The sequence below is a fragment of the Schistocerca americana genome, chromosome 11 (genome assembly GCF_021461395.2).
Source record: "Schistocerca americana isolate TAMUIC-IGC-003095 chromosome 11, iqSchAmer2.1, whole genome shotgun sequence".
Lineage (NCBI taxonomy): Eukaryota > Metazoa > Arthropoda > Insecta > Orthoptera > Acrididae > Schistocerca > Schistocerca americana.
The window spans coordinates 89,910,460-89,982,548 of NC_060129.1; the positions used below are offsets into that span (position 1 = coordinate 89,910,460).

At 42.6% G+C, this 72,089-nt stretch overlaps 1 protein-coding gene and 1 long non-coding RNA gene across 2 annotated transcripts; both read right to left on the reverse strand.

The window, feature by feature from the left end:
- Window positions 1–14,612: 14,612 nt before the first annotated feature.
- On the reverse strand, window positions 14,613–34,688 carry LOC124554172. The gene is made up of 3 exons (XR_006968271.1): window positions 34,597–34,688; window positions 30,105–30,254; window positions 14,613–14,748 (listed from the first exon to the last, which is right to left on the reverse strand). It is a non-coding gene; the product is annotated as an uncharacterized LOC124554172 (long non-coding RNA).
- A 57-nt stretch (window positions 34,689–34,745) lies between these two features.
- LOC124553285 (protein roadkill-like) lies at window positions 34,746–35,252 on the reverse strand. The gene is made up of 2 exons (XM_047127167.1): window positions 35,204–35,252; window positions 34,746–35,158 (listed from the first exon to the last, which is right to left on the reverse strand). Exons 1-2 carry the CDS (start codon window positions 35,250–35,252, stop codon window positions 34,746–34,748), a joined length of 462 nt encoding a protein of 153 aa, XP_046983123.1.
- Between the last annotated feature and the right edge of the window lie 36,837 nt (window positions 35,253–72,089).

The window sequence follows — 72,089 nt, forward strand, 5'->3', positions numbered from 1 at the left end:
CTGTGTGAAAATCACTGGCTGTGCTGTGTGCAGTCTGTGGCTGCTTTGCATTGTTGTAATACTCGCCATTGTAGTGTTGGGCAGCGGCAGATGGATGTGAACAGCGCGTAGCGTTGCGCAGTTGGAGGTGAGCCGCCAGCAGTGATGCATGTGGGGAGAGAGATGGCGGAGTTTTGTAATTTGTCAGGAACTGCTATATATATTATGACTATTAAGGTAAATACATTGTTTGTTCTCTATTAATATCTTTCATTTGCTAACTATCCCTATCAGTAGTTAGTGCCTTCCGTAGTTTGAATCTTTTATTTAGCTGGCAGTAGTGGTGCTCGCTGTATTGTAGTAGTTCGAGTAACCAAGATTTTTGTGAGGTAAGTGATTTGTGAAACGTATAGGTTAATGTTAGTCAGGGCCATTCTTTTGTAGGGATTTTTGAAAGTCAGATGCGTTGCGCTAAAAAAATATTGAATGCCAGTTTAAGCACTCTCTTGTATAAATTGTTCAAAGGGGACGTTTCATACGTCGACCCTTAGCCGAGGATACCTCACTGGAATCTTCTGACTTTTTCTTGTAGTTTGTGTAATTAGTGTAGCTATTGTTTATTGCTAGTTCGTAATTGTAGAGAGAATCTCTTTTGTAGTTGCAGTCTTTCATTGTTGTACAGTAAAACAGTTGTGGCATGCATGTAGATTTGCACCAAGTATTTCGCAGCTGCGCGTGCAATTAACTACATATTATTTTCAGTGCTATGTTAATGTGTTCTCTTATTTTTGCTCTTCAAATTGTGCTTTTCTGTGTTATCGTGTGAAATATTGTGACAATAATGGCGTGTGAAAAACGTAACACTAGGCTCCAAAGTAAACTGAGAAATAACAGTGACGACGAGCGTAGCTTGCCAGCACCACTGGGTAATGAATTAACAGACTTCAAAGTGGTAATTTGGTAACTGTGCATAGGGAAATGGAGCGGGCTGCAAACAATGGCGTAGACAGTGAAACAGGTAGTGAACAGGGAAGCATTATCGATCGATCGCTCGGCAACAGCTCGCCTCAGGAATCCGAAATGACAGGACACAATTTTGCAAATACTGTAGATTCAGGTTTTGCGTCCTCACCGTTTTTTCAAATGAGTCAAGACACATTTTCCGCTTGTCAAAATGTGAATGTTGCCGGTGCAAATTCACTGCCGAAATGCACTGAGGAACATGTTTCAGACACCAGTGCATTGTTATTACAATTAATGCAACAAATGGGACAAAAGCTTGAAAAGTTAGACACCATGGAACAACACCAGAGACAAACACAGCGACAGTTAGACACAGTGGAACAAAATCTCAAAAAGTTAGACACAGTGGAACAAAATCTTCAAAAGTTAGACACAATGGAACAAAATCAGAGACAAACACAGCAAAAGCTTCAAAAGTTAGACACCACACTTGAACAAACACGTGAAGATTTAACTACTGAGTTACATAACATTGAATCGAAATGTCAAAAAGTCTGTAATGACGTAAAAACACAAATTTGTGAGCATTTTCAACCTATTTTTTCGCGTCATGAAAATGCATTACAGAATCACGAAGCAGCCATAAAAGAACTGCAATCTATTGTCCATCAAAATCATGAGACCCTGCAAGCTAAAATTGACTCAGTTGCATCTACCGATTCGGTTACACAAGTTGCAAAAACTCAGGAAAACTTAAAGGACACAGTAGAAAGACACATGGAGGAAATTAGTTCATTATCAGAGAAAGTAGTTGAACTTTCTGATCAGCTAAATAATTTATCTACGAAGGTAGATGATAATCTGAATGACACAAAACCGGTAATCTTTAATGACACAGAAGAGTATGAACAAATTAGAAAATTCAAACAAAATCAGAATCAAATTAATACGCAACACCAAAGAGAAGTCCGGGAAGTACAAGATCAGCTGACACAGGTAATACAAGAATTACGTATTTCAGAGGACACTCGCGCTCGAACACGGGAAGAGGGACATAGAAGTACGGAACAGCCACAAAATAATAACACAGCGCATTTCGGAAATTATGAAAGAAATTGCACCGAATTTTGAAATGGAACCGCCGAAACGACGTAACAATGACCGCTATGCGACTCGCCGACATGATGATTTTGACTATAAGCTGTTCATTACTACACGTAAATCTAAAACATTTAAGAATTCTGGCAACGACATTCATCCACAAGCATGGCTCCATCAATTCTCTCATTGTTTTCTTCCCAACTGGTCATTAGAGCACAGATTAGAATTTATGTGTGGCTACTTAGAGAATGAACCAGCTGTAAGAATGCGATCGGTCATTCACGATTGCCACAGTGAAGGAGAGTTTTACCATGCCTTCCTCTCAGCATAATGGTCTCAAACCACACAAGACCGAGTAAAACATGGCATCATAATGATGAAACATTTCGAACAATCTGAATTTTCCAGTCTTGTGAAATATTTTGAAGACATGTTGCACAAGAATCAGTACCTGTCAAACCCATACAGCCCCTCAGAACTCATCCGCATTTGCTTAATCAAATTGCCTGAACATTTACGACATATTATTTTAGCAGGACGTTGCAAAGACAACATTGAAGCTTTTCAGGGACTGTTACAAGAATTAGAAATTGACACAGACAGTCATGGGATGCGAAAACAGGAAAACAATCACTACAGGTCACATCCGTCACAATTCCGTGACGACAGAAATAATAAATGGACACGACAAGGCTACTCTCACAACACAAATCGTGACCAAAACAGACACCACCCTTATGACAACGGTTGGCAGAATAATAGTTACAGAGAAAGATCGCATTTCCGTAGTAATGACTATGACAGAGATAACCATAGAAACAAACAATATGGGTACCAAAACAAATATTATCAAGGGAGGCAGAATAACTTCAGACGCAACAGTTCGACGCACAGTTACGATTCAGGGAGAAATTCTCCACCACGTGAAGGACAAGGAAGAAACTACGGAACCTACCGACATGACGACAGACGATATACTCATAACGACAGACCCGAATTGCATCAGAACTGGCGGGATTCAAACAGAGCAGGGCACTTTCGACAACGTGAATTTGTAGAAGCTAGATCTCCTAATCCCAATAGCGACGCGCGCCAACAAAGGGACAGACAATGACTCGCACCGCAGGCAGCCGCTTGCGCCGGCTGGCTCAGAGAAAAGTAACACAGAAGGCAACCTCGAGAAAAATTTCAGTATTCTTTACATTCAGAAAGTCGCCTTTGAAAATTTCATCACCACATCTTTAAAGGACATTGCTCATGAACAAGATAAAGATCCGATTTGGAAAGACATCAAGAGCAAATGGTATGGAAAGACACACATGCAGATTCGGCATTATTACCTGGTTAGAAATAACATACTCTTCAAACGCTGCACTGTTGATGACAAGCTATGGGTACTTTGCATTCCAGACGATTTTGTTAATAAGCTCATTTGGTACATTCATTTCAGCTACGCACATTTTGGTCCACGAAAATGTTATCAAATTCTTCGAACGACTTGTTATTTTAACAATATGGAAAAGAGAATTCGAAGAGTCTTGTCTCTTTGTAAACTTTGTCAAAAGGCGAAACCATCTACTGTCTCACATCGTGCTCCGTTGTTTCCTACTATTCCTTCTAAATTAAAAGAATTTGCTGCTGTTGATATCTTAGGACCGCTTGTCAGAACATCTAATGGATTTGCGTACGTTCTAGTCGCTGTTGAACTTACTTCAAAATTTGTTTCTTTCACTCCGTTACGTAAAGCCACTGGACGGTCTGTATCCAACGCCTTTGTTAAAAATTTCTTACGTGAAGTAGGACACGTTAGTAAAGTCATTTCAGATAACGGACCGCAATTCAGATCTGCTGTTTGGCCACGCATGTTTCGCAACCATAAAATCAAACCTGTTTTTATTTCATTGTACTCACCACATTGTAACCCCTCTGAACGGATTATGAAAGAAATCAATAAGCTTTGCAGACTTTATTGTCACAGAAAGCATCAGCATTGGGACAGATATTTACACTTATTTCAAAACGTGCTGAATGAAATGCCTCATGATTCCACTGCTTTACCACCTACTCTTGTACTAAAGAATGAAGAACCACCGAACAGAATCAGAGACCTGGTACCTTTCCCGAATACACTTAAACTTCGACACAAAGACATAATTGATTTGGCTCTTAAAAATATAAAATCTGCAGCAGACAAAAGGAGAAAACTACACGGTAAAGCAAATGCAAAGAAATTGTATATTGATCAGTAAGTTATCATTAAAGCTCATTCATTGTCACATAAGAAGAAACACTTGAGTCACAAATTCTTTCTAGTTTACAATGGACCTTACAGAATCCGACGTATACCACATGATAATTGCGTTGAGGTTGAAACTCTGCGTACTAGGAAGAGTAAAGGTTTACACCACATTTCACATGTAAAACCGCTTATTGAAACATAATCTGCTTTTTAACTTTGTCTTTGCCATAAAACTTTTCACTTCACATTTCTAGTATGCTTTGTCAGACTTAGAATCTGTTAACATACAACAATGTTTGAAGTTAAATATCCAGTCAAGAACCAAGAGAACTTATTTAAACAGAAATTACGAATCCATTGTTATTGTGAACAGACGACACAGTGTTATTGTGTGTGTACATTCTTGCTTGTTAGTTGCACGTTTACGTAACGACTATGAGGCTCACATACTTAGAAGATGTACCAGTACTGCTAATGAGATTTTAATTCAACATTTTGGTTTACTTGCAAATACATTATGGATTCAAGTACTTTCTGTGAGATACCAGATGACACAGTGGTTAGTTTATGTGACAGCTACACGATTTTATCACGACGCTACTAATGAGTGATAATGTACAATGTTGCTTTTGTGGTGTTTCTGTTTTATATCTGCACAGTTTTTCTGTTTTATTGTGGAAAGTAAAACATGTTTTAGTAGTAACTTTTGTGGTATAACTACAATGAGACTGCCTTTTCCGTAGCACAACAATACGTTACAGCACAGTAATTTCTTCATCACAACAATAAGCGTAATAACTAAGATATCTATACGCAAAGCATTTCACTTTTGTTTATCATGAGGTAAGTACATTGACTTCTGCAGAACGTAACTTTCGGAGGACAATAACTACGACACTTCCACAGAGATTATCCTACAGCAAGACGCACATTTAGCGCTACAGGACACGTATTTGAGTGATTAATTCTGCACTTAAATCATTTATTTTTAAAGATATTTGAAGTACAATAATACAAAGGTTTTCCGTGACACATTTCATTCCATTGCTGTAATCTGTAACACCTGAGGGTATTATTCATTAATCCGCAGGGGGGTACACGCTTACTTTGTGTACCATGTGTTTGGCAAGCACAAGGAGCCCTAGCTAATATGGTATTTGCTTATACAACTTTACACATCGGTACCATATTTCTCTAACACAGAATTACACAGCTATCTGATCATTTAACTGAGAGATAAACATTTTTTTACTACATCAGTGACACATGTTTACGCAATTACACAGTTGGGTAACTTCACACTTATGAAATTGTATTTTGTCTGTACTTTGTGAACTGTTCATATTTCTTCGGAACCATTGTGATACTATGAGAGCTTTGAATGATATATTTGGTATGGGATCACGATTTTTAAAGTACATTCGAGGCAGATGACACTTTTGACATGAGCAGAGAATTTTTTTTAGGTTTTGAAATTATTGGAGGAAGCTACGACGATTTTGAGAGTTGACTGAGGTGTCAAGATGTTATTATTACGACGACAATGTGTATTATTGAAACGTCCCCTTAGAAAAAATTATACAAGACTGTGCTTAAACTGACACACAATATTTTTATTAGCGCAACACAATCTGACTTTCAAAAATCCCTACAAAAGAATGGCCCTTACTAACATTCACCTGTACCTGTCATAAATCACTTACCTCACAAAAATCTTCGCTACTGCAATACAGCGAGCGCCACTACTGCCAGCTAAATAAAAGATTCAAACTACGGAAGGCACTAACTACTGATAGGGATAGTTAGCAAATGAAAGATATTAATAGAGAACAAACAATGTATTTACCTTAATAGTCATAATATATATAGCAGTTCATGACAATTTACAAAACTCCGCCATCTCTCTCCCCACATCCACCACGGTTGGCGGCTCACCTCCACCTGCCAACGCTACGCGCCGTTCACATCCATCTGCCGCTGCCCAACACTACAATGGCGAGTATTACAACAATGCAAAGCAGCCACAGACTGCACACAGCACAGCCAGAGATTTTCACACAGAGGTGGCGTTACCAATAAAAAACCTAAACAGCCTACTTACATATATCTATTGAGGAATGTTTATTATGCTACGTATTTCTCATGATGAAATATTGAAGAAGTGTCGATGAATATGTATATGTATAATGAGGTAAGGAATAATGAGTAGTGTTTAGGGACTCTGATTTGTGGAAAAGGTTGTTGGAAACCAAGAATCGTACTTTAAGAGTTATGAAATGTGTGTAAATGCGTGAATGTATCACAATGCCGGCGAAAATTTTTTGGACACTGTTATATTGATGAGATTTTGTTTCTACAGATTTGTAACCCAAATTCTTGACCTGTGAAATATTTTTATATGAGACTGTCACTGTAGCGGAAACTGCTGTCGTAAATATTTCAGTAAGAAAGGTAAGTGACCGTGATGTAATTCGTTGTGAGCGGCCAGGTGTGCCAGCCGCCTTGAAAAAAAGCCATTAGGTGGTAGAAAAAAAAACGGGAGGCCATTATCCTCGCTATCGACATTCCTTTGTAGAAAGCATCGTAAATACGACACCCTCAAACTTGAAAACATGATTACACTGTGGAGCTCTTAATTTATGATGTTTACTAAAATGCCTAATGAAATGGAGAAACATTTCATGCCTATTGTCTTGCTAATTGAGAGAAATGCCATATGGCTTGCCTTTATGTATTTATTTACTCATTTTGTTTAATATCTAGTTTCTAGCTGCACTGCAGCATTGGTTAAAATAAAATTTTATAGATGTACTAATATAAATATTTTCTGTGTACAGATCGAGTAAATAATAATTTAAAAAAAAAAATGAGGGAGCACAAAAAGACATTTACCTTCACAGGAACTGCATTCATAATTTTCTTTTCAAGTACTTGGTAACTTTTTTGGTAGAATAACTTCTGGTGGTGCACAACTTTAATTACAGAGACATTAAGATGTGAATAGACATTTCCCTTATCTGCATTGTTGTCTTTAGTGTAAAATTTTTTCTGTTTGAGCTTTGTCATGTTTCGGTACTAGTTATATCATTTGCTTCTGCTGTTGGCCAGGCATAGTGCTACTGAATTTTAATTTGTGTTACTCTATTTTTCTTGTTTGCTGCTCATTGCCTTATATTAGTTGTAATTTATGCTGCTTGCTTTGCCTTTTGGATTTTTTATCATTGCTGTTTGTGTTAATTGTTTTGTGCTGCTGCATTGCCTCGTTCCTTAGTTTAGTATCTGAGCTCAGTAGATTTAAGTTAGCTTAAGAGGGGGTAGACTACATAAGGAACTGACTATGGACAATAGGAAAAAAAAATGCATTGAGAATTTATATGAAAAATATTTGGGCCAAAATGAGTATTGTACACCAAGAAATAATTATTTTGAAATAAATATGAATAGAATACAGAAAGCAGGTATAGATAGGACTTTTTGGGAACAATGATGAATGAAGGAAGATCTCCAAGAAGTAAAGAAAGTTTTGTTTGCAAAATACTGCAGTAAAACAAACCCTGTCCTTTCCTTTTGTATTATTTTGCTATGTATGTATGTACCATTGTGTATTTGTCTTTTCCCTGTCTTTATGTGTTTAGCTGATGAGAGCTATGTTGTAGAATTTTTCTAATACTATGTTATTTACTTTGTAAAGATGTTGAGACATTATTTATTCTGTTTTAATGCTCATATGTGAAGGTGATGTTTCAAAAGTTATTCTGATCTTTATGTATGTACTTATGTCATTATTTTTGTAAAACTGATGTATACGTTTATTTCTATTCTTTTGTAAAGCCTGTGTTACTACAAATGTTATCTTTATTGTTATGTTCTTTAATGATGTATTTTGTACCTTTGTAATTGTATTCTTATGTTGTAAATTTATAATCGTATAGACGCCAGTTCTTCAAATGAAGTTACATTTCACTGCACACGTTTCTGTTGGTCATAGTATACGGACAATATGTGAGAAGTAGGGACTGTTAGTGTTTGCACGTGTGTTAATAATTCAGCAAGGGACTGAATAACAGCATTGCTGGTTCTAAGGACAATTCCAAACACTTTGTGAGTGCACAAGTGGTGGTTATTGACTTGCTATACTATCTGCAAGACTCTTCAATGGTGATTGTGTACCTGCACAGTCACAACATGGCTGCTGGCCGTCTCTACAAGGACTACAGTGGGTCTACATCTTTGATGACTCATCAATACCATTATTTCTACAACGACTGCAGTGGGTCTACTCTGTGATGACCTACCTACCAATATTCTTCAAAACGTCGAATGACTCTGCTGTGGGTTTCCTCTGTTGTGGCCCATTACCTGTCTGCACGTCGAGAGTCAGCACTCTCTTTCCGTTGGAAGAACAACACTACTCCTTCAAGACTGCATGGAAATCCACTACTTCTGTGTGCATTTGCTTTTACTGCTCAGACTTTGAGAAAAACACTGCAATTTTACTGTGACGAATGATGAGGACTGTCTTTATGGACTGTGAGAAAATTTTAGCTTTTGACCAACATTGTATCAATAAGTGTGTGCAATTGATATCTTTGTTATTGTAATTATGAAAAATTTTATCAAATCATTATTGGCCACTACCCAAAACAATTTGTAAAATTTTTTGTGTGGAGCATGGGGCTATATAAGTAGGCTGTTTAGGTTTTTTATTGGTAACGCCACCTCTGTGTGAAAATCACTGGCTGTGCTGTGTGCAGTCTGTGGCTGCTTTGCATTGTTGTAATACTCGCCATTGTAGTGTTGGGCAGCGGCAGATGGATGTGAACGGCGCGTAGCATTGGCAGTTGGAGGTGAGCCGCCAACCGTGGTGGATGTGGGGAGAGAGATGGCGGAATTTTGTAATTTGTCATGAACTGCTATATATATTATGACTATTAAGGTAAATACATTGTTTGTTCTCTATTAATATATTTCATTTGCTAACTATGTCTATCTGTAGTTAGTGCCTTCCGTAGTTTGAATCTTTTATTTAGCTGGCAGTAGTGGCGCTCACTGTATTGCAGTAGCGAAGATTTTTGTGAGGTAAGTGATTTATGACAGGTACAGGTGAATGTTAGTAAGGGCCATTCTTTTGTAGGGATTTTTGAAAGTCAGATTGCGTTGCGCTAATAAAAAAATTGTGTGTCAGTTTAAGCACAGTCTTGTATAAATTTTTCTAAGGGGACGTTTCATATACTTAGGAGGACATAATTATCAGGAGAAAGAAAACTGGCGTTCTGCAGATCGGAGCATGGAATGTCAGATCCATTAATTTGGCTGCTAGGTTAGAAAATTTAGAAAGGGAAATGGACAGGTTAAAGCTGGATATAGTGGGAATTAGCGACGTTCTTTGGCAGGAGAAACAAAACTTCTGGTAAGGTGAATACAGGGTTATAGAGGTAATGCAGGAGTAGGATTAATGATGATTTAAAAAATAGGAGTGTGGGTAAGCAACTACGAAAAGCATATTGAATTCATTATTGTAGCCAAGATATACACAAAGCCCTCACAGTGGTTGAGAAGGGAGTGAGACAGGGTTGTAGCCTATCCCAAATGTTATTCAATCTGCATATTGAACAAGCGGTACATTTTCTGCAGTTCATCACACAGCTGACTAGGGCACCTGCCCTGCCAGAGTTGCGGCACCTGCAGGCGCTCTGCCGCTCTGACGCCTGGTGCAGGGAGATGCACAGACGACGGATAGAAGGCAAAAATTGAAAAAGGGAAAATATGCTGCAGCACCCTGCAATGTCACCGTGAAGGTCTATTTTACCCCACACACATCGTAATGTGTTGTGGAACTACAGTTTTGCAGCTCTGTTGGGACATGTGTTACTAACGGTTTTCTACAATTCGTTGTAAATAAACGTAAAACTATTATATTGTTTCATATCATGCGCAAACGATATAGTGCAAATATTGTTACTAACGCCCTGCTATGAACACACTAGCTTTCAAACCATCTCTACTGCTGACATATTAGTAAATTATGAGTAAATTTAGTCTGGGATCAGAACTAAGTGGTGTGAATATTGCTATTAATGTCATATTATAACAGAGGTCGCCAATTAATGCATCGTCTGGACACACAGAAGCAGTCTTAGATTTGAAGTGAAAATGCATTCTAACCATAGAGTTCATATGACAGTAATATCGATGTGCCACACACGTGTTCTGTTTTCTTGGCACCAGTGTGTATCAGTAGCTCACGCGCACTCTTTGGTTCCAGCGAAGCTAAGAGTTCCTAGCTCCGCTGGTCAGCTGTAGGTGCCCGAGCACAGGGTATTTTGGGCACATGAAGGACAATTTTACATGACCGACGGAGAATTTCGTGGTCAGAGTCATGGACGCTGAGGGGGACCTATTATTGCTGTATTTGCGATTGTTGGACTTTGCAGAGTCTTGGATTGTAGATGACCGACGGAGCTGTGTGATTAATACATCAGGCCTTAGGCGGAAGGAAAATGGTTTGGACTGCCCGATAATGCGATTCTTGTAATAACTGTGACACTTGATATGTCTCACCAAGTACTGGTTTCACATCGCAGTAATCCATCGCATTCTGGTTCCACCTCTATCTTTGTTCAGTTAATGTTCTCCTCTATGATTTTGCTGGCGCCTTTACCTGGTCAATTTGTAGAAAGTTTAGCAGTTATATATTGCATGCAGTGGTGGAACTTCAGATACATTTCTGTGAGATCAATTCATGGGCTGTGAGAGTAACCGATCTTCGGTGTTAACTGCAGATTTCGTTAGTTGTGATTGATTTTTGTTAGTATTCCGCACTTCTCTTACAGACCTATGCTCTGGTTTACAATATGTTTTAGTGTGAGCCAACTGTTGGAATGTTCTGAGAAAACTACTGATTTGGCTGCTTGTTATTTATTTTTGGTGTTGTGTACTAATTCTTACTATTCTTGCCAGTGACTTAAGATCTAGTATAAATGTCCATTATTAAATAAAAATACGAATGGTACAGGCCTAAGCCAGGTTTTGTGACCGAGGTCATTACTTGTCTTAAAGGGGATTCTGGCTAACTTCAAAATTGTACTAATCCACGTAACACTGTTTATCCACCGTCACTCATTCTTTGTTCGTATCGTAATTGAGGTATTTGGATATGTTACGTTTCCTTTAATAGTAACCGTAGGCCAGTGTGTATTAATTGCATAGTGAGCTTATTTACTCTTCCTCGTGAGCCTCCTACAGGTATCCAGCGTAGTGTTAACTTTACTCTGTTTGTAACCTATGGAACGCTGTTGGCTGTTGGGCACTACTCTGCCCAACAAGACTTTTGCTAAGTCGTTCCAGTTAGAGCAATTGGTTACTTAAGTTTATTTTCGTCTTCTTTTTATATACTAGTTTCACACAATAGGTAGAAGTTTATGTCAAATTATATGTATGGTCACATTTGACCGACATATATGAAGTTCCTTTTCATACATTCATTTATTTACAGAGAGAAGTTAAGCAAGAGCGCCTTATCTGATGCCTCTTGACCAGCTGAAACGCACACATCAAGAAAAGCTTTGCATCAACTCGGTTTCGGAGAGTTTCGGAATATGTACAGAATGTGGAATAGAGCTCAACATTAACATCAGTTCCTCCCTTTTTATTGCCCATAAAAACCACACACTGCATGTTGAACCACCATAGAGCGAGACGTTCAGAGATGGTGATCCAGATTGCTGTACACACCGGTACCTCTCACCCACAGTAGCACGTCCTCTTGCATTGATGCGTGCCTGTATTCGTCGTGGCACACTACCCACAAGTTGATCAAGGCACTGTTGCTCAAGATTGTCCCACTCCTCAATGGCGATTCGGCGTAGATGCCTCCGATTGGTTCAAGAGTCACGTCGTCCATAAACCGCACTACCTATCCCAGGCATGAGCGATTGGGTTCATGTCTGGAGAACATGCTGGCCACTCTAGTCAAGCGATGTCGTTATGCTGAAGGAAATTGTTACAAGATGTGCACGATGGGAGCGCAAATTATGGTCCATGAATGCGAATGTCTCGCTAATATGCTGCCAATATAGTTTCACTATTGATCGGAGGATGGAATTCACGTATCGTGCTGCCATTATGGCCCCTTCCATGACCACCAGTGGCGTACGTCGGCTCCACATAATGCCACCCCAAAAGAGCATGGGAACTTCCATCTTGCTGTACTCGCTGGGCAGTGTATTTAATGCGTTCATCCTGACTGGTTCACCTCCAAACACATCTCTGACAGTTGTCTGACTGCTGGCATATACGACTGTTATCGGTGAAGAGAACGTGATGCCAGTCCTGAGGGATGCATTCACATATTGTTGGGCCCACCTGTACCACACTGCATGGTGTCGTGGTTGCAAAGATGGACCTCACCATCGATATCTGGAGTGAAGTTGTGCATTATGCAGCCTTTTCCACACAGTTTGAGTTGTAACACGACGTCCTGTGGTTGCACAAAAAGCATTATGCAACATGGTGGCGTTGCTGTCAGGGTTACTCCGAGCCATAATCGGTGGGAAGCGATCATCCACTGAAATACTAGCCCTTGGGCAGCCTGAGCGAGGGATGTCATCGACAGTTCCTCTCTCTCTTTATCTCCTCCATGTCTGAACAACATCACTGAGACGCCGGAACACTTCCCTTCTTGAGAGCCCTTCCTGACACAAACAATGCGAACGCAATCAGACCGCAGTACTGACCGTCTAGGCAGGGTTGAACTACAGACAACACTAGCCATGTACCTTCTTCTTGGTGGAATGACTGGAACTGATCAGCTGTCGGACTCCCTCTGTCTACTAGGCGCTGCTCATACATGGCTGTTTAAATCTTTGGGTGGGTATAGACAACTCTGAACAGTAAAATAGACTGTGTCTGTGATACAGTAGCCAAAGTCAACATCTATCTTCAGGAGTTCTGGGAACTGGGGTGATGCAAAACTGTTTTTCATGTATGTAATTGGCTTGGAATAACATGTAAACATAATCTTAAATTACTCTAGATGGGATACAGCTCTGAGCATTGTTTGATATATTGTTACATTGACTCTTAAGGCCAGATTAATAGTATTTTACCTTTTATTTTTTTAAGTGGTCGTGATCCTACGGTTTCCACTTTGTGCAGCATACCACATGGAAGATCCAGTCAGTGATTGTTTTACCAAAGCTGATTTATTTTCATGTATGTGGACTCCTTCAAAGAAAATTTCTGAGGGTGTATGCCTTATCAAGAATTTTGGAAATTGTTGCATTGTGAACCCATTTGCTTCTCCGCAAGACATGGATATAATTAATGAGTGTGATTCTCTTGTAAATGCTTGTCCTTGGCAAGTAAGAAAATATGTTTTTAAGAAGTGGTGTAATATCTCTATGGTATTGTAAGAGGAATGGTTTGTTTTGAGTAATCATTGTTATTTTTTTCACAGCTACTGTGATACTGTATTACAGTATTCTGAGACACAAACAAAGCCTCTGGGGTTTCCCTGGGGATGACTGATGTTCCTGCTCAATACAATGTGCTCTTTTTCTGTTCAGACGACTCTCTTTGGACTTCCATCATAACTGTTTACTTAAAGTCATACTTGGCCGACACTCACTGGCAGAGTTTGGAAACTGTACAGTTGGCTGAATAAATAAATTGTTGTTGATTAAATTGAAGATTTATTGTTACTGTAGTCCAGCAACTTACCGCAACAGTACAGCGCCTTTCTACCACACTGGCTGTGGTGTTATGTGTAATAGCATATTTTTACCAATTACTTAACAATAATGAATTTAGTTAAAAACATGTTTATTATTAATGATATACGTTTCGATTGTTGTTGAGTTTTCATGGAAGGAAACTCGCTTCTTACTTCACACTTTAGTTTATATGAATCTCACATTGTCGCTACTGTTGTGATTTTACTAGAGCAGTGTTCTATTTACTTCAGAGGTGTGTATTGTAGTGCTGGTCTCGTGTTATCCTGTCTATCCAGTGTTGGTCGTTGAACTGCCTGGCGCGGTCCACTGGGGTTTTCCCCTTGTGATTCCTGGCCCCGCTGTCAGCCCCTGAATCGAGTAGTGCAGTCGCCTCCTCTGTGCGGCCATGCTCGTTAGCGAAGTGCAGCGGCGTGTCCCCGTCCACGTTTCTGGCTTTGGGGTCTGCAGAGGCCGCCGCCAGCGGCCGCACCACGGCCGGCCGGCCGCCCCATGCAGCCCAGTGGAGCGGCGTGTTCTGGACCCAGTTCCCGGCGCCCACCTCCGCGCCAGTCCCCACCGGACAGCTCGCCGCATCCACGTGACCCTCCCAGGCTCCCCAGTGCAGCGCAGTATTCTTGTTCCCATCCGTCGCACCCACATCAGCCCCAGCTGCCAGCACCATCTGCAGCTCTTGCACTGCCATCGTTAGCTGCCTTGATCAGCCTCCTGCCTTTCTCCGCTGCAGAGAGGGTCCTACACAAAACACAGAAATTCTCATAGTTTCCTTCAAACACACACTTCTAATGAAGAAGCGTATCAGGGTGGTACAACTGTAACCAATTCTAAAACTCATCTCTCTGACAACTGATAAATCTCCTTTCTGTGATACAGAACACTGAGAAAGTTGTTTTATACACTCCTGGAAATTGAAATAAGAACACCGTGAATTCATTGTCCCAGGAAGGGGAAACTTTATTGACACATTCCTGGGGTCAGATACATCACATGATCACACTGACAGAACCACAGGCACATAGACACAGGCAACAGAGCATGCACAATGTCGGCACTAGTACAGTGTATATCCACCTTTCGCAGCAATGCAGGCTGCTATTCTCCCAAGGAGACGATCGTAGGGATGTTGGATGTAGTCCTGTGGAACGGTTTGCCATGCCATTTCCACCTGGCGCCTCAGTTGGACCAGCGTTCGTGCTGGACGTGCAGACCGCGTGAGACGACGCTTCATCCACTCCCAAACATGCTCAATGGGGGACAGATCTGGAGATCTTGCTGGCCAGGGTAGTTGACTTACACCTTCTAGAGCACGTTGGGTGGCACGGGATACATGCGGACGTGCATTGTCCTATTGGAACAGCAAGTTCCCTTGCCGGTCTAGGAATGGTAGAACGATGGGTTCGATGACGGTTTGGATGTACCGTGCACTATTCAGTGTCCCCTCGACGATCACCAGTGGTGTACGGCCAGTGTAGGAGATCGCTCCCCACATCATGATGCCGGGTGTTGGCCCTGTGTGCCTCGGTCGTATGCAGTCCTGACTGTGGCGCTCACCTGCACGGCGCCAAACACGCATACGACCATCATTGGCACCAAGGCAGAAGCGACTCTCATCGCTGAAGACGACACGTCTCCATTCGTCCCTCCATTCACTCCTGTCGCGACACCACTGGAGGCGGGCTGCACGATGTTGGGGCGTGAGCGGAAGACGGCCTAACGGTGTGCGGGACCGTAGCCCAGCTTCATGGAGACGGTTGCGAATGGTCCTCGCCGATACCCCAGGAGCAACAGTGTCCCTAATTTGCTGGGAAGTGGCAGTGCGGTCCCCTACGGCACTGCGTAGGATCCTACGGTCTTGGCGTGCATCCGTGCGTCGCTGCGGTCCGGTCCCAGGTCGACGGGCACGTGCACCTTCCGCCGACCACTGGCGACAACATCGTTGTACTGTGGAGACCTCACGCCCCACGTGTTGAGCAATTCGGCGGTACGTCCACCCGGCCTCCCGCATGCCCACTATACGCCCTCGCTCAAAGTCCGTCAACTGCACATACGGTTCACGTCCACGCTGTCGCGGCATGCTACTAGTGTTAAAGACTGCGATGGAGCTCCGTATGCCACGGCAAACTGGCTGACACTGACGGCGGCGGTGCACAAATGCTGCGCAGCTAGCGCCATTCGACGGCCAACACCGCGGTTCCTGGTGTGTCCGCTGTGCCGTGCGTGTGATCATTGCTTGTACAGCCCTCTCGCAGTGTCAGGAGCAAGTATGGTGGGTCTGACACACCGGTGTCAATGTGTTCTTTTTTCCATTTCCAGGAGTGTATTAACGTACAGATGCACAGTTACGTCATCCTCTCAAATTCTTCATGCACTCTCCACAAAAAATTCCTACACTCCAACTCTCAAGATACAAAGTTATCACATTTTGTCACGTTAATTCGTGATCTTTAGTTTTTTGACCTTAGAATTCAGTCGTTATAGAAGTTGCTGCCTTCCACTTCGTTCAGCCATTACTAGGTCTCTGTGTGCAGCAGTCCTCTCTGACACTTGCAAATGTGACAAATAATGCTAATGACGTCTCCTGCTATTTAAAGAGAAGTTTCTGTTATTACAGGAACAAAAGTAAACCCAATTATCAACAAGTTTCTTGACACAAACTCGTCAAACAGAGAAAGCTACTGTTAACCAGGAAACCATTTAGTAGTTACGTTTCGGATACAGCAATGAAACCAAACTGGACTCCTCTACCCCTACACACAATCACACTCATTGACAGATGCACATGCACACAAGAACTAACAAAAACAAACAAACAAACACACACACACACACACACACACACACACACACAAACATACACATAGGGAGAGAGAGACAAAGAGAGAGAGAGAGAGAGAGAGAGAAAGAGAGAGAGAAACTTCCGTCTTATATTCCTCTGGCTGTGATGCGCCTTAAGGCGACAGCGAGATCATGAGAGTAAATTAATGTACTTGTCTCGATATGACAACCGTTGGAAAGTAAATCTTGTTTCCTGGAAAGTGCTGCAGTATGTAATTTACATGCGACAATCTCGCTAGGACGGGTCTAAACGAAAATACCTACATGCTGATACAACGCACTGTGCGGAATGTGCTCAGGAGAAAAATTTAGTAACATTTTTTGAAATTAAGAAGTAATTATTTCCATTATTCTGGTAAATGACGTATTAAAATAATGAATCCAATATCCGCTGATCGATAAAATACATAATTCCTTTTTCTAGAAATATTTTGGGCAGACAGATTTGCAAATGTTGCTTATTCTATTGAAAATCATACAGTTGACATACTCAAAACTCATTTTATAGTTCTGATAACTGCATGAGATAATAATGGATCTTTTCTATATAGAGAGAAACAGACGTGAATCCTGAATGACTGTACAGGAACCAACAGCTCTGAAGCCCTTCTGACTCCCACAGTGCTTAACTTGGTGTGGTCCGGGTGAAGGCAGTGTATTTATGTTTGCCTCGCACACATGTTTGAGTGTGTGTGTGTGTGTGTGTGTTTTGTGTGTGTGTGTGTGTGTGTGTAGTCTGGTGAAGGTGTACCCACGGTGTGACACTGAATGTTTGAAGTAGTGCTACTTAGTTTTTAAATGCACAGATCACTGACAGACGTCAAAGTCACATCTCCCGATTCAAAAAACTCCTACAGATGAGAGCCAGACTCTCAACTGTTTGGGCAATTTAATACGGAGCTGTTGAAGCTGCCTCACAAACAGGCGTTAATCTATCATTACTGGTACTTTAATGGTAATCATTTATAACATGACCAGAATCAGTGACGATTTAAGACACTTAATCTAGTACGGTTTCTCATTACTACTGAATATTTTATGGAATCCCCACTTTAATTACAGTTCGTAGCCTCATGAGTACACCCAGTGCATGATCCCCTCTCCTCCAATCCAACAGATTTTCTGGATGGACAAGATGGTGCAAGTCTATATTCTGTTAGATCAGTCGTATGTGGGCTTCTGTGCCACAAAGTTTTTCGCTGTTAAAAAATGATCCGCTTCTCTGTACTCTAAATCTGTTGCTGAAGCAGCCACACACAACTTCTGCAGACTGATGAGTCTCTGCCTTTCATGTGTGTGGTTATTGGGGCTGGTAGTGGTACCACCCAACATGGGCGTGCCTTAGCTGTGAACCGAGGACAGCCACCTCCTATGCTCGAGTGATCTCTGATGGGGTATGGGGTAGCAGGCAATTTGTTAAGTGGTGTTCCTAGCACTGATACAATGGATATGGTGGAGACCTGCAAACCATGCCCAAAATTGATTGCATGAAAATGAAAACTACACGTCATAAGCTTTCCTAGCATTTTCTCTCATATTTTTGACAAATATTACATACATATAAACTTTGTTAGTAATAATGAGTCACTCCCAATTCTTTCAGTATTTAGCAGCAGTCCTTCCACTGCACAAAAACGTTCCTAAAAGAACACAGCCAGTGGTGTGTCACTTTCTATGTAATGACAGCATCTTCAAGACTGCCTTTAGTGGTGGTGGTGGAGGTGGTGGTGGTTAGTGTTTAACGTCCCGTCGACAACGAGGTCATTAGAGACGGAGCGCAAGCTCGGGTTAGGGAAGGATTGGGAAGGAAATCGGCCGTGTCCTTTCAAAGGAACCATCCCGGCATTTGCCTGAAACGATTTAGGGAAATCACGGAAAACCTAAATCAGGATGGCCGGAGACGGGATTGAACCGTCGTCCTCCCGAATGCGAGTCCAGTGTGCTAACCACTGCGCCTGCCTTTAGTGTCACAATGCTACAGTACATGCAGATGTAGGATCTCAAACCATGGGACTGACTGTGCTCCCATAAATCTAAAGTTTGCTCTCTGCATATGGATTACTGTACGTAGAATACTAACAGGAAATGGGGTAACTTATGATTCACTCTGAAATGTATGAATGACTTTATAAAAAATTTGTTATACTTAACGGACTTTTAGCTGAATGATTCCCAAAACAATGTTTTTCATTTATAATTTTGGCACATAATTTTTCCTCTCTAGTGATGAAAAATAATGTTTCACCTCATGAAAGTAGCAGGAACACAAACCTACTATAAAAATATAATTCAGTTATAGTAAGTAGTTTTGAGAGGCACCCGGCCGGGGTGGCCGAGCGGTTCTAGGCGCTACAGTCTGGAACCACGCGACCGCTACAGTCGCAGGTTCGAATCCTGCCACGGGCATGGATATGTGTGATGTCCTTAGGTTAGATCGGTTTAAGTAGTTCTAAGTTCTAGGGGACTGATGACCTTAGAAGTTAAGTCCCATAGTGATCCAAGCCACTTGAACCATTTGAGAGACAGTATGCGCCATAAGCAATAATTGAAGTGAAATTAATCTAATGCACTAAGAAAGAAGAAGCCAATCACACTGAAAACAATGAACATGCACTGATGTGAAATGATATCCTGGAAAACCACTCAGAAAAGTTGAACTTGCAAAGTAATGTAATGAACATTAGTGACAGTTTAAATTTTGTTTCACATCACGACCGCAAGTTAGATTTCCTGCTTAGCATGAACAGACACTTTAACAGATTTTTTAATCTTTCACTTTGAGAGACAGTTAATAGGATTTCTTTTCTTTAAAATAGTGATTTAGTGCATTGGTGATCAGTATATTTCGGTTTAGGAATGCACTTGAATTCCGTGTGTTTGGAAGTTGCTCTGTTGGTGAACATGTTTTTTCCACCATGCAGCTCCATTCATCGTTTCTATACTATTCAGAATTGCAGGCAAAGTAAACTTGGAGGGATAGGAAACTGTATAATTTATCTGTGATGGGAACATTATCACAAATTACCTCCTTCCTGCTGGCTCTGAGTTTTGTGGTCAGCAAGGGATTATTTAGATTATTCCCTGAAAAAAAAAAACTGTGTCCAACTAATACTCGGAAACAGAATCTAGCTTGTGATTTATTAGATCCACATTGATCGAAGTGTATCTGCTAGATGCTTCATATGGAATGAGAATGCATTTGGACATAGCAGTAATTTCTTGTCTTTCGTGACGTTCAGTTCCATGGCTTGAGATCCAACATCTGCATGTCCTGTAGCATTGTAACACTAAAGATGGTCTTGAAGGTGCTGTCATTACACATGAAGGGACACACAACTGCCTGTGTTCTGTAGGAAATGTTGTGGACAGTGGAAATACTACTGCTAAACACTTTTACCAATGGTATAAGTCTTCATGAAAGTTACCACTTGTATCTTATAAGTAATTTTTGTGTCACAGCCGTCTACCCTTTCAAGAACTGACATACGGTTATGTTCCTAACTAACTCAAACCGTATTGTAAATTGTGGGAAAATACATAAGATCTGCAAGCATCCTCTCGTCTGTTACATTTATGGAGATGATATTTGGGCTAGTTTTATGAGCTGGAACTGTTTCGTAGTCAATTACTGGTCTTGCTGTTCAAATGTGTGCAGTTTTCTGCAAATTTTAGTTCCTGTTGAACTGCAAACATGATTTATGAGCATTTTCCTTACATATCTTCTTCATCTTGGAAACCTGAAGTTCTTGTCATATTACGAGATGTGATTTAAAATCAGAAGCATGTGATATTGCTGGCAGCAGCCATCCCATACTAATCTGGGTATAGTGGTGTCATAAGGTGCTGACTAACGATGACTGTGGATGCCTCATTAATTATAACACTGTATATCATGTTAGTCACTCATCTGTTAAATCGCATTTTGCTCACAGTCATATTAAAAATTGTTTTTCACTCAGTCATATGCATTGTCAAACCCAACTATCATTTTCGCTGGATGTGATTTACAAGCTGAGGTCTGATATAAAATATATCTATACATTCTGGCAATAGATCTGACATGTTCCTAGCTATAGTACTACGAAAACTGCATTGAGCTCGATTCTTTATGAGAAGCAGTTTTAGTTGGTTTGTTGGTGTGGGGGAGTAAAGGGATCAAACTACGCTGTCATCTGTCCCTTTCCCAACATTCAAACAGTTCTCGGGTTAAAAGCATTACCAAAACGATTTCGGGAAAGTAAAAGGCGAAAGACTGACTCGAAACCACACTGAAGAAGAAAACAAAAAAGGTTAACAAAAGGGGAAAACGTAAACTAAAAGAAAAAACAGTGGATGGTATCAGGATAATATAGCAGATGGCCAGGACTGGGTGATCACAACAGGAATAAAGGATAAGCGAGCCACTCTGCAACACACTAAAACCTCCAGCCTTAAAGACAAGGCTAGACGAACTTGGACAGGGAAAATACGAACACCAAGGCTAAAAAACAGCAAAGAAAGAGTGAGGAAGAGTTACAATAAAGGTAGAAAAAGCCAGATGCTCACCATTAGAGTGTCTGATAAAAATTCCCCTCACAAATAAAACGTAAAACGATGTCAACCGTTAAGACATTCACTCCCAACACCGTTAACAGTGTGATGGGAAGGTTAAAAGTCCACTGCAGGGCAACTAAACTAGGGCAGTCCAGTGAGATGAGGACGGCAGTTAAGTGGGACCTACAGCAACACTGAGGTACGTCCTAGCGACGGAGGAGGTGCCTATGAGTCAGCCAGGTGCGGCTGATGTGGGGTTAGCAAAGGACAACAGACTCCCTGCGAGTGGCTTGCATGGATGATTATCACAGATTCGTATTCTCCTTGACAACACATAGTTTATTTGGTGTACTGACTGTGTGTCATTCAGCATCCCAGATCCTGAAAACTTTACAGCATTGAACCAACTGGATATCAGTCGTCAGTGGGAAGATCTCCCGAGTTGGTTTACTGGTAGCATGTTTGGTCAGCCTGCCAGCAAGTTCACTGCCAGGATCCCAGCATGTCCTGGGGTCCTAATGTAGGTCACTGAATGTCAGCTGTCGCCGAGGGCACAAAGAGACTGCTGGATATTTAACAGCAAAGGGTGGTGAGGGAAGCACTGATTGAGAGCATCCAACGGGAGCATAAGCGAAGCCAACAAGAGACATTGAGCCATCTGTGTAGACTGTTTCTGAGTCCTGGACCTCACCAAGAATAGAGAAAAACTGCCAGTGGAGGCCACAGGTGGAAATGAGCCTTTTGGGCTTTGCGATAGGTCCAGACGAAGCAGTGGCTGTGATATGGACCACGAAGAACACATAGAAAAGTGATAGAAGGGAAGTGTCGAGGTCAGTAAGAAGCAAACACAAACTGCAATTGGCATCCCCAATCTGCGCTGCTGTTGTCAGGGATGGATAGCCATATTAGGGAACGGAGATCATAATTTGAATGGTAAGGCGAATAATGAATATGGGTAGTATAATTCCCAAGCAACTGCTGTCACCTAATTCGCAATGGAGGAACACCAGCTTTTACAAGGACGCTGGTTTGGGAAGCTCCTGTCGCACAGTGGTGTATAGAGTCCAGCAGCTGGAATGCTGAGGGCAATGCAGTACCATACACCAGGCATCCATAGAAAAGAAGGGACTGCAAAGTGCTTTTCACAGTTGCTGCAGTGTAGGGCGATCAGCACCCCATTCGTTGTGGTGAAGGCATTGAATAACATTAACATGCTGCCAGCACATTTCCTTAAGCTGACGAAGATGGGGATGCCAAGTTAAGCAAGTATCAAAGACCAGTCCTAAAAAGCAGAATGTGTCCACTACATTAAGTAGTTGGTCATCATGGTAAAGTTCCAGATGGAGATAGCAGTACAACAAAAACAGAAGGGCATGACACAAGTCTTGGCAGCTGAAAACTGAAACCTGTGAGTGAGGACCCACTGCTGCACCTTTTGTATGACTTCCAGCAGTCGACGTTCAGCCACACCAACAGAAGAGGACCAAAGGGATATACAAAAATCATCAGCATATAGGTGGGGAGATATTGAGGACCATTAACGATGATTAATAAGACTGGAACGCTCAGGACAGAGCCGTGTCGGACCCCATTCTCTTGGATGTGAGGCGAACAGTGTGAGGCACCAGCTCGAGCTCTGAAATGCGTATAAAAATCAGGAGCGGGCCCCAAAGACACCACTCATGCAGAGTAGAGAGGATGTGGTGTCGCCAAGTGATATTGTACGCTTTCGTCGTACGAAAAAAAAGGCGGAAATGAGGTGCTGACGCCGGGAAAAGACCATTCAGATGGCAGTCTCTGGGTAGAGTAAGTTTTCAGTGGTGGAGCGAACTCGCTAAAAAAAGCCCTGGGAGGGAGCCAGCAGACGCTGAGACTTGAGGAGCCAACACAATGGCCAGCTCACCATATATTCAAGCAGCTTGCACAGAACGTTGGCGAGGTTGATAGGACGATAACAGTCCAAATCTAGCAGCTTCTTACCAGGCTTTAGCACTGGGATGATCATACTTTCCTGGCACTGCGATGGGGAGTCGCCATCGCTCAAGATTCAGTTGACGATGGCAAGGAAGTGGCGCTGATAATCCACTGACAGACGTTTAAGCTTTTGGGAATGGATGTGGTCTGCCCCAGGGGTTGAGTCAAGAGAATTGGCAAGGGCACTGAGCAATTCCCACTCACTGAAGGGAGCACTATATGGCTGGGATTGGTGTGGAGTGAGAGATAGGAATTGTCGTTTCACCACTGTTTAATTCTCAGATGCAGAGGTGCGAAGATAGTGATCCACAAGACATTCTGCAATTATGTGTGCATCGGCATATACAGCTCCATCTCAAAATTCCATGTATACCTGCAGGAGTCTCATATCCGTAAAGGCATCTGAGCTTGGTCCAGACCTGGGAAGGAGAGGTTTTTGTGCAATAGTGGAGATGTATCGTTCCAAATACTCCCATCATTCAATGAGCTGACAGATATGGACACGATGCTGTTTGAAGGTAATGACGTGCTCTAGAAATCCATGGAACTTATGATGTTGAAGGGCCCACCTACAGTCTCTAATGGCCACAGCGATTTTGATTGACCATCAAGGCACTGACTTCCACTGGGGCAACCTGAGGAACAAGGGATTCAAGATTCAGCTTGGGCAACAATGGTAGTAATGGTGGTCCCATACAAAGGAGATTCAACAGTTGTAGTGCACTTGAAAGCATCCCATTCAGCCTTGGTAAGAGCCCATATGGGCAAGTGTCCAGGCGATGCTGGGGTAGGGACAGAAAGAGTGGAAAGTGGTCACTACCACACAAGTCGTCGTGAGATCTCAAGTGGATATAAAGGAGCAGACCAGGACTGCAAACCAAGGGATCAATGGCTCAGTATGTGTCATATGCCACACTAAAGAGAATGGGGGCACCCGTAATGAGGAGGCAGCAGCTGAGGTGAGTTAGTAGATCATTGAAAGCCTTACCACAGCAGCAATCTTGGTTCCACCCCAAACAAGGTTAGGGGCATTAAAATCACCCAGAAGTAGGAAACGTGGGGGTGGGGGTGGGACTTGAGAAATTAGTGCAGCTAATACATGGTGCAAAACTTCATCATCTGGAGGGATGTATATATTGCTGATGGTAATTTCCTACATTGTCCTCACAGTTCCCAAAAGTGTTTCAAGGGGCATAGGTTCGCTACAGACATAGACATAGATGCAGACTCCACCTTGCAGTCTGTCACAGTCAGTACAATTTTTGTAGTACCCATGTCAGGCACAAAGGACTGGGGTCCACATCACAGGAAACCACGTTTCCTGAAAAGCAATGCAAAACGCAAATGTAATGCTTAAAAGTTGTCATAATTCAGCGAGGTGGGAGAAAAAACCGCAGTAGTTCCACTGGAGTAATAGGTAGTCTGTCATTTGGGAATGCATGAAGGGATCAAGGAGAGAGTTTATGCCTCAGTGTCACCATGAATGCTGGTATCCAGGACTGTTGCATCTGAAGCGTCAGCAAGATCTAGGACCTTGAGGGATTCTACGATCTCCAGCTCGTCCTCAGACCTGGAACTGCTAGGGACTGGTGGTGTTAGGACCACTGGTGAGCCATAGTAAGGTTAGCTTTGAAATGCGCGCCACAGCACGTAGCGTGAAGCAGTCGCCCTCCTTTCTCTGGCGGTGGTGCTGTTGTCGCAATTGAAGGCTTCGGTGTCTCCCTCTAGAGGGAAAGGGGAAAAATGGGCTGTTCGCGTGGGTTTATGATGTGGCTGTATGGGCTCTTGTGGAGAGTTTGCAGTTGCGGCATGAAGAAGCGACTTCTCTGCTGGTGCCAGAGGGACAGCGCGCAGACCGCGGCATCAGCGTAAGCGACGCGAGCAGCAGCTCCATGGTATGCGGCGTTAACTGCTCGTCGCGAAAGGAATCTTCCTGAGCGTGGGTCGCGAGGGGCCTAATTTGCAGTTCGGCCGTATGCTGTCGACCGGCGAGGAGGTTCTGAAAATCGGCGCACCTTCCTGCGTCCGTTGAAATGTCTGGCAGCGATCGGCTCGGCAGGGGTGTTGCGTTGGTTCAGCCTGGGAATCGTAACGCACCAGAAGTTGAGTATTGATTGTTACAGATTTTATGAAGTTTAATTGAATTCAATGTACTTATTCTTGTTAATTATATCAACCGTATATTTTGGGGGTTTCCCGCCATTCATTCTCGTCTGCCCACCTGCGGGAAGGTGGTAATATTAGAAAGGGTGGTCCGTTTGTCCCCTTTTGAGGACGAAAGGGAGGGGGCAGTCAGATTAAATCTGTGGTTCGGATTGCTTCTTTCCTCTCCCAGCTTACCTACGGGTTTGGTTCAAATGGCTCTGAGCACTATGAGACTTAACATGGGAGAGTGGAGAATGGGATGCACCCTGGAAAGTGATATCACCGAAACAGCTACATTGGTGGCGGAGTTGAACAGCTGTGACAATATGAGGTGGTGAAGATCTAAATGTATAATGGATGTCTGCTGCACCATGTAAGGTGTCCTTACCAAAATCGTCTGTACGTCTGTAGAATTTGGGAAGTTCGAGGTCAAACCTTAAAAGGTGACCAGAACTTATTAGGCTGAAAAGTGGGATACTCCATTCCATCGCCTCTTCCAATAAGCAGGAATACCTTGGGTCTACTCTAACCTCCAAATCGACAGGGGGTGCAGGAGATTGCGTCTCTCAAGTTTTCGTAACTCTGTAAATTGGTATAATTCCTTTTCTGTTCTGTTACGTACTTTACCGAGATTCCACTAATATATGGAAATAAAACTGACAGCTGAAAGTATGAGCCAAGTGAGGTAGTTTGATAGGATGACCTACTAGTTAAGGCTACTGCTTGTTGCAAATGTTAAACAAGTATTTTACACCCATTATGGCGCAAATTTTCAGTTGTTACTAAATACTGAAACGTCAAAAACTAATTTGAAGAAAAAATGCAGGAAATCACATAAAAATTAAACTTCACTCTACAACATTCCATAACCTTATTCTGTTGATGGATATTATTTTTACGTCTTTTCCTTCATAATGACCCATCATTTCCTTTTGACGACCCTAACGAATTGGTACATAATTATTTATTCGCATTAAAGTAATATTTTAGTTACAATAATATACTACATACAATATATTTTAAAGTTTTTCCTCGACAGTATGTACACTGTGTTTAACAATATCGTATGTTTTGCGGTGTGCATGTTTGCTTGTCACCTCAAGCAGAGAGGTACCTGGCATTTCTACAGATTCTCGCTGTGGTCTGTCGCTTTAATAATTTTTTGGATACTTTCTTTTCGTTGGCTGTTAGCATGCACCTCTTCTTGTGTTACATCACCTGCATTACTTTTATGCAAGACATTTGGCAAACGCTTGTCAGTTTCCAGTTCGTGATGTAACTTAAGAACAAGTGTTCTGTCTTCCATGATTATGGATTACTGTGTGTGAATTGTATGGTATGGCGTACGAGACTTTTAAATGTAAATTGGATCCACAGTTCATGCATGCCCTTGGCTGACTGTCCTGGTTCACCAAAGCACACAGTACTGGAATCTCTATGGAGCAGGCGTTGTGTTTCCTTAAATTCACTTATGGACTTTGTACCAAAATATAAACTTTACAGTACTTCTTTCGCTCCCATATATTCCCTTGAATAATAAAGAAATTCTTCTGTCACACAATACCTTACTGTATAACGCCTTAATTATATTAAGAAGGCATGTTGAATACAGTCATTGTTGCTAATTGTGGGCTGTATACGCATTGTTCACGTGCAAAATATATTGTCTTTGACTTTAACAGTAAGTGCATTAGCAATGAAATCAGTATATGGCCCTGTGCATGCGCTACAAACATATGACACAGCTCTCTTGGAAGCCTTACTATGCTTCGCAGCAGGTGCATAAACACACTGCCTGTGTCCAGTGGCCTATGGAGGCACACTGAGGCTAGGACAGAGGAGCATGCTACTCAGAATGCTGCGTGCTTTTGGCACCACGTCAGTAGAAGCCTTGTGTGTGGATCTGGGGTCTTGTCGCACTGACGTCATTATCCACCACAGAGCGGTGGTGTGCTGGGTGAAGAGGGGTACACATGACTAGATTCCAGTGATAACAGGGGAAAACATTGTAGACGTGAGTCTATTAAATAACTGCCATCTTGACACCTGAAAAATGGACTAGGAGATGACCGACAAAGGCCATCGTGTTTTCTCTTTCTTCCACAATTTACAGGTACAGCTTCATCACAAGCATAAGAATCTAAGCCGTGCCGTTATTCACATTGCGTCTCGGCTTGAACGGAGTGGGCCTTAGCTAGAGTACTACATGCACATGTGGGGCATATGGGTCTCCTGAACATGTGACATTACATTCAACAACCTCACACATATAAGATCTGTAACAGAGCATAACGACATCAAAGAAATGCTACGAGAGCCAGACAAATAGTGTGCTCTAAGCAACGCAGCTGTTAAGGTTTCAAGAACACTGCACAAAATCTACAGACGAGGGAACTCATATGGCAGATCTCAGACAAGCACATAGCAACCACAACACGATCCTTGGGAGGACACAAACTCAGACACACCACAGACATTGATGTAGGTACGGGCACAGAAAATGACACAAGCACAGCAACAACATTAGACAAAGACTCATAAGAGGTTCAATACCTAAAACAGACAAAAAAAGATAACTATAAGAAAGGAGGCATCACATGTGATATTTTCATTTACCTGATATGCATTTTCAATACAACAGTTAAAAATGGGAAAGAAAACGACTAATTGAAGAACTGAGACACTCATTACATCTAAGGAATATGTTATATGGTGAGGCGAATCTTAAAGTGTAAGTTCTGTGGTTCCACTCCAGCCTATGACATTGCTTAAAGATAAAAACATCATGCTCAGAGACATACAAGATAACAGCACACATACGACATGAATATGGGTAACTACATCGAGCCATGGCAACACAAATAGTGCAATAGTATGCCCTAGATAAGATCTAATATGTGTCACTACTCCATAGACAGTATAAACAACACTCGCAGTCACTCATGATGTATTTCATATAGTAACGTTTCTGCCAAGGGCCTCCCACATGGAATGGCAAGCACACAAACCATAATTTATATGTTATATTTTGTTTTAACAGTAAAATAATATTTGGAGATCATTCCTTTCCTATGTTTCTATTTTCTGCTCTAAATTACTATCATTTATTAATACTCTATTTCCTACAACTAATTTAATTTACTTTGAAATTCATTGTTATTACCCTCCTTTTATAGTTCAAAACTAATTTTACTAGTGACGTAGAACAATGCGGTATTATACATAAAATTGCATAATGCACGACATGCTTTTTAAAATGTCAGGTAGCAGGTCTTTAAATTTGCAACAAATGTAATGCAATGTGCACTCACAGTTTTTCTTGAAGTCAACTACCATTATCTGCTACCATCGACAATCGATTTGCATAAATATAAGTCAATATCAGGATCCATTTACGCATAAATTTCCCCATGCTGAGTCAAGATCTGTACCCACAACACTTGTGGCACACTGTCAATTGCAGGGATTTGTTTACAGAAGACGTCGTACGCCACTACACACGACTCGACCTGACCACACGTGCAGCTGGATTGCCGGATTAACATGAGCAGCCATCTTGACCATTATGTAGTGACCACCGAAAATTTCTCCCATACTGGGTGTCGAATACGGACTTCTCGCTCATCACAAGCAGTCGCCTTTACTACTAGGCTGCCTCACCACACGACTGCACGTGTGACTTCCAGTTTCATTGAAGCTAATGTTCCAACAAATGATTTCCAACAACTACTGCCAGACGGTCTCATATTCGGCTCTCGTGGCAGACTGAACCTCCGTCTCTTACAGACGCCATTCATTCAATGGTGCTATTTCGGTTCATCCTGTGAAACGCAATTAGAGTGTCTGCAAAACAAACATGGAAATAGAACTGACAGCTGAAAGTTTGAGCCAAGTGAGGTCGTTTGATAGGATGACCTACTAGTTAAGGCTACTGTCTGTTGCAAATGTTAAACAGGTATTTTACACCCAGTATGGCGCAAATTTGCAGTTGTTACTAAATACTGACATGTCAAAAAATAATTTGAAGAAAAAATACAGGAAATTACATAAAAATTAAACTTCATTCTACAACATTCCATAACTTTATTCTGCTAATGGATATTATTTTTACGTCTTTTCCTTCATAAAGACCCATTATCATTTCCTTTCGACGACCATAACGAACTTGTAGATAATTATTTATTCTCATTAAAGTAATATTTTTAGTTACAATGCATAAATGTAGCTGTAACACCAATTTTATACAAATTTACTTTAGGAGATGGGAAACCATCACTGAAACGATAACTTTTACCCGACACACCTATTCATTCACTACATTTGGGGAGTAAAAGTTGTTTATAGTACCTTTGTCAAATAACTGTGGTCTGAACGGGTTGTAATTCACACTCTGTTCCCAGAGAAATATCTCGAGAAACACTATGATACATGCTTACACAAACATCAATAATTAACAAATAAAATGCCATTTCTTGACAATTATAACTTCTATTTTATCGAAAAATACAATAAAGTGAAATTCTGTTTTTCGATAAGATTACTTGGCTAACGCCCTCATAAGTGGTATGGTGAATGTGGAAATGGTGCATAGCGACAGTACTCACCGCTGGAAAGAGACGGAAGCATCGTCAAATGTGGAAGTGGGGCAGGTAGCTGTGTGCTTTGCAGCTGGAACAGGAGCCCTGCTGCAGTTTTTGTGGCCAGTGTGCAGCTGACTGGTGGGGGTGACCTCGCTGTCTCCAGTGGCTGGAGTGCTGTGCAGAGACACAGGGTGTGGTCACTCAGTGCACACGGACGACAGAGGGCAGCCTACTGCAGACAATGCTGCTGAGAATTTGTCCAGACACAACTAACAGAACACACACTTGCAACATCAGTAGGGGGTCCTCTGAGATGAAGGACTTACCCCTGTGCTAATCGGTTTAGCCCCCACACTAGTAGCATCGTTTAGCAACCAACAGGCTGAATAAATTAAAGTACAAATAAAAGGTACATGCTAAGGTCAACATTTACGTTGAACTGATATGACAACTAGTCATCAGCGTAGTTTAAATACATAGAAACAACATTCCCACGGAAATAAAAATGGAAATAATCTTTACATGTACAACTTGTGCCATTATCATCAGATTGTATCGGTAGCTGTTAGGGACTTGGCTGTAGGATGCACAGCTGGTAAATTACAGAAGAGCAGATTCTGAACTGTGCACCAAAAGAAATTTAGAGAAGCAAGTGATACAGACGTGTGATACTGTGCAGCTATTCCCTTAATACATTTAACTGTCACCAAAATAGGCAAGTGAATATATTTGTTTCACATTGGCCAACGAGCACTCTCAATAAACTAGCGAACATTGAGCAATGAGTAAGATAGAAAAAGGCAAACAGAAGCATTCTATACATACACTTATGCGTGATATGTAGTCAGGAGTTGTTATTCGAATGAAAATAGAAATTATGTTTAATTCTTATATTCTATATATACAGTTCTATCAGACTGTGATAAGAAGATTTCCTGTAGAACGAAGGAAAGAGTTGGATTTAAATTAAGGAGACATGGGTTACATAACACAGGAGACAATGCAATGTTGTGTAAATACGCATTAAATCATTATCAGTCATTAAATGTGACTAAAGTAAGCTGTGGTTGCTACAGGTGAGGAGAAGATACAGGTCGATGAGTGGAAACTCTATCAGTGATGGAAGCATACATAGGGTGTTCGGAAATTCTCTTTACAAACTACTAGGACTTGTAGAGGGGGGAGAGAACATAATATGTTGAACAGGAACCCCGTCTGGAAATGTGCTGTATGCATTCTACGACAGTTTGAGTTCAGATGTTTAAATCATGCACTTCTGCTTCAGGAAGTGAATTAGGCATGATGTAGTACAGTTATTAGGTAACGGTCCGAAAGTAAACATAGCTAAGCATCCATTTATCAGTTCCACACATCTGTTTGCATTAACACTTAAACATTACCTTCTGCATGTACAGTATGCTAGCTGGATCTTTTGTTTTGGAGTAATGTGAACACGTAATATTTAAGTGATAATACAAACAAGGAAGCTTAGCTGATAAAGTAATCTTTCGTTGTGTTTCTTTCGAATTGTTATCTAATAACTGTACTGCATCACACATAACTCAGCTGCTCAAGCAGAAGTGGATGAGTTAAACATCTGAACTGAAACCGTCGTAGGAGGGAAACGGTTTGTTTCTGGACATGGATTCCAGTACTCACTCCCCTCTACAAATCATATAAGTCTCTAAAGGAAATTTCTGAACATACTGTACACACACACACACAAAACATCTGCAAAAAGCAAATATGTATGAACTATTGGGCATTAGGATTTTATGGTGCATTTGTTAAGTGATACAGCATATAGAAAATGATAATGAGACAAAAGGTCTTATGAATACTCATATTGTGTGAGATGTATCAGTAACTGCAATGTATGAGCTAGGGAATGTCCTAACACTGTGAAGTTCTTTTGGTAGCCTTTAGAAACAGCATAGAGAACTACAAGCAAGGCTGGCAGGTTGGTAGACAACTGTCAGATGTTCCACCAAGAAGCACATACAGTGTTCTGACTAATAAAACCACCTCTCCTAATATGCTAGAGAATGGGAATGTCCAAATTACAGCACATATCCTTTGGAACAACGGAGCACAAGGCGAAGGGAAATGGGAAGCGTTGTGTGGATCTGCGCATTTTGTGGATCTTTCTGGGTTGCAGAGACTGGTCTGTTGTCTCCTGAAGTGGCCACAGGCTGTTTGAGGAGTAATTACCTACAGCTTCCTGGAGACGTACTTGTGTCACTTCCTGCAACGGATGTCTTCCTCATGATTCGATTCAGCACCGCACCCTTCTGCTTGGATTCTACCACACATCTTAAGACCTGTATCTAATAACACTCTACTACTTGGGAAGAATAAACAAAGTTTGTTCTGTGAACCGTAGGTATATTTCAGAAATGAACATAGAAAGTGAAGGAGAAACATAGAAATAAAACTGCAGTAGTGATGTGGAAATAGCGATCGGTCTGACCGTCTTCTGTACAGCACGTATTTTTTTCCAAGGTTTAATTTTTATGTCATGACAACATCAGAGATGGAAAGTTTTAAATTCTTTTCTGATCTCTTTGAACTGCGTTGCGATTGTTGATCAACGCCATCCTTCCTTTATGCAGCATATATCGGTTGTAAGTATCTCATTGTGAACACCAGAAGAGACAGCAGACAACAATATATGTAATATTGAGTAAAGAGATTTTGGTGAATTGCACAGCACACAGAATAAAGCCTGTAGGCTCGCTGCCCTGGCTGCTGACACTACACATCGTTGTGTCTGGTGTACATCTTTTGTGAGCAGCACATCACTGTGTCCACCCCACTGCTGATACAGCTCCGCCCTCTTCACAGCAATATACCGCTTATTCAGATACTTTACACCAGAAACTATAAGGCTGTTGCACATATGCAGTTCAGCACAACTAATGACCGCAAATAATGATAAAACCATTTATAAATCTACGAATAATGAAGTTCTACAATGATTTTTTTTTAACCTAACCTATCCGGCAATAAACCCAGTTGGACCTAGTACTTCTTTAATTCTAACAGGTGTGAGTATTACTGAACTATCAGTTTAACAAGTAACAGCAGAATAATAATAAACACGAATTCGTTACAGACGAATGGAAATGGTAGAAAGCGAGCATGGGGAAGACCAGTTTGTATTCAATAGAAATGTTGCAAGACGTGAGGCAATACTGACCCTACAACGTATAAGATAGATTAACGGTAGGTAAACCTACGTTTCTAACATTAGCGGACATAGAGAAAGCTATTGAGAATGTTGACTGGAATACTCTTTTTCAAATTTTGAAGGTGGCAGGGGTCAAATAGAGGGAGCGAAAGGCTATTTACAATTAGTACAGAAACCAGATGGCAGCTATAACAATAGACAGGCTTCACAGGAAAGCAGTGTTTGGGAAGGGACTGAGACAGGGCTGTAGCGTATCCCTGATGTTATTCAATCTATATATAGAACAAGCAGTAAAGGGAAAAAAAGAAAAATTAAGAGTAGGAATTAAAATCCATGGAGATGAAATAAAGACTCTGAGGTTTGGCGACGACATCGCAATTCTGTCACAGACAGCAAAGGACCTGGAAGATCAGATGAAAGAAAAAGAGAGTGTCTTGAAAGGAGGATATACGATGGACATCAACAAAAGCAAAAGGCGGATAATGAAATGTAGTTCAATTAAATCAGGTGATGCTGAGGGAATTAGATCAGGAAATGACAAACTTAAAGTAGTAGATGAGTTTTGCTATTTGGGGAGCAAAGTAGCTGATGATGGCCGAAGTAGAGGGCATATAAAATGTAGACAAGCAGTGGCAAGGAAAGCGTTTCTGAAGAAGAGATATTTGTTAACATCGAGTATAGGTTCAAGCGTCAGGAAGCCTTTTCTGAATGCATTTGTATGGAGTGTAGCCATGTATGGAAGTGAAAGATGGGTGATAAATAGTTTAGACAAGAAAAGAATAGAAGCTTTCGAAATGTGGTGCTACACAAATATGTTGGAGATTAGATTGGTAGATCACATAACTAATGAGGATGTATTGAATAGAATTGGGGAGAAGAAGAATTTGTAGCACTTGACTAAACGAAGGGATCCGTTGGTTGGACATATTCTGAGGCATCAAGCGATCACTGATTTAGTATTGCAGGGCAGCGTCGGGGGGGGGGGGGGTAAAAAATGTAGAGGGAGACCCAGACATGAATATATTAAGCTGGTTCAGAAGGATGTTGGTTGCAGTAAGTACTGGGAGATGAAAAAGCTTGCACAGGATAGAGTAGCATGGACAGCTCCTTTGAACCAGTCTCTTGACTGAAGACCACAACAACAACATTAATCTAACACGAGAAATCAATGACAGCATCGTGAGATATCAGAAAATGTCTGTCAGTGATGGTGTATTTTGCAGCACAGATACACGTAAAGAAACTCAGGAGCAGGAAATACACGCACACACACACAGAACTACATAGGAATGCACAATGTAGACATGTAGCTTGTCTTGTGTTTACCTGGTTTCTGCTGGTGGCTCAGACAGCAGCTTCAGCACTTCAATCAGATCTTCAGGCTGACAATGCAGTGTATCTGCCCAGCCCTTTGTCGCCATCACGTGTAAAATATGAGTCTTTATGAAGGCTGCGGCGGCCTTCTTAAGGCTGCTTCAGGAGTTCCGAATAGCGAGCACAGCTGTGGCCACCGCAGTCTCAACAGACAGCTGTGCAGCCAACTGCTGCTCGCACTGTGCCTTCAGGCCTGACAAGCCGTACTTATCAGCCGCGACCAGCAGCTGGGGGGCCATTCTGGCCAACTGCGGGGCCTGCAGGGTATACATGTAGGCCACGAGGTGGCGCAGCAACTGGCCCCCCACGTCTGGGACTGCGGCCTCCAGCGTGCCGTGGCTGAAAATAGAGGCGAACACGGGACTCCTGGCGGCAAGGACGGCCCTGTGTGCTGCCAGACGTGTGTCGCCCGCCACCAGAGTCACCACGGCGCTGCCTCCAGCGTCCAGCAGGGTGCCCGGGTCCACAGCTGCAGCGTCTTTCCCCTCCTGGATCTGTCCCGCTGTGGGCGATTCTGCAACACAGCGTCACTGAGTAGACCTTCCCCCTTGCACAGTACCCTCCATGTGAGAACATGCTTGAGCCACAAGTGAATCTGCGTCAACCATCACTTCCTAACACTGAAAGAACTAGACTTCACTATACCCCTTGTAGTACCATGTGGGTCATTTTTGGCCCACAGTAGAAAACCACCATTTTGTTCGTATTTGCGTGGTATTTTGAGTGTCTTCATGTTGACAATACGTCTCTAAAATGAACAGTACATGGTCAAATATAAATTTTCTCTAAGTAAACACTTTTTATTTTAAATGTTAGAGAGTAAATTCCACAATCTTTCGTAAATTTGGTAAGGAAATGTTGTAATGTTTTTCTTTATAAAAAGATTGAAACAGAATCAAAACATATTGTTTATGTGAGTATTAATAGTGTTTTTCCTTTAATAGATGAATAAGTACCAAATATTTGTGAAAGATTCTAAAAAGCAGTAGGTGACTAAAATGCACTGCATTTCTTGTAGTTATTGCAATGAAGGAAATAAAACATAAGAACAAATAACTTCAGCCTATAATTATAAATATTTAAGTATATTTAAGAAAAAGGACGTGACAGAATTGCCTACTCTGGGATTCAGAAAGCCGACAACAGTTTTTGCTCGGCATCTTTTGCACACATACTTGTTGCACTTGACGTTTTATTTCCCTTTGTTGTTTTGTTGTCAGCAGGAAACCTGAATTTGAGAAGACCTTCTAACTCCTTATTGGCCATTGGCAGTATCGAGTGCTGTAACGGGAGACTGACTTTTGTCCGAAGTGTGTAACAGGCAGCGAGGTCATCCGCTACTCTGAGGATAAGGTCCCAACGTGAAATCTCCTTAGAGGTAAGTAACTTAAAAATTGTGCGAGCGTTAATCATGGCGATGTCAAGGAAAAGACACATACAGGGCATCGTTGGGTAACAACTCAGAGATTGTAGTATCTAGCGATTTGGTCAAAAACATTATATAACTTCACAGTTTATGGAAGTTACCTCTCAGTATTCTCATTCATCTGACATCCAGCACGCATGTTTTTTTTTTCTTTATTGTTACTTAAACACCCTTACATGAAAGGTAGGCCGGCAGCGGCCTATCTATGCCGCTCTTTGGGTACAGATAACACACATGTAGCATGACGAGAGACGAAAAAACAAAACGAACATGGTGGATAAAAAACGGTAGTCACACATATTAAACTACATGAAGTCATTCACAGGCGCAATGTCCGAATAAAAAACGTTCAGCACTTGTTCACAAACAGAGAAGACAGAAATTACACATGTGAAACGGGGGAGCACTAACATAGACACACTTAAGCACTAACACGAAGACACACACAAACACTAGCGACAATCTCTGGCGCATGAATATTCACTGTTCATGCACAAAGCCAGGGACCTACCAAAGGGAAAAGGTGTGGGTAGGACACAGAGGGGGAGGGTGTAGTTGCAAGTGAGGGGGGAAAGAATGGAAGGGGGGTATGGGATGCCCGGGGGAGAGGAGGGAGGGAGGAAGAGACGAGGAAGAGAAGGGAGAGAGGGTGCCCTGGGGAAAAACCACAGGTGGAGGAAGAGGAGGATTAAAATTGGTAGGAGGTAGATGGAGGGGATGAGGGCATCATCAGGGAGGGGGCGTTGGCAGAAGCTACCTTGGGGAACGGTATGGAGTGTGGAGAGATGGAGAGTGGGTGGGATGTAGGAGTACAGGCGCAGAAGTGGACAGGGGTGGGATAGCATGGAAGAGACCAGTGGGTGAAGGGAATCAAGTCTCAGGAGGTGTAGAGGATCTGTATCAATTCAAAGAAAAGGAGGAGGTGTGGGAACAGAATGAGGTCATACAGGATCCACATGGGGGAGGGTAGGCAGATGCAATAGGCAAGGCAGAGCGTATGGTGTTCCACAATTTGAAGGGATTTGTAGAAGGTGGAAGAGTCAGAGATCCAGGTGGGATGGGCATAGCAGAGGATAGGGCGGATGAGGGATTTATAGGTGTAAAGGATGGTGGAGGGGTCCAGACCCCATGTGTGGCCAGAAATGAGCTTAAGGAGGCGGAGTTGGGAGCGTGCCTTGGCTTGGATTGTCTGGAGATGGGGGATCCAGGAGAGGTGACGGTCAAGGGTGACGCCAAGGTGCTTGAGGGTGGGGGTGAGGTTGGTAGCTTGAAGAGGAGACCGGAATACCATATACAGTCGTAAGCACGTTCAAGGTCGAGCGAGAGGAAGATGGCGGAGTGACGGGAGTTGAGTTGTTCAGAGGGGAAGTGAGTGAGGTGAAGGAGAAGGTCATCAGCAGCGAAGGAAAGCCACGTTGGGTAGTGAGAAGGAGGTGGTGCTGCCTGAGATGCTTGTGGATGCGTCGGGTGAGAATGGAATGCATGCTACTCAGGATACGGATATCTTTTAATTTTTCCTGTGGTAAGCTGCGAGAAGATGGTCCTCTGACTTGTAAGTGTGTTGATACCATGTGTCGTCTCCATTTCGTGCTGCAGGAAGAAAATCATTGAGTGATCTCCAAAGACCACAAACTGAACTTGTTACTTTTCGTTTCAGCTCATCTGCCTGTTTCATGGAGGTGAAGAAGCTGTCAGTCGTGACAGTGTATGAGAACTGTTAGCAGCGCTCCAGACAGTAGTGTAGGACGGGGCGAGGGGATTCTGCACTGTATAATATGTTGTCTCGAATGAAAAACAGCCCACAGTTGCAATAAATATGGACCATGGTATCTTCTATAGTAATATAGACTTGTCCAGAATTCATACACACAAATTAATGAAAAATGTCTTAGACCAGCAGCTGCATCAAGACCAATAAAATAGCTTCAAGAGACATAAGCCTGTTTCGAACATAAATAAAATTACATATGGCAACGTATGTCCTCCGCCACTACCTCTGTTATACTGTCGCTGCCACGATGAAAATAATGAAGTGTAATATGTCACACGTTATTCTGTAGTTTTGCAATGTTACTCCATGTAGGTCTGCATGTCGCCAGTCCATAGAAAACGGAAAGCCTCGCTGATATAAAGTATTATTCGACAACCGAATAATTTGTATTTAACTGTCTTTTTGGCCCAAAGTATAATATGCTCTAACAGCTCGTGAATAACGCCGAGGCGTGCCCAGAAACTATTTAGTGCCAGAAAACCGGTATTACCTGATATCAAACTGTGCATTAAATAGGTACGGGTCAAAAATAACCCACATTGTACTACTGGTACAATAGATAAATTTTTCGTACTTCTAGGTGAGTGAGCTAGGGGGGATGAAATTTTGGTAAGTTGTACAACCTCATAAATGATGAAAAGTCACGGGAGCGTTTGGTCGTGCGATGATTATAGAGGCGGGTAACGGCCTCGAAAATCCATCATGGGTCAAAAATGACCCACATAGTACTCCTAGTAGGAATATTGTTCTTCACAAGTCAGCAAAACAATACGACATTCTTCCTGTGTCAAAATAATGAGTCACGTGAATACTCACATATCCTTAACGACACCATTTGATCCAGCACATCTTAGATTCCACCTTAAATGAAGTGGACAAAGTCATGACGAAACTTTATTACTAATGGTTTGTGACAAAACAACGACAAATCAGCGTCCGAGTACCTGTCGTGGATGGCCACGTACTCTAACACCTTGTTACTTATTTAGGAAATAAAATCGCTGGAGGAGTAAGGAGCGAGGAAAAAGTAAGAATCAGAACAAAACCTAGAAAAAAGATGTTAGCCTCTAAAACTGACTGGTAACACACCAGAAAAATGCTTCTGAAAGCGTGTTTGTAGTGATGCATCTTGTAAATGTGAGACCTGGACTCTATGATATCAGGAACTGAAAAACGGAATACTTTTGAAATGTGTTGTTAAAGGCACACCATGAAAAGTCAAAGGGACTAATAAGATAACAAACAACGAAATCAATAAAATAATGCTGGCTAGAAGGGGTTTGTTGATTATCTGTTTAGGTGCAATGGACATATATATATCATCAGAAAAATATCAGAGGAAGTCCATGGTTGAAGTTCGAGAATCAAACTACGAGAGATGCCTGCTGCTACATCCACACAGAGGTGGCAAAATCATGGGATAGCGGTATGCACTTTCACATATGGCGGTAGTCCGGCATACAAAAGGTATGAAGCGGCAGTTTATTGGCCGAGCTGTCGATTGTATTCAGGTGATTCACATGAAAAGGTTTCCAACTTGATTATAGCCGCACTACGGGTATTAATAAACTTTGAACGCTGATTAGAAGGAGAAGGTAGACAAATGGGACATTCCATTTCGGAAATCGTCAGACAATTCAACATTTGGATATCCACAGCGTCAAGAGTATGCCAAGAGTACCTCTCAACACAAACAAGGCAGTGGCCGACGGCGTTCATTTAGGGGCCGAGAGCAGCCGCGTTTGTCACTGCTATGAGGCAAGGAACACTACTCGAAACAACCGCAAAAATCAATGTGAGACATACGATAAACGCATCTCTTAGGAGAGTGCAGCGAAATTACGTTAATGGGCTATGACAACAGGTGACCAACATGAGTGCATTTGCATAACAGCACGACTTTCCCTGTAGCCCCTCTCCTGTGCTCGTGATCACATTGGTTGGACCCTACACGACTGGAAGACGGTGGTCTGATTGGATGACGAAGTCATGGCCCAAGTTGTCAACAAGACACAGTGCAAGCTGGTGCTAGCTTCATACTGGTGTGGACTGTTTTTACATGGACTGGGTCCTCTGGTCCAATTGAGCCGATCATTGACTGGTAATAGTAATGTTTGGCTGCGTGGAGACAATACACGATTGGGCTGTAACTATGAGATAAGTATTTGTTCGCTAAGTATCAAAAAATTTGATTACCACATGAAGCTACAACAATTCCAAAACTTTTCTGTGCCTAATGCAATTTATATATTTCCCCTCACTTTGCAAATTTGCCAATATCGTACATTCAACTTTATTTAGTATACTCTGCCAAAGAGGACGGTGTCTTCTGTAAGTACTGTTTGTTTTTCGCTATGACAAATCTGGTAAAGGTAGTAATCAAAATGTTACAGCCCTGGAAAAGTCCAAGTTTCTGGTGTGGAAGCATGATCAATATTTCAACATCCAGGCGTGCAGTACTTACTATATAGCTACTCTAATCCATGGTCAAAATTTTGTTCACATGATGATGAACAAGGCAAAAGATATGAAACATCGCCAAGACTAAGGCTTGGTGGAGCGGGTGGGAAGGAAACAGAAAAGGGCTAGACCCACTCATCGATGTGGTGACTATCTGTGGATGTCAGGAGATTGCATTAAGGCCCCCTTAATGACTTAGATCCTACTGAAGTTGACAAACAAGATGACAAGTACATGGGTAACTTTCGTGCAATTATAAAGCATGTTTTAGATGACAGGCCTATGACTGTGCTGCATCTATGTGGGGGAATTCCTGTGGGGTTTATGCATTCATACAACAGAACTATCCTTTAGCTGTTTATTCTCACTGTGGAGCTCATAATTTCTGCAAAATCCATCTGCTTTTCGTTACTGAGTATCCCAGTTGAAGCAAAAAATTTTCTTAGTTTCATTATTGTCCGTTCGAAAGGCAAATTAACTGTTTGTCACAATTTATAGTTACAATCTGACTATACCTCCTCTGCGTTTCCGAACAAAATACAGTTCTGTGGATTTGGCTCCACCTAAATCCCTGGAGCCGGAACTAAACATTGAAATGACCAACACTCGGTGAGAGCTGTTTTCCAAATCAGAACCCTACTTCTCGCCGCTGCATTGTCGTCATCGATGGCGTATAGACAATAGCATGAATCAGCCAACTCTCGTCGATGGGAACTGTCCACAGTGATCCCTGGGTTTCCTTAAATAGTTATTCTCCAGGAAGAACCGTGCTGTCCCGTTCTAACTCGTGACCATATACGGGCACGGTCTTGCAATAAGGCCAGCAACCTCTTACTTTTGCCTGTCGAGATATCTATTGGTCTGTAGTTCTTAGTGCGCCTTCTGAAAATCTTGCGTGGCTGCTATGGACTGAATGAACATTACATTCTGTGACATACATGGTACAACCGCAATTCATGTTGCCACTGCCCACCCTTCTCCCCCCAAAAGTGCATCTAGGCCACAGCAGGCCCTGGAGGCCTCGACAGTGTTGGAGCATTCACCATTCTGGGGAAGGGGGGGGGGACTGGATCCACTTCCATTCATATGGGATGAGAGCGTGACGAATTGTGGCTGCCCACAGGAGGTCTTGGGTGGGGGAAATGGTAGATGGCGCAAAGAGAGTCGCATTACAGGCGTCTGGAGTGCAAGGAGGAGTTATGGTATCCATTAGTGGTTTGAATCCATGATGGGCCCATACTTCATGGATATGCCAGCAGCAACAGCCTCTTCGCAGCAACTGGAATTTAAACATTGCCTGCCCAATCAAATGGAGAATAAAGGGAGGGTGTCCACAGCTGCACTGGATCCTGCAAAGAAAACCAACACCATCCATTGATACAAGAAGGTATGGGGCTGTTCTGATTCTAGGGAAAATGGTGATTTGTGAGGTTGACCATGTAGACTGATGAAACTAAATTGAACAGCAGGAATCAGAATTCTGTTGATGATAATTGGGGCCATTGTCAGTGACCAAGGCTTGTGGGACGCCTTTCAGGGCGAACAACCATGCAACAATCTGGATCGTCTTCACTGAGGTTGTGAATGGCATGAAAAACACAAAGCAGAACCCACTGCTCACATTCAAAGTCAGACGCCACACAGATCCAAGGAATGGGCCAAATGAAGACAGGACCAATGAGTCACCATAGGAGGCGATGGAAAATACTGACAGGGTGGCACAGCTTGCTTGTTTTGACATGTGAGGCACTCTTTCACCATTCTCACGTTAAGTGTCTCCATACCCTTCCAGTGGATGTATTGCTAGGAGAGTCAAAATGACTTCCCAATGACATAGGGTTCTGGGAATCAGGACGAGAACGTGGCCCATCGCGACCTTTATCAGCGCAATGTGATGCAAGGATAAAGGCTTTTGCTGCGTGCTACAGATGGCTTGGAGGTCTGGGTAAGTGAGACATTACTTTGTCTGCAGGCCATCTTTCTGTTGTATAATGCAAAACCTCCTGGAGGACAAGGCCTGTCACTGTGTGTTATCCCACAAGGCGTGCATTAATTGGAAGATAGGTCCATGATGATGGCAGTCTCCCTGTCCTCATGTAAACAGACTTCTGGATCCTCATGAAATTCTGGGTTCTGGCTGACATGAAATCACGATCGGATATTGGCATTGGCATGGGCAGCATTACGGTGATATTGGATACCATAGGCATATCCTGAGAGAAACAGAGCCCACAGTGGCAAGTTGCTGAATACTTGAAGAGACGCATTAGAGGCTTATGATCTGTCATGAGTGTGAAACGTCGGCTGTAGATGTAGGCATGTAAGCGTTTGCTCCCAAATATGATGACCAAAGCCTCCTTTTCTATGTGGTTCCTCTATCCTGCTGTAAGTGTCTAGGATACAAATGCAGTGGGTCGCTCTACGCCATTCTCAATATGGGACAGAAGTGTGCCAGTCAGCATCAGCCACTAATACCAATGGTTTCGTTGGATTGTATGCCATGAGACAAGTCGGTCGAAGAAGGCTTTCTTCAGGTTTTGGAACACCTTATTACATTAGGATGGCCACTTCCAGGGAACCCTGTTACAGAGCGAGTGGTGCCAGAATCGCTGAAGCATGAGGCATGAATGGTCTATAGCAGCTTGGCTGACTTAGACTTCGGCTGGAATGCATCTATCGAGGCCAGTAATTTTTGGATGGCAGGCACACAATGTGGTGTAAGCCATATGCCGGATGTCCTGAAGATGTGTCCTAAATATTCGACCTGGTGGATGGAAAAAGAACATTTGCCAAGAAGGTAAGCTTCTGTGAATGGGGAGAAGAGCAACATCAGCTGTATACTTTCCAACAACCAGAAAATTGTCAAGGTAGCTCATGGTCCCTGAGACGTCCTTTAAGTGTTGCTCATCCCCCCCCCCCCCTGTGAACCATGGACCTTGCTGTTGGTGGGGAGGCTTGTGGGCCTCAGCAACACAAATGGCCATACCGTAGGTGCAAACACAATGGAGGGGTATCTGTTGAGAGGCCAGACAAATGTGTGGTTCCTGAAGAGGGGCAGCAGCCTTTTCAGTACTTGCAGGGGCAACAGTCTGGATGACTGACTGATTTGGCCTTGTAACACTAACCAAAACGGCCTGGCTGTGCTGGTACCATGAACAGCTGAAAGCAGTGGGAAACTAGAGCTGTAATTTTGCCTGAGGGCATGCAGCTTTACTGTATGGGTAACTGATGATGGCGTCCTCTTGGGTAAAATATTCCAGAGGTAAAATAGTCCCCCATTCAGATCTCTGAGCAGGGACTACTCAAGAGGACGTCGTTATCAGAAGAAAGAAAATTGGCGTTCTACAGATTGGAGCACGCAATGTCAGATCCCTTAATTGGGCAGATTGATTAGAGAATGTAAACAGGGAAAAGGATAGGTTAAAGTTAGATATAGTGGGAATTAGTGAAGTTCGGTGGCAGGAGGATCAAGACTTTTGGTCAGGTGAATTCAGGGTTATAAATACAAAATCAAAGAGGGGTAATGCAGGTGTAGGTTTACTAATGAATAAAGAAAATAGGAGTGCAGGTAAGCTACTACAAACAGCGTAGTGGAAGCATTATTGTGGCCAAGATAGACATGCAGCCCCTGCCTACTACCGTAGTACAAGTTGATATGCAAACTAGCTCTGCAGATGATGGAGATATTGATTAAATGTATGATGAGATAAAAGAAATTATTCAGGTAGTGAAGGGAGACTAAAATTTAATAGTCACAGGTGAATGGAATTCGAGAATAGGAAAAGGGAGAGAAGGAAACATAGTAGCTGAATATGGATTGGGGATTAGAAATGAAAGAGGAAGCTGTCTGGTAGAATTTTGCACAGAGCATAACTTAATCATAGCTAACACTTGGTTCAAGAATCATAAAAGAAGGTTATATACATGGAATAATCCTGGAGATACTAGGAGGTATCAGATAGGTTATATAATGGCAAGACAGAGATTTAGGAACCAGGTTTTAAATTGTAATACATTTCCAGGGACGGATATGGACTCTGACCACAATCTATAGGTTATAAACTGTAGACTGAAACTGAAGAAACTGCAAAAAGGTGGGAATTTAAGGAGATGGTACCTGGATAAACCGACTAAACCAGAGTTTGTACAGAGCTTCAGGGACGGCATAAGGGAATAATTGACGGGAATGGGGGAAAGAAATACAGTAAAAGAAGAATGGGCAGCTCTGAGGGACGAAGTAGTAAAGCCAGCAGAGAATCAAATAGGTAAAAAGACGAGGGCTAGTAGAAATCCTTGGGCAACAGAAGACATATTCAATTTAATTGATGAAAGGAGAAAATATAAAAATGCAGTAAATGCAGCAGGCAAAAAGGAATACAAACGTCTCAAAAATGATATCGACAGAAAGCGCAAAATGGCTAAGCAGGGATGGCTAGAGGACAAATGTAAGGATGTAGAGGCTTATCTCACTAGGGTAAGATAGATACTGCCTACAGGAAAATTAAAGAGACCTTTGGAGAAAAGAGAGCTCAGATGGAAATCCAGTTCTAGGCAAAGAAGGGAAAGCAGAAAGGTGTAAGGAGTATATAGAGGGTCTATATAAGGGAGATGTACTTGAGGACAATATTATGTAAATGGAAGAGGATGTAGATGAAGATGGAATGAGAGGCACGATACTGCGTGAAGAGTTTGACAGAGTACTGAAAGACCTGCGGTCGAAACAAGGCCCCAGGAGTAGACAACATTCCATTAGAAGTACTGACGGCCTTGGGAGAGCCAGTCCTTAAAAAACTCTACCATCTGGTGAGCAAGATGTATGAGACAGGCTAAATACCCTCAGACTTCTAGAAGAATATAATAATTCCAATCCCAAAGAAAGCACTTGTTGACAGATGTGAAAATTACCGAACTATCAGTTTAATAAGTCACAGCTGCAAAATACTAACACGAATTCTTTACAGGCGAATGGTAAAACTGGTAGAAGCCGACCTCGGGGAAGATCAGTTTGGATTCCATAGAAATGTTGGAACACGTGAGGCAATACTGACCTTATGACTTATCTTAGAAGAGAGGCAAACCTACGTTTCTAGCATTTGTGTACTTAGAGAAAGCTTTTGACAATGTTAATTGGAATACTCTCTATCAAATTCTAAAGGTGGCAGGGGTAAAATACAGGGAGCGAAAGGCTATTTACAATTTGTACACAAACCAGAAGGCAGTTATAAGAGTCGAGGGGCACAAAAGGGAAGCAGTTGTTGGGAAAGGAGTGAGACAGGTTTGTAGCCTCTTCGTGATGTTATTAAATCTTTATATTGAGCAAGCAGTAAAGGAAACAAAAGAAAAATTCGGAGTACGTATTAAAATCCATGGAGAAGAAATAAAAGCTTCAAGGTTCGCCGATGACATTGTATTTCTGCCAGAGACAGCAAAGGATTAGGAAGAGCAGTAGAACGGAATGGACAATCTCTTGAAAGGAGGATATAAGATGAACAGCAACAAAAGAAAATCGAGGATAATGGAATTTAGTCGAATTAAGTCAGGTGATGCTGAGGGAATTAGATTAGGAAATGAGATGCTTAAAGTAGTAAAGGAGTTTTGCTATTTGGGGAGCAAGATAACTGATGATGGTCGAAGTAGAGACGATATAAAATGTAGACTGGCAATGGCAAGGAAAGCGTTTGTGAAGAAGAGAAATTTGTTAACATCGAGTATTGATATAAGTGTCAGGAAGTCGTTTCTGAAAGTATTTGTATGGATTGTAGCCATGTATGGAATTGAAACATGGACGATAAATAGTTTGGACAAGAAGAGAACAGAAGTTTTCGAAATGTATTGCTACAGAAGAATGCTGAACATGGGTAGATCACATAACTAATGAGGAAGTATTGAACAGAATTGGGGAGAAGAGGAGTTTGTGGCACAACTTGACAAGAAGAAGGGACCGGTTGGTGGGACATGTTCTGTGGCATCAGGGGATCACAAATTTAGCATTGGAGGGCAGTGTGGAGGGTAAAAATCGTAGTGGGAGACCAAGAGATGAATACACGAAGCAGATTCAGAAGGATGGTGGTTGCAGTAAGTACTGGGAGATGAAGAAGCTTGCACAGGGTAGAGTAGCATGGATAGATGCATCAAACCAGTCTCAGGACTGAAGACCACAACAACAACATAGTACCTTCAAAAAATCGATGTAATTTCGGCGATGCCAAACGGAAGCTATGTATATTGAGGCAATCCAAAAGGAGTGGCTATGATGGTTATGGTTACAGTCTCCTGGGAGCCGTTACGCAATGTGAGGTGGAGATAAGCATCATGAAGGTAATTTTTGGCAAATAAGCATAATGAAGGTCATTTTTGGCAAATTCTATAGATCCCGCGATATGTAATCAGTGTCCTGAAGCATGGAAGTGATATATCTTACGACTACAGATTGGGCATTCATAGTGTACTGGAAGTCACCACAAATGCAGCCAGCGCCTGATGGTTTCTCCACAGTGAATTTGGAAGGGCCCATTGGCTGTGTGTTACTGGGATGAAGACACCCTCATCCTGAAGATGTTGCAAGTCCTGTTGATGCTTATCCTGGTATGCAAACTCGACCGTACAGACCTTAAATAATTTTGGAGCTGCAGTAGGTGTAAGGTATATATGTGACTGGAACCCCAGGATGCTCACTGGCAGAACACTGGTCCTAATTTAACCAAGATGTAGGTGGTGAAGGAAGAGGCCCAGGGCTTGGACTGCATCAGAGGTGGCGCAGAACTCAAGCCCCAACGCATGGAATAAGTCTATGCTGGACAGGTTTGAGACCTGAGGGGCCACAACCATCAGAATCCAAGCTGGAGCTACTGAGGCGCTACAGTAGCGTTTGCTATGGAAAAGTCCTTTAACAGATATGTCGTGTAACAGAAATGGTGTTGTTACTAAAACTACGTAACTTTGTTGTGAAGGGGTGCCTGGAGGAGACTTAATGGCTTGTGTAGCCCAGTCGATTACTGTAGCTGATGACCCAATGTCTGTCTGGAATTTAACTGGCTTGCGTTACAACTTAGCTTGTATAGAAAGCAACTGAATAGACTTCAAGAGTATAGCCTGTACCAGTGTCGCTTCTGTAAAATATGGCTGGGAAGAATATTCCTTGGTGTCGCCCAGTCACCAGTCCACAGACATAGAAGTGGAGGTGTGGCAAATTTCAGCTCTGTGGGCACACTAACACCTAGTAACACAATTCACCTTGTGGAAATGGCATTGAGGACTTTTCCAGACTTGGGCTACAACCAATGTTGCATAGCTTCCAATTTGGGTTATGTGGCAAATGCCAGAGTTGGGTCTTCGATAAAAGCTGCTGCTGTGGCAGCCTGCTCAGAAGCTCGAATGATAGGAAGTCATGAGATGAGCAATGGATCTTTGAGGTTCTGAAGATTCTATTGGAGGTTTTCATCAGGAATGTCAGCTAAAATCTTGTCACAGATGAAAGGTGATGCACAAGGGATGCATTGTGGCACATGGGGACCAGCATTACTGGGAGAGACCCCGGACCCTAGCTATTGATTTAGGAATGTTGATTCTGACAGCTAAAGAACTTGCATTGAGCTGCAGCAATGTGTATCTGAGCATTGAAGTTTTATACAGCTTTCACGCGTTCGTGGCTGGACTATTGGTGCATGGTTTATGCACTGGCGAGGCCTTTTGATTTGAATTGACACTGTCCACCTTGAGGGGCTCCAGTTGGCCACAGGTCGCTATAGGGCCAGTCCCATACCCAGCCTATGTGCTGAGGCTGGGGGGTCACCAGCAGCTCCACCTAGTTCATCAGGCATGCAAGTTCCTCACAGCTCCAACTTCACCCACACTCTATAATGTTGCTCATCCCCCTTATTTCGAACCGTTGAAGAGCCACAATGCCATTTGCGATCCACGTGCACCATGTGCTGGAGTCCCTCAGTGTGGAGCCAGTACTGCCCCAAATCCAGGGTTTTACCTGCCTGCTGCCCTGGTTACTGGAGAGACCCAGAGTGATTTTACATTTGGGGTGTTACAAGAGAGATTACACTCCTACTTCCGCTTTTAATGACATATTTTCTGACATTTTAGCTGGGCACCACAAAAATATAGCTGTTTTTATGCATGTATCGCTACAGGGGGATCCTGTTGGTTGCTCTGTTTTTTTGACAGATCTTGTCCTCAAGATCATACTGCCTTAAGCGTTTACTGTCTTTTATGCAGAATTTTATGCAATCTTGCGGTCATTGGTGTAGGTGAGACGTTCTTCCAGTGATAAATTTCTTGTCTCATCCGATTTTCTAAGTTCCCTCCACTCTGTGAAACGTTTGTACTCAGCAGGGAAGCTAGTCCCTCCTCCATCTACGACGACTGGGGATTTAGGTGACCTTTTGCTGGGTACCAGGACACATCGGAATTGCGAGGAACGAAAGGACAGATCCGGCAGCCAAGAGGATTGTCTCGATTCTCAAGTATTACAGTGTGCCATCCTCCTGTATGCTATCACATCGACGTTGAGCTTAAGACTCTTGCATCTGTGGGAGGGTGAGTGGCTGGAGGAGACTTTGGTCCACAAAGAAAGCTCTGTTCTGGAGAAGAGATGTAGCGTAGGTGCATAGGAAACACGACAGAACCCACAAGACATGTGCTGCATTCCACTTGGTAATGTATGCAAGAGTTAAGAAGAATCAGGATACTTGTATAGAATTCTTAGACCTAGGAAAAGCGTTCTACAGCGTGATATGACTAGAAGTACTCGGAAATTTGGGTATACAATAATATGTATAGGAACACAAAAGAAGCTATAAGAACGGAAGACTATGAGAAAAGAGATGTCCTTAATGAGGGTGTAAGGTAGTGAAACGGTGTTTCTCCCCCACTGTCTAATCTGTAAATTTAGGAAACCGTAATGAAAATAAAAGACAAATGTAAGAGTTGGATTAACAGTCACGGTTATAAAATGCCATGGGGAAGATTCGCTGAAAACATTACTGTCAGTGAAGATCAGGAAGAATTATAAGGTCTGTTGTATGGAATGGGGAGTCAATTGAATGCAAATATGTACTTAGTGTGAACAAATGAAAGATTAACGTAATGAAGAATACCAGAAATGAGATTAGCGTTAAATTTAACGTCAAAGTCTGGGATCACAAAATAGATGAAGGAATTTTGCTTCCTTGAAAGCAAAATTACAGATGAAGGACAAAGTAAGGCGGATTTAAGAGGCAGACGTGCAGAGGGAAAGATGGCTTTCCTCTGTCGAAGGTGTCTACTACAACCAAACATAAGGAAAATATTTCTAAGATTTTACGTCCTGGTATGAATTTTCAACATGGAACGTGAGATAACCAGTTCTACTCTGAAGGTAAGAGGTTGGCACAGGGAGGAAGTTGCGACAGTGCATCAGACTAGGCAGAAGGTAAATGACACAAACTGAAGAGGTACATGAGATGCTCAAATGTCACTGACATTAGACTTGCAGTGTATATCCTACAACAACTAACTCCCAATATTTTACATGAAAGTAATGAGTCACCTGTCTGTAACCACTGGGTAACTCAACAAAACCATCCTGCCTTCCAGAAATAATCATCACATGATTTGGCAGTACATCATGTAAACAGCTGAAAACCTACTCTGGGGAAATAGATGGAATACATAGATTTCACTCATGTTTTAATGCAACACTTCACCACAGTATTTGTCTTATCAAAATGAAATGCACCATCTTATGAACTCTTTGGAAAAAGGTGCCCTACACAAAATTCCAGGGAACTCTAATTGGATGTTACAAATGTGTAGAACCTCAAATTATTAAAATAATTAGTTCATACAATCAAATGTATTGAATGCTTTGCAATTAGGAATAAAAATAATTTGGCTTTCAGAGGAATATTCCTATCTTTGTATTTGTGTATACCTTAGAGTGTTGACACAGAAATTATTTTCTATAAATACCTTGTGTGATTTGACTAAAGCCTCTGTGCTGTTGAGCCTGCTATTAGCAATTATAAAATCAGTAACTCATCAGTTAACCGACTAAAACCTTGTCTCATCACAGGAAGTTTCTGTGGCATCAGGAAAAGGAGTTACATTTTTGTATAGCCTAGCGTCCCCTTATGCTTGGAATTTCTGGTAACAATCTGCACACAGCAGGCGTTAATTTGGTGTGAAATTAAATTAATGCTTACAGACGACACCAGCGTGGTTACTTAAAATTTATGATCTACAGACATCAATTACGCCCCATTCTTGAATGACATTTTGTTTACCATGTGGTTCCTTTGAAACAGTGTACATATCAACTACATACTGCTACGAAAATGTAGACCAACTTGTAGTTACTTTCTGTAACGTACTGTTACAGAAAGTAAATAGCAATAATTTGATGGACATTCACTCAGATGACAATCGCAATAGGGAACATTACATATCTCACACTGTGAAGAGGTAACTCGACGGGTTTTGGTTTATTATTGATATAGTAATGTTACTAACAAGAGAATCATAATGCTACTGGTATAGTTGTAGCATGTGCCACGTAACTGGTTCTTACAGGCATACCTGTCTTCCTAAAATAAGCATTATTTCCAAGAAAAGAAAAACTAGTATGTTGTTCAAAATAAATTGAAGGAGTAAGCGCTACAAGTTATCTATATAGATGAGAGTACTTAACACTCCTTCAAAATTTATTGTTTGTGCCCATGTGAAGGTTCTATGGAACTCTGTTTTACATGAAAGCAAATGTTCAGCTGATACACAATGATGACATCCACTATTAATTTAAAGATTCTGCCACTGATGAAAGGACACGTTGGAAGCAAACATACCATAATTTTGAACCCATACCTCAATGAATTTAAACAGATAAGAAACAGGGATATAACGTAGTCAGCACAAGTATTACAATTTCTGATGGGTACCTCCTGAGATGATTACCATTATCACATTCGTGTTTTTAATTGGTTATATAAACACTGTGAACGTGAGAAGGTTTTTCTGTAGTCAATATAAATTTATGGAAGGCGGTGTACAATGTACTACCGTAATCCTGGAAGACATGTCAAATACCTGTATACCACGACTACTTATGTGAAATAGATGCTGTTTAGCTTGGTCTGTTCATCTGTTATATTGATCTAGATGGGACCACTAAACCTTTATGAAAATAACTCAGAAAAAGGCTATGATTACCACTCTCAAGGTCTACCAACACGTATGTAACACATATGTAAACTGTATTCCAACTCATACCGACTATAAAAGCAAAAGTAATAATATAGAAACTCAGTGAAGTTAGTGATTTTACACATAATAATCAAATGATCCAAATCAGTTATTAAATCATCAAATAAGCCTAGCAATAATATAAGTTTGCACTGCATGAATTTCTTGAACCATGAAAAGTTTCTGGATGTAATGGAAAATAATGACACTTACTCGGATTGTCAGTTCCGCAGCGGTAGACTGTGGGTTCAGGATCGAATCCTGAAAAACAAATATATAAAATACTTAATGAAAATATTGAATATGTTTTTCATTACCTACTAAAACTGGTTATTCATTATCATATACAAACTTACGTCAATTTATGCAAGTAAAATCTTTACCTGTACTGGGATGAGAGTCGCTTTAGTCGGCAGCTGTGAGTACTGCGACAAAAATGCAGATGAACCGACTAACGCTTCTGCAGAACATGATGTAAGGACAATGCTGTCAGGCCAAATAAACAACTGCTGGAGAATCTGTAAATTTATGAGTAAATGTATCTCCACAATTCATTTACTTTCAACAAACTGGATTGAAAATCTAAATTAATATAATAACCTAATTTGGATTACGATGGTTAATGGGGAAACCACACTAGGAGGTTCGAAAAATCCAGTTTTGATAGTATAAATCGTTAAGCTAACTATCCAAGAATACTCTGCCAAAATTTCAAAGCGAAATTCGCATTCGTACAGAAGGAAATTCTTCCGATATAAGATTTATCAGGGGATGAATTACTGGAGAAATGTGTAGATGGCCACACACAAAATGCTAATGAAACTTTTAATTCCACTATTTGGTGATTAGCTCCCCAACACTTGCACTCCGGACAAAAAGTGGTTGATTTGGCGTCGTATTTAGCAGCTGGCTTATTCAATGAAGGAAATTCATCCCTTCTGATGGCCATGAACGAGGCAGGAATTGTAGGAGACACGTAAAGCTTCAGTTATGTCGAACAAATGGATAACCAGCGCGTATGCTGGCAGAATCGACGTAGTTCATTGAATCGAAGGAAAGTCGGAAAGCACGGAAAGCACTGCAGCAAGCGCTAAATGAAGCATGTGTGGAAGAAGAATGATTGCGATATGGCGCTGGAATCGCAGATCAGTTGGTAAGCATTTTACACTATTGGTGACTTCCTTGAATTTCCAGTTTCCAAGAACTGATTTCTCAGACGCGTTCATCTCCAAATGACTTTTTTCACATTTGCATGCAGTCTATCTCAAAAAGTATTGAATCGATCATTAATAAATGTGATAGTATGATTGTGTATAAAACTACTAATTATATGCACCAACTTATGAGGAGATGTCATGATTTCACGGGTGTTTTTCTTCGCCTAAATGGAGAAAAAAACGTGAAAATCGCAATAAATTGTTCCAACGTCTGCACAGTTTTTAATTTTCATTATTTTCACGTGCATTGAGGCTCATATTCTTAGAAAATAAGTTAGTAACGTAAAATCAAATCCTCTCTGATTTCAGAGTAAAATCGGAATGGCTACACCGCACGTAATTGGAGAACTATACTCACAATCTTCAGCAGATATCGCAGAGCAACTTTGTTATTTTTGGCTGAAATTAATCAAAAAATTCACAAGAACCCACAGACTTCGAACATCGTCTGGCGATTAGACGTCACTTTTATAATACGTCTGTATGCGAGATTTCCACACTCCTACACATCCCTAGGTCCACTATTTGACATGTGATAGTGAGATGGAAACGTGAAGCGCCAAATACAGCACAAAAGCGTACAGGCCGACCTCGTCTGTTGACTGACAGAGACTGCCGACAGTAGGAGAAGGTCGTAATGTGAAACAAGCAGACATCTATCCAGACGATCAAACAGGAATTCCGAACTGCATCAGGATCCACTGTAACTACTATGAGAGTTAGGCGGGAGGTGAGAAAACTTGGATTTCACGGTCGAGCGGCTGCTCGTAAGCCACGCATCACGGAGGTAAATGTCAAACAAAGCCGCGCTTGCTGTAAGGAGCGTAAACATTGGACGACTGAACAGTGGAAAAACGTTGCGTGGAGTGGCGAATCACGGTACACAATGTGGCCAGCCGATGGCAGGTGTGGTTACCGAGAATGTCCGGTGAACGTCATCTGCCAGCGTGTGTAGTGCAAACAGTAAAATTCGGAGGCGGTGGTGTTATGATGTGGTCGTGTTTTCCATGGAGGGACCTTGCACCCCTTGTTTTTTGCGTGGTACTATCACGGCACAGGCCTATATTGATATTTTAAGCATCTCATTGGTTCTCACTGTTGGAGAGCAATTCGGGGATGGCTATTGCATCTTTCAAAACGATCGAGCACCTGTTCATAATGCAGAGTCTAAGGCGGCAGTAGAAGACAATAACATCCCTGTAACGGACTGTCCTGCGCAGAGTCCTGATATTCCCACAACAGACTTATTGTGGAGTGCAGATTACACATCAGGGGCTTGAAAGCAATCACTGCCCCTGACACATAAGTTGTCATGCAAAGAAGATCGATAAACCAGGTCGGTTCTACTTGAACCCAACACACTGTTGTTCAGTACAGGCTACCCACTGTAAAACCATTTCGTACTCTCGATTAATAGGCTTCACAGTAAAGCCGGTTCTTAAGGCCAGCCACTACTATTAAAACACAACATGCCTATTATACTGAGCAGCCGATGTGGCATGGGCTGACGGAATACGATATTGTCCATATTCCCACTCCGATCGAGCTGGAGGGCTACAAGACAAGCACTGATGATGCTCATACAGTCATGTAGTTTCTATGTTTGCCATATTTCGGTGAAATGGGTCCAGGGCCTTACTGGGAGACCACAGGCATACACTACATGAACAAAAGTATCCGGACACCCCCATAAATATAAGTTTCATATTAGGTGCATTGTTTGCCACCTACTGCCAGGTACTCCATATGACCGACCTCAGTAGTCGTTAGACACCCTGAGATAGCAGAATGGGGCGCTCCGCGAAACTCAGACTTCGAATGAGGCCAGGTCATTGGGTGTCATATGTCTGCACGCGAGATTTCCACAATCCTAAATATCACTAGGTCCACTGTTTCCAATGTGATACAGCACAAAGGCGTACAGGCCGATCTCGTCTATTTACTGACAGAGAGCGCCTACAGTTGAAGATGGTCGTAAACATGGGTTTCATGGTTGAGCGGCTGATCATAAGCCAAACATCACGCTGGTAAATGACTAACGACGGCTCACTTGGTGAAAGGAGCGTAAACGTTGGATGATTGACCAGTGGAAAAACGTTGTGTAGAGTGCCGACTCACAGTAGACAATGTGGAGATCCGATGTCATGGTGTGGGTATGGCAAATTCCCGGTGAACGTCATCTGCCGGCGTGTGTAGTGCCAACAGTACAATTCGGTGGTGTTATGGTGTGATCGTGTTTTCCATGGATGGGGCTGGCATCCCCAATTGTTTTGCGTGGCACTATCAAAGCACAGGCCAAAATTGATGTTTTAAGCACCTTCGTGCTTTTCACTGTTGAAGAGCAATTCGGGGATGGTGATTGCATCTTTCAAAAAGATCGAGTATCTGTTCATAATGCACTGCCAGTGGCGGAGTGGTTAGACGACAATAACAGCCCTGTAATGGACTGGCCTGCACAGAGTCCTGACCTGAATCCTACGGCATACCTTAGCTATGTTTTGGAACGCCGTGACAGGCCTCACCGACTGACATCGATACCTCTCCTCAGTGCATCACTCTGTGGAGAATGGGCTGCCATTCCCCAAGAAACCTTCCAGCACCTGATTCAACGTATGCCTGCCAGTGTGGACGTTGACATCAAGGCTAAGGGTGGGCCAACACCATATTGAGTTCCAGCATTACCATGGAGGGCGCCACGAACTTGAAAGTCATTTTCAGCAAGGTGTCCGGATACTTTTAATCACAGTTTACTTTATGCACAGGAGAATATCATCAATATCGCGACTGCCACATTCACTACAGTGCGAAATATCTTTGCAGAGAAGTCTGGTGCGCCCTCCCGAGTTCATTAGGCATCTACGGGGGGCAAAACCTTCGTCGGATGCAGCAGGTATCCTGGCGAGGAGAGGTCCAACGTCGGAAACTGGTGGCACATACCCGGGGCCTTTGATATGAACCCTCCTCCCGCATCGCTGTCAAGCTTTAATGACGTCCGACGTTCGAAAACAAAACTCAAGAGGTGGCATGTTGGGTCAGTTATCAATCCTGAGTGTCTCAAGCTGGGCCACGTCGCAAATACATCTTCCACACAGGGTGATTCACGAAGATATGTAAATATTTTAATATGTTATTCTACATGTAAAAATAAAGGAAAAAAGGTCATACAAACATAGGTCCGCAAATGTTCAGTTACGGAGTTACGGGTAATAAAAGGTTTTACCTGAAATTTAGCAACTTCGCTAATATGGAGATATCGCACAACTGTAAGAGGTTAAAGTAAAGCACGATTTCCATTTATTTTGTTATTACTGGTGTGTTGAATCTAATAAAAGATGTCCCAGACGTGTATCTGCAGTAGATCGTCCAGAGAAGGAAAGGTTGTTATAGAAGTAAATTTGTTTACTTTTCATTAAGAATGTAGAAACGTGTGTGTCATTGTTGGCTACCCTTAGTGAGTTGTTTCAGACGTTCCCTAACCTTGAAACGAGTTAATTTTATTTATGGAAAATGTGATGACAGTGATACGGCTGAAATTAACGAATATCGCGTACGTTATTCAACTGGAAGGGTTCCGAATGGACGAATCGTTAGTGGAGTATTTCGAATGTTACGGGAGGTAGCTTCTCTACCTAGCGTTCCTAATCAGTACGAGAGTTCGGTACGTGAAGGCGATGATGAGCATATTATGGATGCTGTTACACGTAGCCTGGGTACAGTACACGGCGTATCTCTCAACTATTAGGCATTTCACAGTGTAAGGTATGGTGTACACTGAAGTACAATAATGTGTGTCTCTACCATAAACAAATAGTGCATCACTTACATCCGGGAGATCCTGCCCTTCGCTTGGAGTTGTGCAACTGGTTAAAAACTAATCGGTAGTTACACAAATACGTTTTATTTAGTGATGAGGCACAGTTTACTCGAGATGGTATAAACAATTTTTTCAACGAGCACATATGGTCTGAAGCAAACCCACAAGCAACAGTTCAACGCAATTTCCAGCAGCGTTTTAACATAAATTTGTGGTCTCGTACAATCAACACACACTTTATTGGACCATTCATTTCCCCAGGACGTCTAACTGGCGAGTCGTACTTACAGTTCCTTCAAGAAGAAATGCCCCACTTGACCGGAGATATTCCGCTAGTTACGCGATTGCAAATGTATTTTCAACATGACGGCGTGCCTCCACATTTTACCGACGCAGTTATTCCACAATTAAATGAACATTTATCCCAGAGATGGATTGGTCGCGGTGTTACACGTCTGTGGCCACCAAGATTGCCCGATTTAACAACAATGGATTTTTGTGTATGGGGATGGGTGAAAGACATGGATTGTAAGGACGAAGTCAATACACGTGAGGTATTACTTGGTCGCATTATGAATGCAATAGACGAAATTAATAACAACCCTGCGAAACTGAAACGAGCAACAAAATCTGTTCATACACGTGCAGCTAAATGCACTGATCTCGGTGGAGACGTTTTTGAACATTTACTGTGATTATGATTGTATTGCGAAACTGTATGTACTTTGTACAAGTTTCTTAACAGTGAGCTTTGTTTTTTTCCTGTTTAACACGAATTCACGCGTGCTGTGGTATAAATAAAAGCAGATTATGTGACACATTCATACAGTTCCAGTTAACGCTTTTACCACAAATTTTCCAAAATTAAATTCTCTACAACTTCTGTTGAAAACTTTCTGAAATTGTCTGGAATTTAAAAAACCTATTGGGCGAAGCAGTTAACAAATTTAAAATTTTACGAAATTACGCCTTTGCTTCTCTGCATATCCTGGAAAACTGGAACATGTTTTACTATATTGATCAGACCAATAACAACAAAATAAATGGGAATCGTGCTTTACTTTAACCTCGTACAGTTTTGCGACGGCCTCATGTTAACGAAGTTGCTAAATTTCACGCAAAATTTTTACTAGCCGTAACCCCGCAACCAAACATTTGCATATCTTCGTGAATCCCCCTGTATATTAGGACTGTATGGCAGTATTCCAGCAGATCTCTACTTCTTCAGTTGTCGAATCTGACAAGTTTGCATCAAAAGTAGCATGCGCTCGGAAACCTGTTTCTATCGCACACAACATGTAACAATAATTAGTGCGGCCAGTGGCGCCATTACTTAGACTACGCCGTAAGAATCAGTAGCTGCTTAAATGCGTAGATGACGTGAACCGATACCGGAATGCACATCAAGAGCTGTTGCGCTAGAGGTCGTAGAAACATTTGAGAAAATTGTATTAAAACTCGGTTCTACCTCTAGCTACTCTCGTTTTCACAGATACCGATTTTAAGTAGGGTACCATTGAGAACAGGAGACCGTCAAGTCGAGGAAAGTGATACGCTCAGCACGCCGCACAGTGCTGGAAGAACCACAGAGACTTACCAGATGTGTGAGTTCTGCTCTGTGCCGCTGCAGCCAGTGTAGTGTGGGTTGTGGCGAAGACAGCCTTTTATCCATATCTTGGCCACTGCTGGACTGGGCTGACACCTCCCACCTACTCTGTCCACAGCCTGCCCTCTGCTCCAGAACCCCTCCTCCTCTCACCCCCTGCCCCTGCCTTCCACCGATCCCTCGTCAAACTTTCTCGGCGTCCGACGTTGGAAGTATTCTTGCGCAACGCCTCGCAGCAAAGAGGCTACACGGAGCAATGACATGCAAAAGTTCTACAACTGGCTCACCATTTACAGTCAGCCCAGGAGCTCGCCGTTAACTTGCACGCCAGGGTAAACCCCGCGCTCTGCTCAGGATTCCAGACAGACCCGGCTCTTCCAACAGAGCCCGTGTTGGCCGGTGACTGCTTCCGCCAGACCCAGGCGCCGGAGTGTCAACACGGTGCGTCCCCGCAGTACACGGAGCGCCGACCGACTGCTCGCGGTGCCCCGTGCGCTGCCTTCTTCCCCCTGTCACCGCCGCCTCTCCTCGGGAGCCGCGGCCGTCTCAATTAGAGGGCGCTAGCCAACCAGTACGTAACATCGACAGAAAAACTATCCAGCCAAGAGCATCGCAGGAAGTCTCGGCTCAGTAACGGCAACACCTGGACACCGAGAATGTACCAAAGTACACACGAAGGTTCACGTTCACGGTAACCTTAATGAATGGGCCTGAGTGACGGCACACGAAACACCACAAAAGCTGACTGAGCCGCTTCCAGCGTGAACTGCACCCCTCCACACGTACCGGGCAGAACGCCTCGTTGGCTCTTCGGTGCACTCAGGGCCTCGCGTCACTTGACGAGGGAGCAGACCTGTGATACGTCGGGCCAAACTGCACACCTCCAGCCGGCCACTGCCCAGTTCCTGTGCTGTCTGGCACAGCTGAAGATCAGCTGTCTCGTATGCTGCTGGCTACCAACGCTAAATGTCCGTTGCATACGGTTCTCTTAGCAAAGTTCACTCGCAAACTTGTTGAAATGGCCAGACATACAGTGACAGCAGCAATTAATAATAGGTTTGATGTCTGGTGTCGTTAAGGAAGTGTGAGACTCCTCTTGCTTTTTACGATCTCTGCCCCCACTTCGCATTACATGGAGGTGAGCGTTAAGACACGTTGGGCCGTCCGCTTTGGTATACACTCAAATCAGCCAACTTTATTCAAGTTTTAGTCCTACTTTACAATCATTATACAACTTCCGTTGATTGTTTCCGATGAGGTCATCGGTCTTTTAATTCCTGTATAACTACAGCAATCTATATTCATTTCAACGTACCTGCTCTACTCAAGCCTCGGTCTCCTTCCACAACTCTTACCCCCACTGCCCAAGTATCTTTACACAATGAAATTGACAATTCATTATTGCATCAAACGTCTCCTATCAACTATTTTCTTCCTTTAGTCAAGTTGCGTCATAAATTTGCTTTTCTTCCTCACTTAATCAAATGAAAGTATATGGTTCCAGAGATCTCTTTAAGTTTGAAACATCAGATATATGTAGAATGGAGAGATGAATGAATATTGATACCAAGGCCAGGATTTGAACCTGTGTGGCCTGCAGCCTAGGCAGATGTGCTGGTTAGTATGCAACCCTGCTACAGTGGCTTTGCAGAACAGTGTACACTATCCTTGCATGCCTCCCTGTTCAGTTCAAATTCCCGTTCCTACCAAGCGGCCTGAGGTGTGAATATGGATTTGGTTTGGGGAAGGAGGTGCTCTAGGGTAGTCTGTGGAGTTGTGCAAAGCCATTGTGCCAGGGTGGCGTAGTGGTTACTGCTTCTGCATAGCGCGCAGGAACCTCATTTCAAATCCCTGCCTTGGTACAAATTTTCGTCTATCTCTTCTGTCTTCGTCATTTGTTATTCAGTCCATCATATTTTCAACATTTTTTAAATACAACCATGGTGCAAAAGCTTATTTTAACTTCTTGTCTGATCTGCTAATCATCCACGATTTACTGCCAAACAAATACCTACACGTCAACCTCCCAAACACTTAAACTGATATTACACCTTAACAAACACCTCTTTTTCAGTATTGCTTTTCTTGCTATTGTCAGTCTACACTCTATAAAGTTATTTTGTTATCCAAATAGTAAACTTCATCTACTACTTCTAGTGTCTCATTTCCTAATCTAATTACCATGACACTGCCTCACGTAATTCTGTCACACTTAACTGTCGTTGTTTACTAATCTCGATGTTCACCTTATAATATACTATGAAGTGGCTATCCATATATTCCAAGTGCTCTTCCAAGTCCTTCGCAACCCTGATAATATTAGGATGTCGTAAGCATAGTTTAAAGTTTTCAGTTTTTAACCCTGTTCTTTAATTACCTTCCAAAAAAACCCTTGATTTTTCTTCAAAACTTGCTCCATGTACAGACTTAATAGAAGCGGTGATTGTTTACAATCATGTCTCTCTCCATTCTCGACACTTATAACCGCCTTCGTGTTTCTGTACTTAATGTGAATAACCTTTCACTACCTACAGTATCTGATCAAAACTATCCTGACATCTGGCTGAAAATGACTTACAAGTTCGTGGCGCCCTCCTTCGGTAATACTGGAATTCATTATGGTGTTCGCCCACGCTTAGCCTTGATGACAGCATACATTCTCCCGGGCATACCTTCTGTTACGTGCTGGAAGGTTTCTTGGGGAACCACACCTCATCCTTCACAGAGTGCTGCACCGCGGAGAGGGTTCGACGTCGGTCACTGAGGTCTGGTACGAAGTCAGCGTTCCAAAACATCTCGACGGTGTTCTATAGGATTCAGGACAGGGCTATGTGCAAGCCAGATTATCCCGGTTATTGCCGTGTAAGCACTCCGCCACAGGGCGTCCATTATGAACGGATACTCGATCTTCTTGAAGGATGCAATCACCATCCCCGAATTGGTCTTCAACAGTGGGAAGCAAGACGGTACTTAAAACATCAGTGTAGTCCTGTGCTGTGATAGTGCCACGCAAAACAACAAGGGGTGCAAGCCCCCTCCATGAAAATTACCACCACACCACAACACCACCGCACTACACACGCTGGCACATGGCGTTCACTGGGGATCCGCCATTCCCACACCCTGCCATCGGATCGCCACATTGTGTACCGTGATTCGTTACTCCACACAACGTTTCTCCACTATTCAATGTTTATGCTCCTTACACCAATCGAGGCGTCGTTTGGCATTTACCAGCGTGATGTGTGTGTTATGAGCAGCCGCTCGACCGTGAAATCCTAGTTTTCTGACCTCCCGCCTAACTATCATAGTCCTTGTAGTGGATCCTGATGCAGTTTGCAATCCCTGTGTGATGGTCTGTATAGATGTCTGCCTATTACACATTACGACTGTCTTCAACTGTCGTCAGTCTCTGTCAGTCAACAGACGAGGTCGGCCTGTACGCTTTTGAGCTGTACGTGTCCCTTCACGTTTCCGCTTCAGTATCACATCGGAAAAACTGGACCTAGGGATGTTTAGGAGTGTAGAAATCTCGCGTACAGACGTGGGACACAAGTGGCACCCAATCTCCTGACAATGTTCATAGTCCTTGAGTTCCGCAGAGCCCCCCATTCTGCTCTCTCGTGATTTCTAATGACTATTGAGGTCGAAGGTATTGAGTACCTAGCAGTAGGTGACAGCACATTGCACCTAATATGAAAAACGCACGTTTTTGGTGCCGTCCGGATACATTGGATCACATTGTGTATATTTCATCTCAGTGTCTTTGAGAACTCTAAGAGGTATTTCAATCAACATTGTAAAAAAATTTCCCTACATCCACAAACGCTATAACGATATGCTTGCATTTCTATTCTAAAGAAAGTCGCAAGGTAACTACAGACTGGTGTATACCTGTATTTCCTTCGAACAGATGCTTATCTCCCCTGACATGGGTTTTTGTCACTTTTTCCATTCTTCCATAAATAATTCGTGTGAACATATGGTGACTGTACCTCACTAAATTTGTGGATCTGTAGAATTTTCACTGGTCAGGACCTGCATTATGTGGAATAGGAACTCTCACATTCTTCCAGTAGTCTGAGGATATTTCGCCTGGACCTGTCAACACTGATATTGACTGTTGATAACTGGAAACATGTTGACTGGTCGGAGAAGTCTCATTTCTAATTGTATCTGACGCCGCCTCATGAATGCATGAGCCCTGGATGTCAGCAGAGGTCTGTTCAAGCTGGTGGAGACTCTATAATGATTCAAATGGCTCTGAGCACTATGGGACCTAACTGCTGAGATCATCAGTCCCCTAGAACTTAGAACTACTTAAACCTGACTATCCTAAGGACATCACACACATCCATGCCCGAGGCAGGATTCGAACCTGCAACCGTAGCTGTCACGCCGTTCCAGACTGTAGCGCCTATAACCACTCGGCCGACTCTATAATGGTGTGGGTTGTGTGCAGTTGGAGTGATATGGGACTCCTGATACGTATAGATACGACTCTGACAGGTGACACTTATGTAAGCATCTTGTATGATCAGCTGCATCCATTCATGTCCACTGTGCATTCCGACACACTTGGGTAATTCTAGCAGGACAATGCTACACCACCACACGTCCAGAATTCCTACAGAGTGGCTGCAGGAACACTCTTCTGAGTTTAAACACTTTCGTTGGCCACAAAACTCCCCAGACATGAACAGTACTGTGCATATGTGGGATGCCTTGCAACGTGCTGTTCAGAAAAAAAATTCCACCCCTTCGTACTCTTACGAATTTATGGACAGCCCTGCAGGATTCGTGGTGTCAATTCCCTGTAGCACTTCTTCAGACAATAGTGGAGTCCATGACACGTCGAGTTGCGGCACTTCTGCGAGCTCGTGGTGGCCCCCCACGAAAATAGGCAGGTGTACCAGTATCTTTGGCTCCTTCGGTATATATGATGCAATTAAGACTTTTTGTAATTTTGTAGTAACAGCTGTAGATGTGGTAATGTTAATAGCTGATCTTCCCAGAACCTATATATATTTCCAAGTAATATGAGAAAAAATAAATATATCATATTTGAGTAAAACCAATTATTTGAAATGAATGGACTTAGTAGAATGAGAGAGACGAAAACATGAAATCATACGTGAAATGAACACATCATCAGACATTGAGATACAATTATTTTTGAAGGTTTTGTGGAACTCATTTCGTCGTGGAATGACAGTCGAATCATTTAGTTGTGGTTTCGCAGCTTTCTTGAAACCACTGGCCAGCTGCACTGATGAGTGACTGTCCACCAGGAAAACACTGAGGCGCTCCCTGGACTCGTTGCGGGTCAACAGCGTAGGGGTCGCCAACGATAGCGCGGGCATCGCCTTCACCAGAGCGTGCCGTGTTGCGACGAGATAACACGAAGTAAAGGAGAGTTCATTTCTTATTGCCGTTCTAATGAAAATTCGAATGGCAAAAACCAAAAGAACAGCTTTAAAACAAGAACAAGTGGAGCAACGAAGCAAATGGAAAAGTCATGACATTTCCCAAGAAGGAAATCAGAAGCCATCATTGCTGACGTCAAGCTGCTGCTGATTTATGGAACACGTTACAGGCTCGCGTATCACGTACTCTCCTTGAGTGTCACAGCGCTGTAGACATCGGCGGCCAGCTTGACTCCTCCTAGTTCAATGACTTCAGGAAGTCACTTGGGACAGTGCCGGCACTCCGTTTGCTGAGGAAACAAGACGTCGCCGGTCAGGGGACCAGGCTCAAGCCTTCCCTGCGGCCAGAATTCATCACGCTGCTCTTAACGGAACAACATCGTCAGGTGGAAAGGTGATTTCAGCTGCACCTGAAGGAGGTGTCAAAGGACAGATACTGTTAACAGTACGTACAGGGTGTTTCCGTGAGGGAGAGCAAAAATTCAACTGGACGTAGAGAATGCTCCACTGAACAATTTGAGGTATGGAACATGGGGTCGGAGAAGCCAACTTAACGAGATATGGGAGTTCAAATAGCTGTGAGCACTATGGGACTTAACATCTATGGCCATCAGTCCCCTAGAACTTAGAACTACTTAAACCTAACTAACCGAAGGACATCACACAACACCCAGCCATCACGAGGCAGAGAAAATCCCTGACCCCGCCGGGAATCGAACCTGGGAACCCGGGCGTGGAAAGCGAGAACGCTACCTCACGACCACGAGCTGCGGGCAGATTTGGGAGTATACTCGACCACCGCTCTCTCTAGTGTTACTGTTTTCCAGCTTATTTACAACTAATATAAGTTTACTGTTGGCACTATGTATTTTACTGTTGGCACTATACACGCTGGCAAAAGACATTCATTTCGCATTCGACATACCCACACCCTGCCATCGGATCGCCACACTGTGTACCGTGATTCCTCACTCCACACAGCGTTTTTCCATTGTTCAATCGTCGAGTGTTTACGCTCCTTACAGGAAGCGAGGCGTCATTTGGTATTTACCGGCGTGATGTGTGGCTTATGAGCAGCCACTCGATCACGAAATCCAAGTTTTACTCACCTCTCACATACCAACATAGTACCTGCAGTGGATCGTGATGCAGTTTGGAATTCTTGTGTGACGGTCTGGATAGATGTCTGCCTATTACACATTACGACCCCCCTCAGCTGGCTAAAATTCAAATGGCTCTGAGCACTATGGGACCTAACTTCTAAGGTCATCAGTCCCCTAGAACGTACAACTACTTAAACCTAACTAACCTAAGGACATCGTACACATCCATGCCCGAGGCAGGATTCGAACCTGCGACCGTAGTGGTCGCCTGGTTCCAGACTGTAGCACCTAGAACCGGTCGGCCACCCCGGCCGGCCCTCTTCAACTGTCGGCGGTCTCTATCAGTCAACATACGAGGTCGGCCTGTATGCTTTCGTGCTATACGTGTCCCTTCACGTTTCCACTTCACTATTAAATCTGTAACAGTGGACCTAGGGATGTTCAGGTGTGGGGAAATCTCGCGTACAGACGCATGACACAAGTTCCAGCCAATGACCACGCTCTAAGTCCATGAGTTCTGCGGAGCGCCCCATTCTGCTATCTCACGATGTCTAATGACTACTGCGGTCGCTGGTATGGAGGACCTTGCAGTAGATAGCAGTACAATGCACCTAATACGAAAAACATATGTTTTACCGGATTTCTGGATACTTTTGATCACATAGTTTATTTTTTATTCTCTTCCTTTTGCTACACTCGAATACCAGTCCTCTACCAAAATTAAATTTTGCTCTCCCTTCACTTATGAATAATTTCTTTTATTTCATATTAAATCGTTTCATTTTATGTATCATTTACGAAGGCAGTTGACATATAAATCTGGTACTGCTGTGGTTGGTTTTTGGCTTCCTGTGTATCTTCGCCATGACAACGCATTCTCTGCGCTGTTTACAGTTAGTTAACCACATTTCTGTTTTCTAAATCATTATTAGAGCTACATCGACATTATCAGGTTTGAGTTTGTATTGGTAGGCCGGCAGGTGTGGCCAAGCGGTTCTAGGCTCTTCAGTGTGGAACCGCGCGACCGCTACGATCGCAGGTTCAAATCCTGCCTCGGGCATTGATGTGTGTGATGTCCTTAGGTTACTTATGTTTAAGTAGTTGTAAGTTCTAGGGGACTGATGACTTCAGATGTCAAGTCCCATAGTGCTCGGAGCCCTTTGAACCGTTCTGTATTGGTAAACCTGTACCGACTTCACCACAAGTCCTGTCCTTGCTCCTACCACACTTCACTACCCCACTGTATCTAAATTGAACCTCTTCATTTTCTTTTTAAATTCTCTGACCTATCTAACCGGCTAAGATACTCCCCTCTCTGACCTCTAGAACGCCAGTTTCGTTTATTTTTTTCTGTTGACAACGTCCTACCGAGTATCCCCCACCCAGAGGTCCTCATGGAGAGCTACCATAGTACCTCCATAACATCTTACCTGACAGTGTGCTCTCATTATTTAAGAATACAACGGAGCTGCAGGCGCTCATAAAAGTGAAGACAACTAGTAATATTTTCTTAATAGCTTTTCTTCCTGATCCTGCGGCGTCAAAGGACGGCAGGATATTTACCAAAGTATACGCTGCCAGCAGTGCAACGCATGTGATCGAGTTGGGTGCAGACTACTGCTGCGCCACGAGCTTATTTTTCGCTTAAAGCAAGTTAGGCTAAAATTACACTGAAACAGGTCCAAGGTATTTACAACATTCGGCCTTAATGAGTATTGTTCCAGGAAGAGACAGCTTTTCTAATTCAGTGGGCAGCATGTAGGACTGACATTCTGTTACCAGCAGCGTTGTAGTACCCTCCAATCTCGAAGAAAAGGGCGGGATACGCACAGTTGCTACATTCACTCCACCTGGCACAATCTACGCCATTGACTGTCATTCGTCTAAAGACTAGTAGGTTCGTGTAATAGGTTTGGACCATTTTTATGAAATATTGAAAAATTTTGTCAAAGGGTACACTTGATACTTTAGGGTTTCTGACGAAATTTGAACTAGGTGCGTCAGACAGCTGATTCACGACTAGTGTCTCATGTGCCTATTGTAGCAGTTGCTTTAGAAAATCAACACACTGAAGCTACGTGCAGTTACTAAATATTTTCATTTGATGGATTAGGAAGCTGAACAGTTGAGAACCGAGTGTGGTCACGTGTGGTAGACTCTGCAGAGCGTGTGCTTCCAGGAACGAAACTTCCGGTGGAATGTGCTCTGGACACCTAGCGACGTCGGTGTAAAGAGAGCGGCGAAGGAGCCCATAACGCCGTGATCCGAAGTGGCTGACAAGGAACCCACTGAGTACCAAGTCGCAAAAGATCAGTGAGGTCTACGGCATTCGGCAGCCCACGTATGGCCAACCACGCCCCCACAACATCGGCTGCTGATGGGAACAGAGGGCAGGGCTGGAGGTACCCAGTGGCGAGACCAGCGCGCGGCTACAGAGCGCAGTTGCGCCGCTTAGTCGATTACTAACTCACAACAGTGTTACGGTGAAAGTGATGTTGATACGAGGTAGAGCGATGGCAACGATAAACAAAGCAAATATCACTCATTTCACTAACGTCTGAAGCTGCTCTTGATGTTCCACCGTGTTTGCGATTTAAAACTGGGTTGTTTTGAAAATCAGCCTTATGCAAACACAATTAGTTTTTTGTATTTACCCAGGCATGTTTTGACACCTATGTGTCATCTTCTGTGTGTCAAATTTTTATTCCTGTAAATTTGTTTTAGAGTAAAATGAATATCTCAAAGCCAAACCAAGCATTTCCCACGGAGCTCTACAAAACTAATTGTGATTGCATAAGACTGATTTTCAAAACAACCCAAAGCCAACTTTTCACTGTACCTGCAAGCACAATTACCGGAGATGACATTTTTCCAGAGAGGAAGCTAAGGAATTTTTCAAAGAGAGAACCAAGAGGCAGAAGAAATATTTGTATTTCTGCAAGATGAGTCATCGGAATGCGTCGTATCGTACACGGTCGACTGTGCCGAGAAACAGGTGGTATTTCTCGTAGTTCATCGTCCTCGTACGACAGGGAGACACAAATCCCTTCTCCAGGGACAAATAGTGAAACAGTAAAGCATAGTAAAAAAACAGTGAGGAACGGAATTGGAATAAGTCTGCAGCAATATAACCATATAGTGCATAAGAATAACTACAGATGCAGATACTGCTCTTTGCACGTTTCAAGGATGCTCGATACAATTTACAGGATGTGTACGACAGAGACCTACTACTTTACGCACATCAAATGGCGCGCGACATGGGCTGAAAGATTTCCCGTGACATCAAACTAGTCGTAGCACCTGTGTCAAGCACAATGGGTAAATCGAGGTCAAATATTTTGTCGCTAATAGTAGCTTGTACCTTGTCTTCTGCTAAGTTTTTCTGTGTACCCTCATTAACTTGATGCAGAGCATCTCCCTCAACACTACCATGATCGAATCTGATAAAACAAGTGTCGATGAAGTTCCTGCGTCCAATCTCCTCCAGCGGGGGCCTACCGAGACCGGTTCAAGTTTTCCGGCATCGTGGTGGCATCGATCTCTGGCGTAACTTCCACTTCGTAGACTGTTGGTGTCTGATTACGCCAATTAGTATCCCGTGACACTCTGTACTGAAATTCTCTTTCCCTCTGCGCGTTACTCGACATATGTGTGTTACTTTGCTGGCCGCATTCTGCAGTCTGTGGGTTATTCGGTTATCTGGTATTGTTTTGCATTACCATGCGATCGGCTGATTATTACCGATAGGTTGTGTCTGTACATGTTGTACAGGCTGGCCATACGCTTCGCGCCTGTTGTAGTTGTTTTTGCTTAATTTTGCCCATTTCCTTTATATCATCCACTGAATTTAGGGCTATCTCCATTGCCGTTGTGATTACCGTTACCATTGCCTAATGTCTGAGTGGGGTAAGGTTACCATCCGTGTTATACCAGGAATCCGTTGTTTATCTGTTGGACCGTAAATCTCTGTGGCGGTATCGGCGAATTAACAGGCTTGGTTGAAAATGGTTCTAATGGCTCTGAGCACTATGGGACTTAACATCTATGGTCATCAGTCCCCTAGAACTAAGAACTACTTAAACCTAACTAACCTAAGGACATCACACAACACCCATTAACAGGCTTGGGGTGTACTGGTCTCCCTTCGTATATTAAAGCTACCGAGTCCAGTACAGAGAGGAAGTATTCGGTATCGTGTTCCTGAATGGTAATAAGTTTTTCTCTAATGTGAGCAGGAAGACGGCGCTTTAAAATTTTCAGCACTTATACTAGAGATACCGGGCTTCTCCAGGATGTGGTATTATTCAATATTTTTCAAAATAGCCCCTTAAGCATCCATGTTTGCTACTGAATGGAGCTGGGTTGAATACTTCACGTCCGAGCCTCTCTTGTACGGTCTCAGACCAATGTTTATCCAGAAAGGGTCTCTAAAACTGTTCATAGTAGTGGCAACGTTCCGCCATGTCCGTAGCCCATTGCAGAACGTCACCCTGTGTGCATCCAACAACGAATCTAATTTTCTAGGCTTCGGTCCAGGTACGTGTCAAAACATTTCGAAATTCTCTGATAAGTACCACGGAATGTGTTCTTTTCTCTTCAGAGGTAAATATCGGAAATTGTCGATGGCTAAGTAGTCCCTCATCTGCAAGTAATGTTGACAAACACGCCGCGCTGTCAGTAACAGGCGTGTTTATGTTCGCTTGTGGCGTATCCTTGGCAACTGCGTTTGCTCGACAGGTGCAACTGCCGGCAGGTGTTGTTTGCACTATGCAACCTCCGCTGTTTTCCTTTGAAAGGCTAACCCGTATTGTGGGTAACCAGTGAAGGCATCTAACTTCTCTGAAAGCATGGGTTAGTCTTCTGCCGTACACTGTTTTGGAATGTCAGTAATTTTAGCCACACTGCCTGGTAACCTTTCCTCTGCTTCCTTTAAACCTGAAACTATTTTAGCTATGCATTCTGACGCTACTCTTTCGGCAACTTGTGTACGTCTTGCAGCTCGCTGACTGCGTTCGCCACATTTTTTAACGACGCATTCACTTTCATCGCGCCTCCTGAATCTGAGAAGTGTTTCATTAACGTTTTGTAACTCACCTGCAAGCTGTTCCTGTTTATAATCTGCGGGTGCTACTCCTTCCCTGAACGTATTTATATTGCAAGACATGTCGGTAATTATTTCTCGTTTCATTTGTTTACCGAACTCTGTCAACTTCCCGGATAGTTGGTCAGGTAATGTTCATTGCGTATAAAAATGGTGCAGATGGCTCTAAGCACTATTGGACTTAACATCTGAGTTCATCAGTCCCCTAAACGTAGAACTAATTAAACCTTACTAACCTAAGGCCCACACACACACGTCTATTCCCGAGGCAGGATTCGAACCTGCGACCGTAGCAGGAGCGCGGTTCCGAACTGAAGCTCCTAGAACCGCTCGGCCACAACTGCCGGAAGTGCGTAGAGTTTGGCTCACCTCACTGAACTGTTGACTAATACTACTCTTGAAATCGTTAAATACCCGATTTTGCTGTCTAAGCTGTTGTCCACTATTTTCCTGATGTCTTGTGAACTGCTGTGTAAGCTGTTGTGTTATTAGTTGCATGAGTTGCGTCTAATTGTGTGTCTCGCTAGTATTTACGTTGCCTTCACGACCTGTTTCCTGTTCTTGCGTTCTCGTCGTCGTGAGCAAATAATCAAAGGAATTTTCGCCATCGCGCGCTTCAGTATCACAATTTCACGAAATGTTTCATGGTGGGAACTGAGAAATTGTCTCATCGAGCATCATAAAAATGTCATCATAAATAGTTATATTACCACTGTCATCATTTTTTTATAGTAGGACGCTAACCCCGTTGTTTTGGTAGCTATCGGTCAGTTCACGAGTTGGTGCGCTACCTTCAACTCTTGCCAAGCTCGGATATCCGACATCTTGGCATGTTGCAATTTGTAAAGAGTTTTCAACAATGGCCATTTCCTTTGACTCCATTGTGAACAGTGATTAACGAAATTATGAAAATAATTTTTCAAAAATGAATTTTCTTTCTATCGGTACTTTTCAATTAATTAGATTTATGTGCTCATTCATTAATCAAACTGATTATTCTATGATACAGTCTTATAGAATTTGAATGACTTATTTTGCACTTCAATGTTAAGTTTATACAAATTTTCTTCTTTCTATAGAAATGCGCTTTCCATAAAGGATATTAGCCAGAAGAAAAAGAGATTATCTACTGCGAGAGAGAAGGTGCGTCAAGTGCGGCCATATAAGCATACGGTGTATGCTTCAGTCAGCATTCCCGGCGCGTCTCGTATGTTGGCAAAATTTAATTTTATTTCGCTCTTTATTATTCCCACTGTCACGGACATGTAACAAATTCGACAAAGGTCTCTTCGGTTTCTTGTAACAATAAAATGGATCATTTACCTAAAAAAAATTTATCTCAACAATTAAAACATCTGTTCATATTCCGCTCGGCTCCATCCTGTCACGGTCGTCATTGAATAGTGGCAGAATAGGGTGGCGGGCAAAAACTATAATGTATAAAGGGAACTGATTAATAATTGCTGCTTGAATAATTAAAAGAAGTTGGAAAGTATAGTTGAAACAAATTGGAAGGTACATATATCTTAAGTTAACTTTAACTGGCACTAATATTAACAGACATTCAATATTCAATGCTCTTAAGATCAACATTCATCATTTACATTTTCGTACTTCTCGTCCTCGCCATTGTGCATAGAGCTGGTTATGACAATGCTGTTTCCGGATCGTCCCTTCTCTGCTAACAAAAATTGCTCTTGTCTGCTTCGATCTTCTTGATGCGGGATTCTCAGCGCAGGCGAAATGATGAATAGGTGGATTTATTAATGTAAGTCGTCATATGAAAACCAAGCCTCCATAATAACTTTTATAAAACTTCCTCAAAGCAGAGTTAGAATAAAAATTTCTGATCAATACTAACATGGTGGAACTCGTCATACGTCCCCCCACTACCACTTATAGAAACAGGTGCAGAGGCAGAAATTAATCAATTCAAGAGTGTATATCTACTTGTTTTGTTTTGTATCCCAACATTTTTGGGACCGATGACCGTAGCAGTCTGGTCCCTTTAATCCCCCAAGCCAACCGACAAACCAAACCAACATTATCGGGGGTACAAAAATAACTTATTATTTTACCATTGGTTAAGTTATAGCCCACATGCATAAAAAGAAAAGAACAAAAAAAGGAGTATATGATCCATTACACGATTCAGAAATGAGTGGGAGAGGGACTCTGTCTATGCTGGAGAGGAAGGATCTCATGAAATTGAAGTCAATGTCAATTATATAGCAGGCGATATACTGCTTATTTGTAAAGTTCAATTCGCAGTGGTTGAATGTTCTTTTA

Excerpts from the sequence above, each read along its gene's own strand:
- LOC124553285 (XM_047127167.1), bottom strand. The coding sequence starts at position 35,252 with ATGGTTGACGCAGATTCACTTGTGGCTCAAGCATGTTCTCACATGGAG. Across the intron at positions 35,159-35,203 it reads AGCATGTTCTCACATGGAGG|AATCGCCCACAGCGGGACAG; the intron begins GTACTGTGCAAG and ends GCTGTGTTGCAG.